The 72,089-nt window shown below is 30.5% G+C and overlaps 5 protein-coding genes across 10 annotated transcripts; 1 reads left to right on the forward strand and 4 right to left on the reverse strand.

Moving 5' to 3' along the window:
* Window positions 1-17,473: 17,473 nt before the first annotated feature.
* Window positions 17,474-17,842, reverse strand: LOC107890085 (cyclin-dependent protein kinase inhibitor SMR13). Its single transcript, XM_016814598.1, has one exon. It carries the CDS (start codon window positions 17,840-17,842, stop codon window positions 17,474-17,476), a length of 369 nt encoding a protein of 122 aa, XP_016670087.1.
* Window positions 17,843-21,262: 3,420 nt separating this feature from the next.
* Window positions 21,263-25,204, reverse strand: LOC107889333 (heterogeneous nuclear ribonucleoprotein F). Of its 3 annotated transcripts, XM_016813709.2 has the most exons (3): window positions 24,913-25,154; window positions 21,656-22,420; window positions 21,263-21,573 (listed from the first exon to the last, which is right to left on the reverse strand). In XM_016813709.2, exons 1-3 carry the CDS (start codon window positions 24,924-24,926, stop codon window positions 21,555-21,557), a joined length of 798 nt encoding a protein of 265 aa, XP_016669198.1. In that variant the 5' UTR covers window positions 24,927-25,154; the 3' UTR covers window positions 21,263-21,554. The 3 variants fall into 3 exon arrangements, with proteins under 3 accessions (XP_016669198.1, XP_016669199.1, XP_040932474.1); XM_016813710.2 differs by having other exon boundaries at window positions 21,263-22,420; window positions 24,913-25,204; XM_041076540.1 differs by lacking the exon at window positions 24,913-25,154 and having other exon boundaries at window positions 21,263-22,176; window positions 22,281-22,343.
* An 8,960-nt stretch (window positions 25,205-34,164) lies between these two features.
* On the forward strand, window positions 34,165-38,109 carry LOC107889334 (chaperonin-like RbcX protein 2, chloroplastic). Its single transcript, XM_016813711.2, has 5 exons — window positions 34,165-34,718; window positions 35,781-35,872; window positions 36,114-36,171; window positions 36,586-36,651; window positions 37,799-38,109. Exons 1-5 carry the CDS (start codon window positions 34,422-34,424, stop codon window positions 37,919-37,921), a joined length of 636 nt encoding a protein of 211 aa, XP_016669200.1. The 5' UTR covers window positions 34,165-34,421; the 3' UTR covers window positions 37,922-38,109.
* Window positions 38,110-45,631: 7,522 nt separating this feature from the next.
* On the reverse strand, window positions 45,632-53,656 carry LOC107889335 (armadillo repeat-containing protein 8). Of its 2 annotated transcripts, XR_005901147.1 has the most exons (9): window positions 53,105-53,656; window positions 51,213-51,935; window positions 49,221-49,316; window positions 49,052-49,135; window positions 47,840-48,074; window positions 47,586-47,746; window positions 46,389-46,667; window positions 46,122-46,306; window positions 45,632-45,952 (listed from the first exon to the last, which is right to left on the reverse strand). XR_005901147.1 is itself a non-coding variant. In XM_041076541.1 (8 exons), the coding sequence occupies exons 1-8, from the start codon at window positions 53,474-53,476 to the stop codon at window positions 46,256-46,258; spliced, it is 2,001 nt and encodes a 666-aa protein (XP_040932475.1). In that variant the 5' UTR covers window positions 53,477-53,656; the 3' UTR covers window positions 46,084-46,255. The 2 variants fall into 2 exon arrangements, 1 of the variants encoding a protein (XP_040932475.1); XM_041076541.1 differs by lacking the exon at window positions 45,632-45,952 and having other exon boundaries at window positions 46,084-46,306.
* Window positions 53,657-67,855: 14,199 nt separating this feature from the next.
* On the reverse strand, window positions 67,856-71,449 carry LOC107889337 (protein DETOXIFICATION 42). Of its 3 annotated transcripts, none has more exons than XM_016813713.2 (14): window positions 71,246-71,449; window positions 70,987-71,114; window positions 70,699-70,820; window positions 70,348-70,557; window positions 70,021-70,211; window positions 69,754-69,889; window positions 69,558-69,654; window positions 69,366-69,466; window positions 69,073-69,236; window positions 68,826-68,897; window positions 68,618-68,734; window positions 68,434-68,529; window positions 68,226-68,347; window positions 67,856-68,102 (listed from the first exon to the last, which is right to left on the reverse strand). In XM_016813713.2, exons 2-14 carry the CDS (start codon window positions 71,064-71,066, stop codon window positions 68,060-68,062), a joined length of 1,551 nt encoding a protein of 516 aa, XP_016669202.2. In that variant the 5' UTR covers window positions 71,067-71,114; window positions 71,246-71,449; the 3' UTR covers window positions 67,856-68,059. The 3 variants fall into 3 exon arrangements, with proteins under 3 accessions (XP_016669202.2, XP_016669204.2, XP_016669203.2); XM_016813715.2 differs by having other exon boundaries at window positions 71,239-71,404; XM_016813714.2 differs by lacking the exon at window positions 71,246-71,449 and having other exon boundaries at window positions 70,987-71,210.
* Between the last annotated feature and the right edge of the window lie 640 nt (window positions 71,450-72,089).

A 72,089-nucleotide genomic window follows, 5' to 3' on the forward strand; every position in this document is an offset into this window, starting at 1 on the left:
ATTATTAACTGAATTGATCGTTTGAACACCCCTAGTATATATGCCGTTTATAGGTGAGGCACTCCTATTATACATGCTTAGGTGTAGACTTTTACATTTTTGTCATTGAGCCTTAATTAACTATAAATTCAGCAAAAATTATGGACCAATTTTTAATATATTTTTTTATCTTCGCAAATATTCATATTTAATACTTACAGACTCAATTTACGAAAATAGAATTCCAAAATCGCATTTTTCGGTACCACTAAAAATCGGACCGTTGCATGGGGATTTTATTAGTAGAAGGTGTTGAACTTTTTGCTTTTGGATTCCTTGTTATGCTACTTTTGTGATCTCCTATTTATTAGTAAAGTTTTAGTTTAGAAAAAAAACTAAAACAAAAACTTGAAAAATGTTTGTTTAAAGCAAGACAACAACACTAATAATTTGTCAAACCAATAAGGAACAATATGCATCATAAGAGAAAAAGAGTAGTCGCCATGCATATCCTATTCTTCAAGGATTATCACATCAATTAGCACTTTGGTGATGTAATGTTTGTAAGATATCTCTAGCTTTGTGAATCCATCATCATCCTTGTACGACACATTTATTATTCGTGCGAGGTTAAAAGCTTGCATGAGGATTTGCCTTGATATGGACATTGGCCTCACCATCAAACCAACATTTAGTCCTTTCAATACAATCTTAATTATTTCTTGAAGACCTTTGTTGATACATAATACAACAAGTGAGGAGGACAATGAGGAGATTAGGGAGGATGATGGAGGTTGATTCACCTGTAGAGGTTGAGAGTCGATACAAGGACAAGAGGACAAATTGATTGAGAAAACAGGTGCTCAGAGTAACTTTAGGGTCATAGTTTTCGGGGGAATTTATAAGAGAGGTCTCCAAGGGCGTATTTAGGGGGCTAGCAAGGGCTCTAACCCCCCTAAAATGGAAAATTTTTCATTTAGGCCCTTTAAATTTTTTAAAATTTTAAATTAGTAATGATAAAATTGTACTTTCGCCCCCTTAAAAATAATAAAAATTTGATTTAATCCATTAAAAATTATAAAAATATAGGCTATTCAAATGGTGAAATTGCATTTTTACTATAGTAAAAATTACAATTTAATTTCGCCCCCTAAAAATAATAAAAATTTGATTTAATCCATTAAAAATTATAAGAATATAAGCTATTCAAATGGTGAAATTACATTTTTACTGTCGTAAAAATTACAATTTAATTTCGCCCCCTAAAAAAATTTCTAGCATCGCCTCTGGAGGTCCCCTTGTCCACTGGTATGACATGGCTAAATAAGCATTCAATCCCATTAAATGGGTAATGGATAATCATAGGCACGTATCATAGGATTCTGTCAATATGAGGTAATCAAGCTTAAATAGATTCTTTATTTTCTTGGAAGCGTGTTTACATTAGGATAACATTCACCTTTAAGCCCGAGTGGTTAGTTTCGTTTGAGGTGGGATGAGAGGTCATGCTCAAGAAGTCAATGCGGATTCAACAATGCTTATTTGGCTAACACATGTCCTCTTGGCAAAGAGATATAACAATAGCCCCTCCGGGTCAAGCAAGGGGCTATAAAGTGACCTTTCGTGAGACATACTTTGTAGGTCCCTTAAAAACTTTTCCAATCAGAGAAGGTGAAGCATCATTAAATAGTTATAAAAAATGTTACATTCTTTTAGGGAGCAGTGGTCATGATAAGGAGCATCCAACATTGTTCAGGTGGCCAGATGCTGAAGGTCATGACTTTAAGTCCTCAAAATGACATATTTATGAAGAATAATTAAAAAATCTATAAATTATTCTTCTACGTTTCCTAAGGCTACTTTTTTGTTCCAAAATAGTTGCTTGAGATTCTTATTCTTTTTTTTTTTGTCATTTCAAAATTTTCCTTTTTACTCTATGTTTTTGCAATCTTAGAAAATTGTCAAACTTGCAAGCAAAAGAGGGAGGATTGACAAACCTCCATTGCAAAAAGGTAGAGGTAGGTCTTCTATTGTCAATAATAAGGTGGTAGCAATGAGTAATAAGTTGGCCATAGTTGATTCCAGGAAACCTCCAATAGTCAAGAACCAAAAGGGGCAAATCCTAGAACATATAAGGGATTATGATGAATCAGCGGCGATTGTCAAGTGTAAGTGTATGACGACAGAACAAGAGATGTGTAACGACCCTAAATTCTCGAGTTAACATTCGAGTGTTGACCTAGGTTGGCAACGGATAAATTTATTTTGGGATTAAGTTTTTGTTGGAATTAATTTGGGTGAATTTTAGACCTTTTCTATAAAAAATTAAGTATGTTGGGAAGCTTATGTGAAGTAGGGGGAAGATGAATGGTTAAAATGGTATTTTACCATTTTTTGAATAAAAATCTTCTCCCAATAAATGAGAAAAGATGGTTTGGTAGATTGAGGTATCGGATAAAATGAATTTGTCCCTAATTTTTTTTTCTATACTATAATCACCCTATTGTTTTTTTTCCTTTTACATTTCTTCATTTTTTTTCTTCTCTTCTCCATCTATTTTTCCTTAACAAGTCATGTAGAGGGAGAGAGATTTGAGTGAGTTCTCACCATTTTTTTTCATCTTCCAATTCTCAAAGAAGGTAAGGGTCTTGATCTATTTTTTTTTTTAAAAAGTTCCATGGAAGAAAATATATATATCTATGTTCATCAAGGATGAAGGTGGAGGTTTTTGGGTATTTGGAAGGGTTTGAGTTTGAGGAAGTCTCTACCCATCTTCTCATATTTTTATTTATTTATTTATTTATTTAAAGTATGTATTTTTACATCCTATCAACTCTTATTTTTTTGTGGAAAATCTTATGTGTTACATGGTTATTAGTTAAAGAGCGTGGTGAATCTTCTAAAACTAAGGGTAAAGGCAAAGTGGCGTGGAGAGTTAGGCAAGAAACTTTGTTGGTGTTCTTCCATCAAGGTGGTACCCTCTAACTCTCCTATACTTCTTGATAAGTCATAAATATGATGTTTGTGTGATAATGAATGCATGTTATAGGTCTTTAGATGGAAATCTTGTTTGGATGATTTAAAATGAAGCTAAAAACTTAGTTGTGAAATATGCTAGAAACAAATTATTACATGAATAGTAAGTTTGAAAATTCACTATAAATCCTGTAAAAATAATTTAGAAGTGATCTATATATCATTGTAACCATGAGTTCTAGTTTTGTTTAGAACAAACGTTGATCGATTTTGATTTGTATTTTAAAAGATATGAATTTTTTAGTGTTGAAAGGTCATAAAAATCTGGCAGCAGAATTTTTATAAAATAGATTTAACAGTAACTTTGAAAAATCATCAAAAATTTCACAAGATAAAATAGGAAGTGAGCCTTATATCTCTATAATCGTATAGAAGTCTAGTTTCGTTTAAAACAAACGGTGCTCGATTTAGAGTTATATATTAAGAGTTATAAATTTTTGAATGAGAAAAGGTCAGAATGTTAAGGTAGTAGACTGTCACATCTCATTAGTTAATATTTTAGCTGGAATGATAAGCAAGTTGAAACAAGTATGAGACTCGAATGTCATGGTTGTATTTTTTGTGATTATATGTTTGATGCTTTGTTTGCGCTCAGCCTTCGGGCTCTAACCTAACTAGCGGCCATGAGTTGCACTCGGGATAACCCCACGGACACCCGGATTATTTGACTAGCAACCATGAGTGGCGCGAGACTATCCAAATAGCCTATTATTTGAGCAATATGTGAAATCTAATAAGTTTGACAAATTTGATATGCAAGCGATTTGGTTATGTAGATTTAATGACTCATGTTTTAATTACTCGATACTCATGTCATGTTTTTATGTATACATTTGATTTGCATGCTTATATTTATGAATTGCTTGAAGTATGGTAGATTTTTTGTGTACCACTGAGCTTGTAAAGCTTAGCCTTTGAATTTTCTTAATGTTAAGATTTGTAGACTTTTATTCGTGTCCGAGAAACATCATCAACGAGAGACTCCTAGCATCACATATTCAGAGTATAGTACCTTATCTATTAGTGGGCATTGTATTTCTAAGGCCTTACTTGTATTTTTTTTGTAGGTCTGTAACTCATTTATCATTTTTTGTTATTTTGACTATTTTGATATACAATGATATTGGAGCTCCACATATTTTGTATAACTACTTTTATTATTATTTTCAGTATAACTATGTATGGTATTTTTTCTTATATAAAATGTATTTCAATGTTTTAAAATTATTTGAAAATTTTGCCGGGTTACTCCGGCGACCTGATGTAGTGCCTTAGTATTCGAGTACTCCGTATTCGAGATTAGGGTGTTACAAGATGCGAAAGGTGCTAAGATGCATGGGTCTTCTTACAAGACATCCTAAGTAAAAGTCTATGTTTAGGCCACTTTTCAGAGGAGGGAGGCCTAAATTTTACCTCCAGCTAGTTTTTATGGAGGTGGGTTTCACTTCCCACCACACTAGTTTATTATGGATTTGTTGAATTTCTACTATTTGGTACACAGATAGCTAGTTAGGAACTCTTGGTGGTTAATAATTGGATTCATGATCAAATGTAGGCAGAGAAGGATATGACATTTCGTGTCATTGTTTCAATATATATATATATACCTTTGAGGAGAAAAAAGACTTTGAGAGGGTATACCTTGTGGTTTGAAGGGAGGGGACTAAGCAACTTATATCTTGAGGGATGAGAAGGTTGAAACTAGATCCTAAGAAGCATATTCTGATGAAACTAAAGCTAGGGGAGTTCTTCGAATTCCCTGTTGTATGGAAAAAGTTTATATATCTTCTCATTATTTTTATTGTCCCCAACTAGAAGATATTTCTGATGGAGAAAATGCCTACAACCTTTTGAATTGTAATGTTAATTATCATCATATGTTAGAAATCCTTCAAGAATTTAAAAAGGAAACATCTCTTACCTCTAAATTTTGGTTCGGCAATGAGAAAATATGGCAAAACTTCTTCATCTTCTTCTTTTTTTTTTTTTTTAAACAGATGACAATCCCTTTTTCTTAGCATTTGTTTCTCTTATTCTTTCCATTAAATATTTAAATCTATCCACCATCCATATGTTCACAATGGTTAATTTGCTTAATTTTTAAATATTTGGTTAATTACTATCAATTACTATTTACTTATTTCTAAATTTCAATAATTTAATTCTGTACTATTCTTATAACAACTTAATCACTTTAATTTTTAGCTAATTCCATTTAAACTCAAATTTGACTTGTAATTTTCTTGGTTTAACTTTTCAAACAATTCGACTTAATAAATTAAGTCTTGGAACTGAAATTTCCGGTTGGAAATCGGTTTGTTACAGCCGACCCCTTGTAAAGTCACACAACCAAAAACTTAGGACTCGACGAGACAATCCAATATCCAAAATAAGAACTAGAACAGAAGGCATACTTACTTTGTTGGAAGACTTGAAGAGAAAGTCTCAAAGTATTTTAGGTCCAAATGAAGTATTCCACCAATCCAGCCTAGACAATATTTGTGAATTAGCAAAATATTGATTTCGTAAGAGAGGGAGTGATTGAGGAAGTTACTTGTCTCCTTCTCGCCAGACACCGATAGCTTCACATTGCACTTTTGGTTCTTAAAGTTGAAGAAGGCGCTAAAGCCCCATTCGAGACGCGAAGATTTCCTAATTATGGAGATGAATGCAACCTTGTCCATCCAATCAAAATCTTTCAAACCCACGAACACACTGGCAAATTATTCGGGTTGAAGATAATACCAACACTTAGATTTAAGCTTACATGAAAATAGATGGGGAACAACACCAGAAATTCGCAGCATTGGATGAAGTAAGTTACTAGGATGGCCCATCCTTTGGCTAGGGTTTAGACCATACTAATTCAAAACCTCAAAAGAGAAAGGATTCAGTGGGAAATGAAAACACAAAAGATTTTTTGTCTCTCTTCAACATTATCTGCCCTCAACTGTAAAGTCCCTAGGAACCTCGAGATATTCCTAAATCTTTTAGATGCATTCTAACTGACTCTATGTCGACAGACTAAGAAATAACATCTATATGCCGCAAAAGGAGAATAACCTCTAGTAATACCCCTTTGTGTCACACTCGACATTGCACAAATCCAAAGAATACAAAGGATTCAATGTCTTGCATATATGGTGCTATTTATATTATATTCATGATATCAGAGGCATTGGAAAGGCAACAACCTTTCCCAAATCCTAAATCCTGACACAGCAGCTGTAACCAGTTTTTCACAAGAAACTTTGAAGCCTGCTGCAGACCATCTTTCGTCGGGAATATTGTTAATGCCTAATATAGCTTAGTTAAGATACAATAGGTCGGTAAAGACAAAAACAACCCACCAAGGGTAAACAAACCCATAACGAGTTGGCCTCTGAGGACTAGGCCATCCAAGCCTTAAAGGGATTCTCCCTCATAGGAGCATCAATACTCCCTCCTGTACAAGAGCTCTCATGCATCTTCATCTATCAGTTTCTGGAAGATTCTACAACTTCATTGGAAATATGAAGTAACTTAGCAGCTTAGCGTCAGATCCGAGCATCTACTCGTTCATGTGCAGGCAAGAATCAAAGGCCTATAAATAAGGCAATATGTTACATTGTCTTCAGCCTAAAACCCTAGTTCACAAAGGCATCAGAGGATGCTCCAGAGTTTGACTCCGGTGCCCTTTGAGTTTTTCTCTTCTCTCTTACAGATCCTCTATACCATCCACTGACTAGCCAACCTCCTTACTAAAATAAAGACATCAGTAAAAAATTAATCTGTTTCAGTTATTTAATTTTTTGAACTACTTCATAATAAAAACTAAAAAGCAAATGATAAAATTTTTTAATGAAAATATATTAATTAATTAAATTCAGATGGAGAACAAAATATGCTTACCCCAAGCTAGCTTGGGCTGGGCCAGGCCAATCAAGCCTGGTGGGCCAAACTTTTATTAAAAAATTTGTCCAACAAAGAGAATAAATGGCAGATTCATTTCATTCATTCTCTTTCTCAGATTAATTGCAAGATGCGTTTGTATACAAATTGAAAGTAAAAGAAAAGAAAGCCATCTCTTTCCCTTCCTCAAGTAATGTTTGGGGAAGTAAGAATATACAATAACCAATCCTTTCTTTCTCATCTCACAATATTAATTCCTCCCATGCTTGTGTTATTCCTCTACTTTTTCCGACTCAACATGTTGGAGGTAGATATGGGAAACCTCTACTTCAGTTTCTCCCATATTTTTCCAATATTATAAATATAAATGCAATTAACTTTTTGCATATGTTATTGATATTTTAACAAATTAATGAGCATTTGTATCATCGTAATTAGGAGTGAAGCCAGAAATTTTTTTTTGAGCCAAAATTAAATTGTATTTTTTTGTAATAGTAAAATTACAATTCTATCATTTTAATAGCTAGTTTATATCTTTATAATTTTTAAAATATTAAATTAAATTTTTATCATTTTGAGATAGACAAAAGTGCAATACTATTGTTATTGCTAATTTAAAATTTTATAAAGTATAATTATAATTAGGGGCACAGATGGCAATGATAATAAAATGTAGAATACTATGCATTACTATTATCTACATCCCAAACACTAACAAAATCCAGGATATTGTTGAAGATTTGACTGAGGTTAATTAAATTTATATATGGAGTTGAACAACGATTAAGCATTTAACTTTTCAAATGTATTAAACATGTTGCTTCAAAGTTTTTTTAATTGGGAAGATATTTAGACTTTATCTTGAATTACTAAAGAAATGTTGAATAAAGGGCATCTGTGGACCAAAGTTAACATATAAATTTTCATCTTAAAGTCTAAAGCCACCCTTAACATTATTCCTCAGTGAAGATATGTTCATAAGAAGGAAAGGTAATAGATCAGTGCTTTTGATCTTTGAATGTGTTTTAAAGGAAAGAAGAGAAAAAATGAAAATGGAAGAGCAATAGGAGAGTAAGGAAAATAAGGGAAAGTAGTTTCTTCCCCTTATTCAGCAATGGAGAATATACAGCACTACAGAAGCTTTTATTTAATATACACACACGGATTCTGGTATACAAAAATTAATGGAGATTCCAAGTCTTTGTTCATTGTCAAAGATTATATTCTACTACTTTATCCCTTTAATAAATAAAGATGGAGTAATAGGGAAGTAGTACGTACGTACACTATTACTGTCTGCAGATTTATAACATTCTCTTTGTATTTCTTATATACCTGCATGTGCAGACGCTGTGCTAGGATCAGTTAAAGTGCAAAAATGAGGCTCTTGGAAATCAAAATGTTACACAGTATATTATACCATATTTTTATATAAATTCAAAATCTAATGTTGTAAGATGAGTTACTCGTAAATGTTTTGTAAGTATAGCTTTCATACATAAACATTTATCCTCCAATCCATGCAAGTTTGTTTACCTCTCCAATGAATAGGATGTTTGATTTCCAGACAAATTCATACTTTATTCCCTCATAAGAATCTATTCAACAAAGAGCATTTGTGGTCCAAAGTTATGGAAAAAAAAATGGTGTGATCCTTGAAAGTTCACCCCTCAATATTTTCTCCTTTCTCTGAAAGATTAGTGTAGAAGATACCCTAAATAGGAGATGCCAATAAGAGTAAATGCTTTTTTATCCAGGAAAGAAAAGAAAAAGAAAAAAAAAATGAAGGAATATACATTAAAGGAACCATGTTAAAACTTCGCTTTCTTACTTGTCTTATGTGTTGAGTGTTATTAATGATACCTATTTTTGAATATCCAATTTCAATTTCTTTTTTCTGCCAGTATGGTATATACGACATGGAAAGATGATTATCTGAATGCCCCTTTTTCTTTTTTCCCCATAGTATAAAAGTAGTATTGATGATTACTACAAATTATATGGTATAGTGAAGAAAACATTAGCATCACATTTTGATTCGAGTTATAACAGCAGTGTGGGTGTGTTTGGTTAAGCCAAATGAGCCATTTTATCATCCATTACAAGCAATTTAAGATTGCATCCGTTGAGTTGAACATGGAATTATGTTATTTAACATGATGTAGTGCATTATTAAATCAATGAGCAATGAATTAAAGTGGTAGTAGTGGAATCCCTGGAGCAGTCTAAAGAGCCCCCAGCGATTGGTTTGGATACAATGGCCTAAGCAAAGTTAGACAAAAGCTGGCACATGTTTTTTCCAGAAGAATCTGTTTGGATGGTCTGAAAAAAGAAATGGAATTCCAACTTTTCCTTTTTCGGTGCAACCAAATTTACTTTATTAAAAATTTAAAAGTAGAAAACAATAGAAGAGGCAGCATTGATCAAGACATGCCATATCAGACCGAAAAGAATCTGCTCCGCTTCACAGAGCTTTTCCATTGTTGATCCTTAAGAAACTTTAGCAGTACTACTAAAACACATTGAGAAAAAGAAGATGCTGTGATTATAGCAGTCTTGGCTTTAATGTCTTGAGATACGTATATACTGCCTTTATGCCTTTTAAAAGTAGTCGGTCCACAGAAAAAATTAAATGCATGAAGGAAGATATGAAAAGAGGGAGAAGGGAAATCAATGATCTCAACTTCTGAGTAATTAACATTACCACCACAACTAGAAGATGGAACTAAAAATCAGCAATCGGTTGATGTTAATTAAGGTGAAGATTATATGATGTTGATGATAAATCAAGTCCATGTTGATTACAAAAAAGCAAAAGGAAAAAGATAGCATGACATTGTAGCTTTTGATCTTTCTTTTAGAGAAATTGACAGACAGTTGCAATTGCATGGCAAACATGGATTCATATAGTAGAAAAAAGTATTTGAGAGACTGTATTTTCTCATCTTTTTTCTCTTTCACTTCTCCATCCATCATAACCATGCAAATAAATAAAGGCACTTATTCATGTTCTGCAGCATTCACTAAATCACACAGTTACTTAAACATATAGCCTTCTAAACAAATGGGAATTAGGGATCCTTTAACCTTCCACCACTCCCTTCACATTCTTTACAAGTTAACTCAGAGTGAGTATTCGATCGAATAGAATAAAAAAATTTTAAATTAATCAACTTGACTAGTCTTATTTTATAATCCTAACTTGATTTATGGATCTTTCAAAAGCACTGTATTTTATGGATTCATGGTCTCTTTTCAATTATTTAATCACATTTCAATAACTTTTTTCATGCCATTGACACATAATTTTGGTTAATTTTTACCCTGAACTCTAAATATGGAATCTCAAACCCTAAACCCAAAACCTAAAACTCTAAACATGAATGTGTAACCCCAAATCTTTAAACCATGAATCCCAAACTCATAACACGTAAACTTGAACCATTGAACCCAAACCCATAACACTAAACCTTAAACCTTGAACACTAAATTTCAAACCCTGAACCCTAAGCCTCGAGGTTCAAGGTTTAAGTTTAAGATTCAAGTTTAAAATTTGGGGTTTTAGGTTCAAGGTTGAGAGAAAAATAATTATCAAAATTATGTGTTAATGACATAGAAAAATTGCACAAAAATTACTAATTTTTTTTAAATTGGTTGCACAAAAATAAAATTATATATATTAACTTTTGAAAAACAAAAACATAATGATTAAAATTTGTAAAAGAAGAAAAAATATTTTTTTATAAATTAAAAAATTAATTATTTTAAGTAATTTAATTAAAGTTAAATTAAGTTGAAGAAGATATTAGTTATAGATGAATGTATAATAATACTTTGTTATCTTTAAAATTTAATGAGGTGACACTATTTTATTGGTACCTACAAACTATGCTTTTTAGGATATCCTAATATAATTTATTCCCAATAAAAAAATACTTTAGTATGATAAACTTGAATCATTAATTAACTTATTTAGGTCTAAATTTTATTTTTTAAAATATTTTTAGAACTTTTTTAAAATTTTTTATAATTTTTTAAAAATATAAATATTTTGAATCTTTGAAAATTATTTTTTTTTTTGTAATTTTTGTTGAGAGAAAAACCAATTTACTCATTTTCAAACTTGACAGGGACCAAAAGAATATTTACACCAATTTTTTATTTTAATTATTCGAATTATTTAAGTTATTCGAATTGTAAAATTCAACTCGATTCGAATTCGAAACTCGAATTACTTATTCGAGTTGACTCAAATAACTCGATTCGATTAACCTGAAATTTATTTTTTTTAAATCAGATCAAGTTTTACTTAACCTTACTTAACTCTATGCCTTCATTTCTAACTTTTTAATTATCTCAGATTAAATCATCTTTAAAAAGTCACATTTTAAACATCCAATAATAATATGACACATCATATTTTTTAAAATACATTAATAATATAATATATTAAGAAATATTAACTCTTATTACTATTTTTAACTCTTAATTTAAAATTTTAAATTAAGGCGTTTTTGACCCATTGAAAATTTTTATTTCATTTGAAAATGAAAATTTCAGTTAATATTTTAAATAGGTTTGATAATCATTTCAACTTTTTACTTAATATAAAATTTTCAATAAAAAAAAAAGTGCTGAATAAGGTAGGTAGGTAGGTAACTACTTATCACTCAATATAGAAAATATTAAGTTGATTTTATTTTATTAAAAATTTAAATAAATTATCATTTTTGTTAAAAAATGAGATATTCAAATTACCATATTTAGTTTTCATCCAAAACTATCCAAAATAATATAAAATCTTATATTAATAAAATTATAAATAAAAATAAATAATCTTATAAACCAATATTTACTTTTATCAAACAATTTTCTAATATAAATTAAGCACTTACAGAATTTAGCAGTAAAAATTCAATACTTAATTTTTCAGTTTATCAAACACCCTTCCAAAAAAAATAATTCAAAATTTAATATAAAGTTTAATTCGAAATTTAAATTGTTAGTATTATAATAATTTCTTATGTTCATATAAAAATAATTTAAAATAATAAAAAATTGTTTATTCATAAATTTGAATAGCTTAAATTACAATTAAAGTGTTCTTTAATATGAATATAAAATGTAATTCAATTTTTATATGACTTTTATCTATACAAAATTTTTATTTATTGTTAATATAATAATAGAAAAAATAGGTTTAAAAAACAATGATAGTGTAATTCAATATGACTATTAAGTGTAATTAAATCCTTGGTTAAATGATGTTATTATTTATTAGTCTTTGTATTATGTATAAATTGTGGATTTAGTCTTTATATTCTAATATTTAGTCAATTTTAATCATTGTAGTTTTTGAATTAGTCACTTTTAGTTCTTATACTTTTTTAAAATTTGAAATTTCACTCATGACCTAAATAGTAGCAACTAAATTTGTTTAGTTAAATTCTACTATTAAGGCTTGTTTAGTAGTGCTTAAAAAAAGCCCTTTTGGCTTGAAAACACTTTTGAAAGAAAATCTGTGTTAAACAAGATGTTTTTGTCTTCTCTTAAAAGCACTTTTGAGAATGAGAAGCTAAAATTTTTAGATTTTCCTTTCTCAAAAGCACTTTTAGTGCTTAATTACTTTTTCATCCCTCTAATAATATAGTGCTTTCTTGGTGCTTAATTACAAATTTGTTAAAATCATTAATTAAAAATAAAAAAATATTTTTTTAAAATAATACAAATGTGTTAATATCTAATTACAAATATTTAATGGTTATGTTTAAATATTTAAAATATAGTTTATATATTCTAATTAAAATTTAAAAATAACTTAATATTTATTGATTAAAAATATTTAAAATTTATATTTCATATATTAAGATATTAACAACAAGTTATAATAATTTATTTTTTATATTCTTACTAAAATATAATAATATTAACTAATTTGAACATTATTTAAATGTATATTTGTTACTTGATAATATCATGTTTAAAATAGACATTTTATTTTCTCAAAACCACATTTTGACAGCAATGCTAAACACTTGAATCTTAAACTAAACTTTTCAAAAATACTTCTCAAAAGCACTTTTCCACAGCATTTTTCAAAAGTATTGCAAAATCATGTACTATGCACAAGTAGTTGATTTAATGCATATTCTTCAATTTGATCATTTTTAGCCTGTATACCTTTTGAAAATTGAAATTAAAGCCTTGCCTTAAACAACTTTTAAACCCATTAATTATCTTTTCAGCGAGTACTATGTGAAAATAACAAGCTCACATGACATTACATATGTAATAATTTAATTGTTACCATTTTTGTAAGGGTTGGAATTTTAAAATTTGAAAAGTACAAGAACTAAAAATGATCAAAATAAAGTACAATGACTAAATTCCACACTCACACATAGTACAGGGACTAATAATGGAATTTAACCTAAATCTTTATCCATTCAAATTTTTAGTTTTAATGTTTAAGTAAGAAATTATTTAAAATAATATGATATTATTTATTTATATACTTGAACTAGAATTAAAATAAGCCTATAAATAACAATTTACATTAATCTTGAATTATACTTTTTCATTAATTCACTGATTTTTTTTTACTTTACTATTATTTTATTGTTTTGGTGAATATTTAATATATAAAGTTTTATATATAATACATATATCAAATCAAATCAAATCAAATTTAATTTAATTTATTTATATTAATTATATATTATTTGTGAATCATTATAAATTTTTTAAGAAAAAGTTTATAATTTATATAAAAATATTATTATAGTAAACAAATAATTATAGAAGAGTTAACCGTGATTGTGGTGCAACGATGAAATTAAATCTTAAATAATATTGAAGAGACTGTTTTAAGTTAAAAGAAAGTTAAGTGCTACTAATAATAATATATCATCTCCGAGTGTCCAATCTTCGATTCTACATAATTGAGTTGTCATAATTGAAAGGTTTTACTTGAATATGAAGTTCAGTTTGAGCAGAATAGGTCTCAAACAATAAAATAAAAGAGAACACTTGTGATGATACATTTAATATAATAATTCTTTTATTTGTTTTACAGTTTGAGTCAATTAGTCCTGTTCTAGCTTGGATAGTATTTAGGGAAAGCCTTCTCAATAATGTTAACTCCAAGATTCGTAACTTAGACTAACTATCTAGAGAGAAGTATATTTCTATTTCTTTTAATCACTTGTTGATAATTTTGTTGTTTTTTATATTAAGATGTGGAGTAATTTTAATCCATGAAATTAACTCTCAGTAGAGTTTTGAGAGTATGGCTAATATACACATATATAGTTGCATGTATTATAGCAAGCATTTTACCAGCCATTACTCATGAATCCATGTATATATATGTTTGTTTAGAGAGAGAGGTTGATTGGGCAGACATAGTGGCATATATCAGTCATAACCAACAAAAAATGGAGCATAGCAGGGTGATTATATAGAGGTGGGTTCTCCAAGGGAAAGGGGACCTCATCATTGAAATTAAGCAGAGGGACATGCATGAATATTGAATGCAAACCATCCCATCCCCTTCATCATATATTTATTTATTTATTTAATATTCCATTTCCAAAAGTTCAAATTAACAATGGGGGAGACATTGAAAGGTAAAGCATCGGTTGGTCGCTAATTCTCTTTTTTCAAAGTCATCTCATCATACATCAAGGCACTGATATGTGCACTCCTAACTACATTTATATATATATATAGCCCTGTGGTGAACCATCTCAATTTGTCCATAAAGGTTAATTTTGGCTGTGACTTTGATAATGACTGCTGCTGCAACTTAAACCTACAACAATAATAATAGAGTACTTCAAATGTATTAAGTATAGGACAGTGGATTTGATCAATTTAGATAGAATATGAGTATTATTTGTTTAATTAATATGAAAATAGTTTAATATATAAGATATCATATATTTAAGTACAAGTAACATGTTTATATTCATATTTAATAAATGATAAAGTTAATTAAATTTATATTATTATTATTGCAACAATCGAGAGATTATGTTGGTTTAAGCTAGTATATATTTTTGATTTAGTGATTTGAAAAGTTGATTAATAAAAGTAAAAATTGTATAAAAATAAACTATAATATGTATGCAAGACATCATTATAATTATGATTAAACATAATTAATGTTGTGTATTCAATATATGTGTTATAATATTTCATTAATGCTTAATTTGAAGTATTTATTATGTTGATAGAACTTACTTTTTACCGTCTATGATGAGTATTTATTATTATTATTTTAAATTATATAATTTTATTTATGAAATGAATTAATTAATTTCTTTTAAAAAACAAAAAATGATATATAAATAGTAAAAAATCATAATGAGCAAACTATGAGGAAGAAAAGGAAATTAATAATTAAACAAATTAATCACAATCAGCCATAAAAATTTTAAACAATGAACTAGGCTCCCATTACCTTTTAGTACTAGATTCCATAATATCATGTCCATTACACTCTCCATTAAAAAATTTAAAAAAAAAACTTTAATGCTTGACATTTTATGGAAAATAGTAAATGGAGAGGCAACTCTTCAAGTTAAATGAAGTATGGAATCAATAAATATTGGGTTTATCACTTCATCAATAAATATTGTGTGTTGTGGTAAGATATATTACACTTTTAAAGAAGAAAATAAATTTAAAATTTGAAGATAATATTTTAAAAGGGATAATCATAAATCTTCGAAAGAATCAGTCTTTGTGAATTATAAAACGAATTTCAATTATATCAAAAAAAAAACAGAGAAGATGGAGAAAATTATGAAGTAGCTTGATTTAGCAAACATGAGACAAAATTAACTTTCCTTTCTTTGCCCTGCAATTACATCTTAAATAGAGTAATCTGTTTAGCTTGAAAAGTAGGGGATTAAAAAAGCACAAAACACAGGGTAAAAGAAATCTGAGTAATTGAAGTAAGGCAAGTAAATTGACTAAAATCAATTATGGGTTTTTTTTTTGGTTCAATTGAAGCAAGCTCCTACTCCTCCTCCTTCTCCTTCGTATCCTTCATCGTCGTTGGTCCTTTTGACAATTAATGTTTGAATCATATCTTACATCAAAACAATGAACAAGGTTCATTATTATGCAAAAAAGAAACTCTAACTTTGGGCTTGTGTTGTAGAGGTGATGGCTTCAGGTGCACCAAATTATTATAAGTAGCCAATAATATAATTTTGTTATGATTCAATAAAAGTGAATCCCAAATAATATTGTAATAAGAAAAACACATTATAAGCATGCAATAGAAGAAAAATGATGGAAATAAATAATTGAAAGGGGAAGTTGATGATAAATAATGGAGAGTGACCAATTGATAGAATTTAACAACTTTATATTTATCATTATAAAAGACAAATAAAGAGAGAAATGAAGTGAAAATATCTTAGAGATTCTCCACAGTAACAATGATCAAAACCCGCACGAGTCTGTTCATTGGATTCTCTTAGCAATGCTGGGGTTAGCTCAGACAGGCAGACACCCACAGTCTGACACTATGATCTCTATCCTCTATTTATATTGCTTTATATAAGCCAACACTTGCTTTCCTTTTCTCACTCAGCAACAAACTGAAAAAAGAAAATAAGGGTGAATCCCCCCTTGAGCTTCACGTTTTATCCTACAATGGCATGAACAAAAATTGTAGTCTTGTAGTCATGATCCCAAGGGAATTTGGGGGTGCAGTTAGCAGATAAAAAAAAATGGGAAAACTTAAAACTTGATCAAAAGAATTTGAGGGTGATCAGCTATTCAGCTTCCCCCACCCACACCCAGTCTTCACACCTGTTAAAAAGTAGAATACGTGGGGGAGACCCTTTTGTGGAAGTCTTTGCTATTTATTCATATCTCAATCAAACGGGTCCATATATATGTATATCAAGTGCTTGGAGGTGGAGGTGGGGGGACCCTCCATGTCACCAATTTAGCCACTAATTAAGTCTTTAATCTGTACTAATGTTTCCATGTAATTGTGTGTTTGTAAAAGAATACATACAACTCAAAAATATACTCATTGATATTCACTATAAATTTATAAGATAGACCACAAAAATCTAATCAAACAAATAGTAAGATAATGAAGGATTTGCACACTTGTGCAATCAGCATTTATCTCTTCTTTCACTTTCTAAAGTTGACTTAATAAACAATATCACACTTAACAAACTTCAAATTACACCCACATATTACAATATTGCATTCTTCCAAAAGTCAGCAATACATTTGAAAAAGAAAAAGGAATTAAAGCTAAATTGAGTCGGAGAGCCCCAGCTAAACTTGGTGATTAGCAGACCCTACAAATTTGAAAACCCAACAAAATTTGCCCCTAAAAAAAGTAAGCAAGCTACCAACTTTTGCTGCTTCTTCCTCTTCCTAAATCACTCATAAAAGGTCTGATTTTCTTAAACTATACTCAATGATATCAAACTAAACAAAGAAGAAGATGAAATGGAAGAACACCTAATCTTAAACTATCGAATGGTCTTTATATATATTTTTATGCAAAAGCTAGCACTTATCATGATCACACTGAGATATCCCTAAGTGCAAAGAAGAAAAAGAGATCTAAATCTGGAGGAGAAAAGAAAGCAACAGGTGTTCTTTGCAATGAGCAATTGGAGAGAACCCTTTGCTTCTTTGGTGCTGGAGGGCATGTATCCATCTCCGGTATTCGAAACCTTTGAGCTTTGGGTGTAGAGCATGGGCTTGCAGTAGTAGTAGAGCCCTCCAACTTGGAAAGATTATCTGAAGTTATGGTGGAAGAGTTGGAAGGCAATTCCTCCAACACTGATGCCTTTTGAATAGTGGGCTTGACCAGCTTCCTCTTGTAATGACTTCTTCTTGGCTTGCTCGCTTTTCTTGTTGTTTTGCCTCTTCTGCTGGTGGGTGCCATTGAAATTGAAATCTATAAAACCAAATAATACTTGTGGTGGACGAATAGTTAAAGAGCAGTAGTAGCGCAAGTAGGAAACCGAAGGAATGTTGAAACTGGCAGAAAGAAAGACAAGTGCGAGCCCTTTACCAAGTTTTTTTCAGGGTGACTTAATGAAGAGAAGAAACTGTCATCCGGTACTTGTTATACCTAGTTACTACTTTAAAGCTAAGCTACTAAATTTTGACTGAAAAAGTAGTAAGAAAAAGCCAAGTGAATATAATCCCTTTAGAAGCTCAAACTTTTCAAAGATAACAAATATACTAAATCAAAACAACCCCCGAAATGGATCATTTGAAGGAGATGACGATGCAGAGAAGAAAAAAACCCAAGTATCAGATCATAACCAGGTAGTGAAGAAAAACATATTGTTACTCCTAAAAAACTTGAAGGTAAAGATGAACTAATGTAGTAAGAAACATGAAAGAGGTAACCGAAAACACAAGACAGATCCCTCTCAAACTTACAATTGTTGGGTTTTTAATATTTGAGTTGGAAAACTTTTGGGCAGCTGTGACCGCTGCCCTAAGCAGTAGCTAGAAAGAAAAGGAAACGAGACAGAAATAGAGGCTTTTTCCTAATAATAATAATTATTATTATTATTTTGGCGATTAAAGTTTATAAAAATGGTTTAATTTAAATTTTTTTAAGGATCAAAATTGTAATTATCATTTAAAAAGGCCAATATTTAGAAAGTCAAGATTGAATTTGCCATATTGGCTTGTTTTTCATATGTTGGTGCTTTGTAAAATTATTTAGTTTTACGCCTATATGTAGATTTGTCTTATCTAATATCTTTATTAGAATTTTATATTTCTTTCTCATAATATTTATAATTTTTCGAATTTTATAGTTAAATTTAAGATTAATTTAAAATTTAATCGTGAAATTCTCACTTTAATCTTTTTACCATTTTTTCAGTCAATCTCTTCTCTCTACTTTTATTTTATCATTCAAGTTAGCTCTTTTAACTGTTAAAAGAAAATAGGCCAACCAACATGTAATTTTTAGAAATAAAATTTTAAAAAATATTAAAAATCCAAAAAAAAAATCACAAAAAATTTCAAAAAAGTTCCAAAAATGAGAAAATTTATAAATTTATAAAATTAATTTTTCAAAAAAATTATAAGTATGTGAAACTTTCAAAAAAATTTTAAAATTTTCATAAATTTTAATAAATGCGTTTTTTTTAGATTTTAGGGGTTTTAGAAAATTTTAGAATTTTATGAAAATTTCAATATTTTTAATGTATTTTTTTGGAAATTTTATGGATTTTTATTTAATATATATTTTTTAAAATTGAGTTTTTCAAAATAAAAAATGCCATAAAATTCTCATAAGTTTTCATAAAATTCTAAAATTTTCTAAAAACCCTAAACATTTTTTAAATTTTTTTTAACTTTTGCATACTTATAAGAAACCCTAAAATTCCCAAAAATCATCTTTTTTTAAGAAAATACCTAAAAATCTTAAAACCCGGAAAATCATAAAATAAAAATAAAAAATATTAATCTACTTTTGAAAGTTATAAAAAAAAATTTAGTTATAAGTATGCAAAATTTAAAAAATTAAAACAAAACTCATACTTTTTTTTAAAAAAATGTTCGGAATTTTAGAGTTTTCAGGAAACTTTGGAATTTTTTGAAAATTTCTAAGAACTTTATAGTATTTTTTTTATTTAAAAAAATATAAAAAATCACAAAAATGCAAAAAAAAAACCCATAAAATTCTTCAAAATTCTAATAAAATTCTAAAATTTTCTAAAAGCCTAAAAGCCTAAAAAAAATGCCTTTTTTAAATTTTATGATTTAAAAAAATTTGGAAATTTTGCGTTATCATTTTTAATTTTTTTTATAATTTTCAAAAATAGATTTTAATTTCTTATAGTTTTTGAAATTTTCTAAGTTTTCATTTTTTGGGGATTTTTTTTGGATTTTTAACTATTTTTAATTTGAAAGTAAATTTTTATTTTTCACACGTGGCAGTGTCTCATTAGTTGGTTTATATTTTTTTTTAACAAAAACTGTTAAAGGGGCTAACTTGAGTGACGGAATTAAAAATTGAGAAAGCAAAATGACCGAAAAATAATAAAATAGTCAAAGTGAGAATTTCACTATAGTATAGGAGCCATAATTTTAACTATGAATTTTTTTTAACTAATTTATTTGAAAAATTAGATTACGAGAAATAACTACACTAAGGGTGTAAAATCCCCACAAAAATATTAGATGAAATGAATCTACGTATATATACTTTGAACACAGATAGAAGACTGAGACATAAAGCTAGATAATTTGCCAAAGCACAACGTATGAAAAGATGTGATCTTGTCCAACCACATCAACAACAAGTGGATATAAAAGATTCAAAGCATGAAGAAGGTGAAGATCTTAACATTCTCAACATAAGGCGAGGATACCACAATACTCTACGTAAGGGTGGAGTGATGATTTTATAAAAACTCAATGATAAATTTTTAAATTTTAAAAGGTTGAAAGTCAAAATGTAAATATAAAATTATATTTATGCATGGCGAAAGGCTGAATTCAATAATAATAAATTCAATTTAAATTTAGATCTAAAAAATAAGTGAAAGGAAATAAAATTAAAAATGTCCCACCAGGTGATGTCTCACACGGCAAAATCAACTCATCAAACATTGTTATTTTTTCTCCCGAACCGACCCGACCCGACATGTGTTCTAAGTTATCTTTTGCACTATTAGACAATATCATATCTATTTGAATAATAATAATAAAAGTCATCAGAAAATAACCTTGGAATAATATGAAGACATATAGAAATGAGATTAAGCATAAATCTGGGCCCTTTGAAAAGTCTGGTAAACATTGATATGATCTCTTTTTCACAAGGGTTCCCTGGGCAGAATGCAGAGTTTGGGTAATCATGGTTCAACTTAACATGGCCTTGACCCTTGAGTTTCTCAATATACTTGATGACATTCAAATTCAATCAAGTATATCCACTGCCATCAAAGTTAATACAAATATAAATTTGATGGGATATGTAGCTTCACCACTTTTTTCAATGTCTTGAGATTTGTAGATAATGTAACCAAAGCTTGTAATGCCATTAAATTGAGTAACATCGTATGCTTAAAACTTGAGAAAACAAAACAGAAACTAAATACTAAATACTATGACCTAATTTAATTCTTCAACTCCCCCACAACAAATATCCCAGACTAAAAGGAAAAATGATATACCTAGCTTTATTTTAGTATAAAAGGTGACTTTCTTTTCTTTTTCATTTTTTATCATTTTGGGACATTTCCCCTTGAAAGGAACATAAAATATCAGGCCTCTTTTTTAACAAAATATTGATGCCAAAAAAAAACCAAATCTTCCTAACAATGAGATAGAAAAGAACTTGTTCATACATTATTTTTACCCAGTAAATATCAAAAGAATCCAACGAGTACAACATCTCACGAGTTATTCCTAACAGAATGAAGAAAATGCTACAACTAGCATAGAGCAAACTATCATCTAATTGGCCTTAACTGTCCAGAGGATATTCGACTTGTAACCAAAGGCCACAATCAAAGACTAGACATATCAGGTGAATGCCCAATAAAAGATTGTTGCTTCCAGTCTTTAACCCGTAACAAGGAACCAGTTCCCAGAGAGTAACACATAATATCTTCCTATTGCTAGTAAAGAAAATTCCAGCTGGAAAGAGAAACATTATGGTAAGAAATCATAACTGGTATAGAATAGAAAATAAAAACAAAGACATTGTCTGAAGAATCACCGTCCTCTTGAAATTGCTTCCTCCATCTCTTCAGAAAATGAAGGGAACAACTCAATATAACGACTCCCAAGTGTCATCCTATCCTTGGACATTGCAGCTTTTGAATCTTCTGCATTTGTAAACTCCACAAATGCTTCTCCACTTGGCCTCCCCTCTGAATTCAATACTATATGAACAGCATCTTCGGATAACACAAAATCTTTAAAGAACTCCATTATATCATCTTTTCCAGCAGAAAATGGCAAACCCCTCAATCTCAATATCCCTGTATGTTCAGCAGATTCCTTTGCTTCATCACTAGATTTGACCCTTGGGGCATTTCTGCGAGGTGAACTGCCACGAGCATCAGCCACTTCATTCGCTATTGCCTTATAATATTCCTGTCTCTTGCTTCTGAAAACCTCTACATATCTCCTGCCCATGTTTTGCCTATTCTTCTGAAGGGCAAAATCAACCTGAAGAGGATAACCCAAAACACAAAAAGCTTCACCAGTGAACTTGCTGTTTTTATGGACAAAAAGGACATCGACTATGTCCAGACCATGGAAGAATTCAGCCACATCAGTTTCTGTGCAATCGAAGGGAAGACCACGAAGTCGAACAACAGGGAAAGGTGGAGGTTGGCTAACATATGAGTAAGGAGGAGGAGGGGCAGTATACATGAAGCTTGAACCTGGAGAGTTTCCATAGAATGAAGGGCCTTGATCAATTATCCGCTGACGCTTTGCACCCATTTCATGCCCATCAGCACCATCAGTATATTTACTTCAGTTTCCAAAGATAATGAAAGTAACGGATGAGACCAGTGTCAATACTTTAACACATATTGATTATATTCTTTAACATTGGTAATTGATAATGAAAGCAATGCAAGGATCAAGGGACACTTGTGTTTTCAGTACTTCAAAAAAAGAAAAAACCAAGTATATGACATGTTAATTTTAAATAAATTCATAAACCACATATAAAATCTTACTTAGTCAAAAGCAAATGATTCATCAATTTGATTCTATTGTCTTATCTTTTCATATGACTGTGATTACTTGTTATATATTTTAAAATTTAACAACCAAAGTCACTCACGAAGGAGGTAATTGATAAATGTGTCTATAAGAGCCCCACATACTCTGTACTATATAGACTGTCCCTCAAGCTGAGTTTTACTTTAAAAAATATCTAATAGACTGAAATTAGCACATAATGAATGATGGATTATAAATATTATGAAACCCTCAACCAGTATCCCAATTGTAAAGACACCCAAAGGAAACCACACGCATGAATGACTTGAATGAAAGACTTCTTCAGAAATCTCACAAGAAAAGTGAATTCCAAAACTTTAATATTTCCAGGACATTTATTAAGCTGTACGCCTCCTTGATAATAGAATGGTCTCTCCTATATTAAATTTAAATAAATACAGAAGCTTCCAATTGGTGAAAAGCTACATCATTCCTTAAGGGCTTCTACCTCTCGTGCTATCACATATTCATTATGTTTCTCTCAGAACTAGAACCTCATTCATTTTTTTTTTTGGCAAGATTCCAACATTCTACATGCACTGTTACACACTTCATGACCTACCTAGTCTCAACCTTGCTCTTTCACAGTGACCAACCTTTTCCCTACTCGACTGCCACATAGTCGGTGGCTCAATGCACCTCATCTCCCAAGCCCTCTAAAAGATTATTTCATCATGCTTAATATGCTTAATATAAATGTAAAATACTTACTGCAACTCCACAAACCAACCAATGGCTACCTACTTAACAAAATGAGCAAAGGTATTACAGGATCAAAACCAATTAACCTTTGCCACATTCACTCACGCATACGCAATTAAACTAATGGTTTTCAGCAATGACTGAGCCATTATTTTTTCTTTAGGTGTCTGATTTTTTTTCCTTTTCACTAAACATCAATCTGTTACTTGCAACGTCTAATTTGAATGGGTGCTTCAATCATTGTCCATGTCAGATATGCATGCATGCACTGTGATGGTCATGGGATCATGGAGATAACTGCTACATATGCATGCTAGATGCATGATAAATAAGAAAAAAACCCCAATGTTCAAGTAGTTGTTTTTCAAATTGTATTCACGGCCTAGTTGCCTGAAACTAGTGATTATGTTCAATCCCTTTCCCGTTACTGCAATATTACTAATGTGCCTCCCTGCATGGTGCAAAACACACCCATAAACAACACAGACCTCTATCTTGAGATCCTCATGTATCTTCTACAAGTTCATTATATGGTAAAAATCTCATTTGACAAGCTTAATCACTAGTCAGATTCATTAACAAAAGGTCACTCTGCATATTATGCCAGAAGCACATAAAGAAGTTCAAGGGCAAGACCATCATAGAAAGAAGCTTGAATTCTATACATTAAATTATACCTGGAAAGTTGGGATCAACTCATGCATAACACACAATATAAGGTGCTGCACTAGGAATCTAGGAGCCTAGGGAAACTGGGAAACTAATGGTTTAGAGTTGGGCAATAGACACGATCAGTTAGGAAATAGGAAAACGCGGTGCATGGGAACAAACTAGATATGGCAAGATATTTTGAGTGTGGGCATAGGGTACATATGTACATCAGTAACTTAGAGCATTAACACGGTTACTTGGATGGGCGAGTTGATCACAACTAGGAGATTTGTTGAGATTCACATGTGAGTATGATATCTTAGATCGGTTTAAAGTAGGATGTAAAGGTGGCATACATTTAAAGTCGAGGTTGGCTTACCCTCCAAACATTACGAGCGTCCAGAAAATGTCATGATACTCAAAACTCTCAAAGTACCATGCAAACATAAAACAAAAGAAGCAATGGACAAAATAGATACCTATCTTAATTGTAAGCTAGAAAAGGAAAAGAAAGGAGAAACTGATTTCAAGCTGATGGTGCTACATAGAAATATGCAGAAAAAGTAGACAATAAATTGTTCTCTAACGTCTCCGAAATAAGTGTTTAACCTTCAATGAGTGAAAATAAAAGAATCAACGGAAAACTGTTTATCTTAAACCATATAAGCTCCTTTCCTTTTCATTCTTTCTTCGCAACTAAAATTGAGCTATAAGCCCTAAATAACAATCGCAGAGAAAAACCAAGAAAATGAAAATAAAAACGCAACTGTAAAAAATTCATCAATCCAGAATAATAAAAAAATCTTGGAGAACAGACGCAAAGAACAAAACCCAGAAAATAAAATCAAATACATGGATTAAAAGAGAGAGAAGTGAATTTACCCTCTGTAGAACATGTTGAAAAATTCCGTTAATTAAGGAAACGTGAAAGGGAGAAGGAAGAAGAGTGTGACAATGTTTTGTCCAATTATAAGAAAAAAGAATAATGGGAAGGAAAATGGGGAAAGAAGAGGCGCTTGAAACAAGTCCGAGATTTCAGTATTTCATTTTTGTGCGAAATTTGTATGTGTTTTTTTAGGGAAGGGAAGGGAAGGGAAAGGTAACGATTGAGGAGGTTATCCTTGTGGACTTCTTCTCAGGGTTTGGGCTAATGCTTAAATTAACGGCCCACTTCAATTTGCTCTATTTTCTTTTACAACTTAATTGCTTGTAGTCTAGTTATGTGTAATGTTTACAACCAATTACTGTAAAATGTACAGCAACTACTTCATTCTCTCCTACTCTATATTTCTCCATTATTTTCTTTTTTTTAAGCAATGTCTCCAATATCTTCAAATCACCTTTTTAGGGACATTAACATTAGAAAGGTGATGAAGCATTAAATTTATTTATGGGTTGGATGTCAGATCGATAACTTTAAATTTTGCTTGAATCAAATTTGGATAAAGAATTTTTTTTGTGTTGACTTCATTTGACCAAAATTTGACTTACATAATAAATTTTTTAATTTAAATTTAATTACAAAAATACATGATTTTTCATTTTCTTCCCCTCTCTCATTTTCATGTAAGCCATTTGTGAAGAGAGAGATTGGGCTGTTTGAGCTTTCTTGATAAAAAAAAAAACGTTTGATTTTAGCAATGTAAAGATGATTTCCAAAACTTTATATATTGATTTTTAGATTTTTTTTTCCATTTTTGAGAGACAGGGCGCTTCAATTCTTGGTTTTCTTTAATGTTTTTGAGTTAATTTCTTAATAATTTTTAGTTTAAAATCAATGGAATAGTAAATTTGACTTCAGAGTTTTTTTATGTTAGATGTCATTATCGGAGTTAGAGAAAATAAGTTTTAACTAGTTTCTAGATTTTTTTGGAGTGAGAGAAGATAATATTGGAGATAGAAATTAATATAGGAAGCATTAGATTGTACGTTTCAAGAGTTCAGAGTTAAAATCGGGTAAATATTCTAAAGGTGGTTCTAGGAAGTGAAATTAAGTTCTTACTTTATCAAATTGCATAGCATTGCTAGTTTTTAAGTTATAGTATCTATTATTGATATACTAACTTAATTTCTTTGTTTGGTTATGAATTTGAAGCTAAGGACATGGCTAGGCCATTTATGGCTAAGGGGAAGGAGAATATTATAGAGGCGTAACTATTTCGATTTGTGTTATCTAAATTGATTTTTATGATGTGTTTATTAGATTTGTCTATGGGCCAAGCTATGCTAGGTTCGATTCGGGCCTGTAACACCCCTTACCCGTATTCGTCGCAGGAATAGGGTAGGAGGAATTACCGAAGTTTACCGAATTAATTTTCCATTAATACGAGTTAAATACTATTTATTTACTAAAACATGTCATAGCGTCCTTTAGATGGCCTCCTAAGTCCAAAACATACTTCGAGGCCAAACCAGAATTAAATAGAACCATAGGGAATTTTTCGCAAAATCCCAAAGTTTTTTTTTTTTTGCTCAATATAACCCTTTATAAATATCTAACCTTCCCTGCAAATTTTAAAACCGAGACCAATCCAACCAACCAATTCATTTCAATCAATTTGATACCAAATTATACTACTATTATAATTATACTATTTAACATATTCATCATTCTTTACTTTAATGTATATTCATTAAACAAGTCTTAGTATTTATATAATCATCAAACCTTATACATGCCATATAAATCAAAAAGGAAATTTACAAAAGCTACCGGAGATAATCTGGATAGTGTGATCCTCTGTGTTGATCCGATCCTCCGTATTTTTCCACGTCAATCTACAAGAGACATTAAATACATTCAAGTAAGCTTATAGAAGCTTAGTAAGTTCATAAGCATAAAACATAAATCTTACCAAATATTTATACACTTATACAATATACACAACTATTAAGTTCACCTGTCAACCACAGTCATTGGTGAGTTCCCTTGTATAAACTTACTACCACTCATCCATTTCCTTTAATTCTTTTGGGCCCATTTGTCACATATCATTCTTCAACCAAATTAGGGAACGGTTACGGAAAATTGAGTAATTCACTTTCACTTTACCATAGTATAACTATGGTCTTGCGTATGATCACTTATCACTTTTTGAAATCATAGTCCTGTCACGATCTTACACTGATCACATTTATCATTTGTCACTGATCAGATAAGTGTAGCTAAAGCTACCACTTATCACTTATCACTTGTCACTGATCAGGTAAGTGTGGCTGAGGCTACCACTTATCACTTGTCACTGATCAGAAGTACTCAAATCCGACGTTCCGCTCAATTTGATCATTTATTTGATTTTTGGGTTGTTATTTTATTCTCTATTCATCAATAAATATATTTCATCATACATTATATAATTCATAAAATTTACATATAATCATTAAACTTCAACCATATGAACTTACCTGGGTCGATTTGTAAAATTTGTGAAAGTTCAGGGACTAATCAGCTACTTTTTCTTTTCCTCGACTTGCTTCGGGTTCTCGATCTATCATTGTAAAATCATTTACTTATCAGTATTGACTTCATCTTCAACCCGCTTATAAGTAATATTATCTATAATTTAATTGTTTACTTATGTATATTCCAATGCTGTCCATCGGTGTCATAGTCACTAAATTATTTTTATCTTTAGCTACAGAACTCCAAATTAGGATCTGCTAATTGTTCCTGAAACTAGACTCATATATCTTCTTATCATAAAATTTTTAGAATTTTTGGTTTAGCCAATAAGTACAGTTTATTCTTTAAAGTCACCCCTGTTCTGCTGTTTGACAATTCCGACCCTTCTTCACTAAAAATTAATTATCTCTTCGTACAGAATTTGGATGATGTCCATGGTTGATTCTATTGAAAATAGACTCATTAAGGATCTTAAAAATATAAATTTAAGCCCCTAATTATTTTTATCCAATTTTTTATGATTTTCAAAAGTCATAATAGGGGAACCCGAAATCATTCTGACAGTGTCTCACAAAATCTATTATATCTCATGATCTACAATTCCGTTGCTTACACTGTTTCTTCTATGAGAAACTAGGCTCAATAAGATTTAATTTCATATTTTGTTAACCTTCTAATTCTATTTATAAAATTTATGGTGATTTTTCAAAGTTAGACTACTGCTGCTGTCCAAAACTGTTTTAGTGCAAATGTTGATTTCGATTTTTGCCCCAAATTTCACAGTTCATACAATTCAGTCCTTGCTCAATTAATCCCTCAATGAAGCTAATTTTTCCCAATTAATGCTTTACTTAGACATTATAAGTTATTTCACAATTATTTAAATTCATAATTTCCACATAAAACCCTAACTTCAAACTCTTTCACCATTAGGTCCCAAACATTCACTTTCTATTCAATTCTTTCAATAAAATCAGCATATAAACAATTTAAAACTCTAATTCCATGCTAAATCATCATATACTTCCAACACATATTCATAACAACTTCCAATTTCTTTCATAGATCAAAAACTAATGAATTCAACAAGTGGACCTAGTTGTAAAAGTCATAAAAACACAAAAATTTCAAGAAATAATCAAGAATTGAACTTACTTGCAGTAAAAATATGAAAAACCAGCTTAAGAAAACCCTTCTATGGTGTTTTTGCTGATGAGAATGCAGAAAAATAATGAGAATTCTAGATAATTCCACTTTAGTCCTAGTTTATTAAGTAAATTTTGAAATATTCCAATTTTGCCCTTAATTCATCAATTTTCCTGCTGATTTCATGCACCTTGCCGTCCAGCCCAAATAGACCTTGGGTCTATTTGCATTTTAAACCCTCTTTCTTTTATCATTTAAGCTATTTAATCATTTTCCATAATTTTACATTTGTTACAATTTAATCCTTTTTATTCAATTAACTATCGAAACTTTAAAATTTCTTGACGAAACTTTAATACTAACTTATTAACACTCCATAAATATTTATAAAAATATTTATGGCTCGTTTTAAAAATTTTCAAACTCTCGATATCTCGTTTCCGATTCTAATTTATTTTTTTTAATTTTTATTTCTAGTACACTATTCGCTATTTCAAAAATTTTCCTAACTTCACACTTAACTTATATTCACTAAATTATTAATATTTTCTGCTCATTTGTCTGATTTAGTGATCTCGAATCACTGTTCCGACACCACTGAAAATTTAGGCTATTACAGGGCCCTTATAAAACTCTAAGCTCAGCTTAGCCCGTAAAATAAGCCTAAATTTTTGCTCAAATCTGACTCAATTTATATATGCTAAACCTGGGCCCAGCCCGTATAATTTTATTTTTTATATAAAAATTTAAAAAAATATAAATCATCAAAAACACTAAAAACATTAAAATAAATATTTTCCAACAAAAAATAAATTATAAAAAGTATTTAAACTTAAATAGCACTAAGATATGTTCAACTTAATAAGCAAATGCCTCTAAAATAGTAGTAAAATTAACAAGAAGACAAGAGTTATACGATATCCAAATAATAATAACGAAATAGTAACAACATGATAGTGAAATGACAACAAAATAGTGAGAAAGCAATAGCAAGATAGTTAGAAAACTACTCATCTAACATCACGTTTGGTTGGAGTGAATGGAATAGAGATGTAATGGAACAAAGTTGTAATCAGTAATTCAATTGTTTGGTTAAATGAAATGAAATAGATCTATAATAGTATTCTTATGTTTGGTTGAATCAAATAGATGTTGTAATAGCACAAGGAAAAAATAACTTGACCAAAGTACCCCTAGCAGAATTTTGTTAGATAGATAATTATTGTTATTTTTATTAAATTTTAATAAGATTATTATTAAATATAATTTAATAAAAATATTAATAAGTAATTAATTATATTTTAACATAATTTTTATTAAATACAATTTTATAAAAATAATATATAATTTAATAATATTCTTAATATAATAATTATTAAAATATAAATTAATAAAAATTATAATATATAATATTAGAAATTTATTTATTTATTTTATCCTCACCCCCTCCCATTTAATCACTATATAATTATTTACTATCATTCTTTTGTCTTATCTATATTAAAAAAATATAATATATAAAATATTTATATAAAGTATAAAATAATCGTTTAATGGGTAAATCCGTGCCCATTTACTCTCTCCCTCAATCCCTCACCCCTCTCTCATAAGTCATAACAATATCAGAAATTTTTAAAAACCCAAATTAAACTTATCAAAGATTTAAACATTTTTTCCAATCTTTAAGAGATTTGTTTTTTGTCTATCAGGATTTGAACCTCAACTTTCTACAACCAAAAAGCAATCTTGATGTCTGCAATTCTTTTTCCTCCTCAATTTAGTTCAACGAAATAAGTTAGAAGCAGAAAGATGTAGAGTGAAACTAAAACTTCTCCAAAAATGGTGAAAGAAATGTGATTCAGCTTATAAATTCATTATTTCTTGACGGGTACATTGGGAATAATTTTTTTAATCTATTCATGGTTTCCTTGAATAGCAATTCAACATCTCTTCCCCTGAATCGCCATTCAACAATTTTCCAGAATAATCCCAGAATGATTTTTTCAACTTTTTAAGCATTCGTTGAACCAAACATATGTTCTACTGTTCAATATTAAACCGTCCCATAATAGCATTGCTATTACATTGAACCAAACACAATGTAAGTAATTTAGTTTAGGAATGGCTTTCTCATCTTCTTTGTTATGGTCGATGCTTAGTTTCTTATGTTTTTAACTTGTCCTCAATGATTACCTATTGATATGTTTTGTGTAGATGCATGAACTTCATTGTCTCGAGACATTTTAATATCGAATTAAAAATATCAATTTAAAAATGAGGTCTGTCTCGAGCCATGGAGTTCCCTATGTCAAGACTTCATGTTAAAATTTGATTAAAAGAGTTTGGATTCGAATTATAATATTGTATAAGAGCTCATTTAAACCTTAAATAATTAGATCATGTTTAATATGTTTTTATCTGATTTAATCACATAATGTATTGAGTTGCTTTGGCAACATAATGTGATGTCACACGTTTGAGCCTAGCGATCGAGTCGGGTGTAAGGTGTCACCGATTTAGAGAGAACTCAGAATGTTCATTGCAATGAACATTAGTGAGTGATTTTGTAATGTATTCAAATCGTTCTATTAGTGGGTAGCTAAGCTTTCATTTGGAAAGTTTTAGAGGTAGAGTGATCTAATTCTAAGTAAGAGTAAGGTTACAATTTAATGAGTGAATTGAACTCTAATAACACCTTGTTCTTGTTGATTATAGTGGATTAACTTTCTGGGTAAAGCCTCCATAGATCTAAGTTTTTAAACAGTGCGAACAAACTTATGATGTTCATATCTAATTTTCCTACAGAAGTCACTTGGTCCAATTGCAACTTAACGAATATTTAAACTAATATCTAACAAGAAAAAATTAACAATCCTTTAGAGTCTTGTCCAATTGTCATCGTTTTTGTTGCAACAACTTGGAATATATAAATTCAAATGCATTTAAGCATGTAATATCCTTCTCTTTAGAAATTGAGAGGGTTTATGGGTAATCTAGGCATTATATAAAAATGAAATAGCTTTGAATTCTATTATACCTATACCCCTCGAAGATGCCCTTTGGGCATCCACTCCCTAGAACTACTATTCAAAAAACTCTTCAAGAACAACCTATCGCAACCACTTCGACTACACAACCACGTGGGTCCTACATATTAACCGTCAATTTTGACGCCAATTACTACGTCTCATCTAAAGTGATTGGCAACATGTCCAATTGTCATCCTAACTAGATCTATGGTGATAGACCATTTTGCCAACTTGCTTTTAGACCACCAATAGAAAGATGACACGTGGCTCCTTGATATCATGGCTTAGGGTATATAAACTCTTAGCCTTGTCCATGAAAGGGGATCACACACACACACACACACACACACATAGAGACTCTTTTCTCCCATCTTTGATCAATCCATAACCATCGTTCTTTGACCATCGTACACAGTGGCTCTCTGCCTTACCCTAAGCAAGGTGAACTACCTATATCACTGTCATCTCTGCTTTGTCTAATCCAAGTATCAACTAATTCAACTTAGCCTTTGTTTGTTGATTGAGTATTAATTCAATTGACATTAATATTATTATTGATTTTAAGAGATTATGAATTGAAGTAGTATTTGCTATACCCTTACCTCGACTTGGACATGTGGTGACATGAGAAGTGATTGGAGAGACACCTACTGATGGCCCCCGCCTTATCCCATCCAAATGGTTACTCGAGAACCAACCACATACATGCTTCATATCACCCACAGAATATCATCCAATCCTTAGCCACCCGTTGACAACGAACCTCCCTGTTTGGCCATCCACTATTACGGGGTGCGCCTTCCTCAAGAAGGTACCACTTAGAGATCACTAAGGCCTAACAATCTCATACCATCTCAGCAAAGGGAATACTAGAGCCATACGCAACAGAAAACCTAATCTCGAGATTGTTGGTGGCGTGGCATAATTGGACAGAAATCTTCCCACTTATAAATACCCCAAGACACAACATAGAAGGGATTTTCCCTTCTTCTCCTTTTCCCTCATTTTGCTACTCTCCTTCCCCTTATTTTTTTCCTACTCCTTTTCTTTAGATACCCCAACTCTCCGCCTGTCACAGGTGAACCAACCTCCTTGTCACCGCCACTATCTCTTCCTTGTCTTCCACTTACTGATACTTAGTATCAACAATCTTAAATATGCAATATTTAAATTTGAAGTTAAAAATAATTCTTGTAATTACAAGAAAAATATAATTATTATATAGTAATTACACGCTTTCATCTAATTATTTTGTGATGTATAATTACCTCCTAAGTATAAAATTTAATTTGAGGACGGGCTCATGATTTTTTTAAAAATAAAATCATCAAAATATTGAACAAGTTTTTCAAACTAATATCGACTTTGCCGCTTCTAACCACGTCCAAATACCCTTCTTAAACTGAAACTTTGAAGATTGGAAAAACAACCCTTTTAGTTGAATGAATCATAATGAATTTGACACGTTTAGACTTAGAGACCAAGATTCATTGAATCCCAACAAGATTCACCCAAGTTTCAAACCCCCTCACCCACCAAACATTTGTTGGAAATTTTGCTAATTTATGATTTTCGTCTTTATATTTTAATTTTGGTAAAATATACCATTTCATTTTTTTTTAAATTTAGAATTTAAGTTTGGCTTCAATGTTTTATTTGATATCTAAATCAAACGATATCATATAACCCAATAAATATTTGACACATGTCCTTTATAGGGGTAAAATCAAAATTTTTTTTAAGGGGGCCAAAATTAAATTGTAATTTTTACGATAGCAAAAAAATAATTTCACTATTTTAATAGTCTATATTTTTATAATTTTTAAAGGATTAAGTTAATTTTTTATATTTTTAAGGGGTTAAAGTGTAACTTTACATTTATTAATTTAAAATTTTAAAAATTTTAAAGAGTTTAATGAAAATTTTTCATTTTAAGGGGCTGGGCCTTTCCCAACCACTAGTTTGCCCCTGGTCCTCTAATAAAATATATATTTTTAATTAAGACAAAAAAATACTTTAGTTCCAAAATGAACATTAAAATTAAATTCAAGTGTTTAATTAGTACGAAAAAAAAATTCAGGTATCAATTTAAATATTGAAGTCAAACTTAAGTATCTAACTAAAACAAAAAATTCAAGCACCAAATTAAACTTGAAAGACAAACTCATGTATCAATAATATATTAACCCTTTGATTTACCATAATTTAGTCTTTCTATTAGTAATGCTATTATAGTTTAACCCAACATTTCTCATTCAAAATTTTCTAAAGGAATCCAAAATCACAACTTTTTATTTTTTATTTTCTGAATTTTTAAAATTTTAAAAATTAGTTAATTGCTAACGTGGTATCCACGTATATATTACGTTAGCAAAGTTAAAAGGCATTATTTTTTTCATCAATTTTAGGGTGGTTTAACAAACAATGCAAGTTTAAGGACTAAAAAAAAGAAAAATTAAATATAGGGCTAAAATGATTTTTTTATAAAGTTGGAGGGACAAATAAAGAAATTATTCCTAACAAATTTCACCGCTATTTTCAGTTTGAACGCGCATTCAAATTGACTCTTCACCAAGTTTGGAATTAACCTTTTGGATGATTGAGAGCATTATGGACCTCAAAAAACTGTCTGGTTAAGATTCACCTTCCCTTTAAATGCACGCCACATTCATCACACGTTCCCCTTTTGCATTTTTGTTTTTTCTTTTTGGTTTCCCCCAAATCTGTGCTTACTTGACCACGAATCTTTGACTTCAATCTTGAAGAAAAAAGCAAAGCTAAGCCCTGATCAGGTTGTGAGTTGAGGAAAAAAGATGGTGGGGGCTATATCGGTGGTGGACTCTCACACTGGTCCATGTTTGTGCTCCACCAGCATGAACTTGAAAACTTTAGGGGAATTGGTTTCGCAAATGAAGAGGAAACAAGGGGTGGGAAGGGCAGGGTGTTTGGAATTAGGCAGCTCATTTGTAGATTCATGCCATGATTGGAGGTTGTCTTCCAAGATGATTCCTGGTGTTGTGAATAAGAAGAGTTCAAGGAAGGCCCGCACACTTGTGGTTGTGAATGAATTAGGAGGGCAGTATGAAGAAACTTTCGGAGATGTTAAAACGGTGAGATGTTTTCAATTTCTATTCCTCTTTACATTCATCATCAATTTATAAATTTGGACTACATTAGATTAAGTCTAATAGTTTGAAATTATGCAAATTAGTCCTTATTATTACATAAATAATATCAATGATTTTCACAACAATAAATTATCTAAAGCAGAATTAAACTTTGGTTAATGTAATCGTCAAAAGAAAATATCTCAATAAATTGATTTTTTTTTAGCATTCTTCTCTTACATAAAACCTTAACAATGGAGGGATACTTTTTTTTTTAATTTTTTATGAATCAATTTATATATAATTAACTTTTAATTTATATATTCATCAAATAGTCAAATGAATAAAATATAATTACTATTTAATTAATTAATTTAGTTAAGATTAGCAATCATCTTAATTCAGAGTACTTAATTTTAAACTTAATTTGGCACATAATTTGAGCTATAATCTTATATACTTCTAATTGACCTAATAGGATAAAACATATAGCACAAATTTTGAGTGCAAATGACAAAATATAATATTAATCATAATTAATATATTATAGTGAATTGTAAATGTTAGTTATGACGGTTGTACGTAATTTAAGTCATATACTTCTATATATTACAACATTACAACTTATTATAATAGATCCTTAAGTAACATACATATTACATCATGATTACAACACTATCTTATAAAAAATTTTCTATTTTAAATAATTTCAAATAAATTATGTAAATGCAATCATAATAAATATGAAATGCGCTAATTTTATGTCAAAAACACATTTATTGATATTCTAATTAAGTGTGGTGAAGCGTATTATCCTTCTATTTATGGATTGGGATTGGGATTGGGGAGAGAATATGTATAATTTTAAGTATTATGTCAAAAAGAACGTAGATTTGTTTAAAAAAAAAACATTGCTTTCTTAATTCTTCTTCCACCTACGCAAGATATTCTTTTACACTTCCAATTTTTGAAGTTGTGATCTTAATGTTGTTAAATATACCGCAAGAACATAAAACCCAATGTATTTGATTTAAGCTGATTTTAACAAATGTTTTGTGGTTGCAGCAATTACTAAATTACTTCACATACAAAGCAGTGAGGACTGTTCTTACTCAGCTCTACGAAATGAACCCACCAAAATATACTTGGTTTTATCAGTAAGTAACGCATCTGGTTTATCTCGGTCTGTATAAAAGCTGTTCCATTTGTTACTTATAAGTACGCTGTGGCTTGCTGTGATTGTGGCCAAAATGTGCTATAAGTTTCTAAATAGCGGCTTTTGGCAAAATGATAATGTTTATTTTACAATAAGTGGAGTCAATGCTTTTGAAACCTTGTACTTAGCATCTTGGGGACAGAAGCTGTCTTGTTATTTCTCTTCCGTCTTCATTTTGGCAGGTATGTCGCAGCAAATCAGCCTACTGATGGCAAGAGTTTCTTACGTATCCTTGGGAAGGTAGTTTAAAGTTCCATTTCTTCTTTATGTAGTTCAATGATTTCTTCACTCTTTTGCACGATAAGAGCCAATATCCGCAAATAAGAGACAAAAATCATCATAAACATAGACCCAAACCTAGTTTTTATGCTCTTAGTGTTCAAATACATGGAATAATATATATTGTTTTACCAAACTCTTCTTCACCCATCTCCCACTTAAAGATCCCATATGTACTATATCTCTTGAAGGTTAAGGCTTATTTTATAAGCCCCATATCATAGGAAAATATTTGTTTTATATAACTTTAATCTCTAACCAACCAATAGAGTTAAACTAGATAAAGTAGAATTCAGGTCAATATATAACACTATAATCACATATAATATTTAACTAACTAACTTCATATGGTACTTTTGTATTTGACATCGACAGGAGAATCAAGAGCTTGCTGAAAGAGTGATGATAACACGACTTCACCTATATGGGAAATGGATTAAGGTGATGAAAAGAGTTAATATGTTCCAAAGTATTTTATTGGTATCTAATTTTTTTTAATTTAATTGGTATTTGAACTTGTATTCCGTCATTAAGGTTGGCACCTCTTCCCTAATAACACCATTAAACTTTGCCGATGTGCAATTGATAGCCAACTCAATTGTGACATGTGGCAGCCTATTGATATTAAAATCTTTAAAAATATATAAATTAATAAAAATATAATTTTTCATATAAAAATGAATTTGAACAATTGGTTGTCTAGATACATCTACATCTGGACATCATTTGTCTAGATTCATTCTAAATGTATTTTTTTATTAAATTTATATATTTTTATTTTTTAATAAAATATTAATTTTTAGGTTATTATTGTTTTAAATATATATAAATATATAAAATATAGAAGCCTTTAATATTTTGAAAAACATATAATAATTTATAATTTATAATATATAAATTAACAAAATATTTATAAACATAAATAAAATATATAAATATAAATAAAAATATATAAAAGAACTAAAAAGCATATCTATAATGAACCTGGATAAATTACTGTCTCGATGCATTCGAATTCAGATAATCATCTGTCTAGATTCATTATTGAGGTAAAATTTGTTTATTTGTTTATTTCTTTATATTTTTAATTTTTTAAATTTTTATATACTTTTTGTATTTCATAATAATATAAATAACTTGATGTTTTATAAAAAATAAAAAAAAACAATTAAACTTAGTAAAAATATATCTGGAATGAATATGAATGTATTTGGACACCTAATTGTCCAGGTTCATTATTTATGTGAAAAAAATATTTTTATTAACTTAAATATTTTTAAATTTTTATTTTATTTTTTAAAATTTATGTTTGCAATGTGATATGCTAAGAGACTGTCACGTGTCTCCATCAAATTGGCTTTCGATATCATGTTAATACAAACTAATAATGTTAGTGTAAAGGTACTAACCTAGATGACGAAATTTTAAGTACTGAATAAAAAAAAAGTTTAATCGCCAACTAAATATTTTTAGACAAATTCAAAGAATAAACTACATATTATGCTATGTTTGGATAAACAATAATTGAAAGTTACATATTATGCTTTGTTTGGATAAACAATAATTGAAAGAATGTTGTAATTACTAGAAATGTGATCATGCTCAAATATACAAAGAGATTTCGGATGAGAACCTGGAATTGATGCGGGAACGGCTTAAGGAAACTGTGGTTTGGCCCTCAGATGATTCAAACACTGATACGATTGGGTGAGCCCTCAGGGATTGATTGCATTTCCAATTTTTCTTCTCTTATTACTTAGCTTTAGAATCACCTTGTTTGGTTTGGTCCCAATGAATGTATGTATATTTGGTTTTCGACCAACTAAGTATAAGCTTTATTGTAAACTGTACATTATGAATTGCTTGCTTATAAATTGCCATTAAAACCTATTCATTCAATCAATTCTACAAACGCATGTAATGTGCAATTGATAAGTTGAATAGGCCTACAGAATGCGAAAGATTTGTGCTGATAAATTACCTTGAAAATATATATATAAAAAAAAAGAAGCCAAAATTTGGCTTAACCAAATTTTCATTAATAATAACAAAAAATTTCGTGTTGGAATATTTTCAAAATATTTATAATATTGTAATAGTTATAATTGAAAAATTACAAGTGATTCAAAAATGCAACTAAACAATAAGGTTGAAGAATTAAAATCTAATTCATTTTATCCAATTTCTAGTGAAACTTTTACTACAAAAGTATTCTTTCTTTTTCATGATATATATCTAACTTCAGATATGAAATTATTTATTCAAATCATGATATTAGTAAGCATTTGGATGTTATTGATGATACATTATTTTAAGTGTATTCTTTGCTAAAATTGAAAGTTTGTAGATGAATATATAATATGAACAATCTTGGTTGTTGTTTTTTTAAATAACCATAAGCTAAATGAGTTTTGTATATGATTGCATATTTTTTTAATATATGTTATAAAGGTTGGACTAGAAAAGAAATAAGTCACGTGCAATTTGCATGGTTAATTTTTCTAGTCAAAGTAGAATAGTGAAAAATATTGGCTTATATAATAAGATCATTGTTTTGGTATAATATATAACGTGATAATACTGTGCATATTTATGATGGTGCACATGGTTTTTTTATTTTTTTATATGGCTTAGATATGATCTATAATCTCATAGTTCTATAAATTTATGAGATGTAATAAATTTTAAAATTTACTTTGGAAGGCATGAATAAATAGTTCTCATGTGCATGGAAATATCAATGGGAAAGGTATTCAACCCATTTTGGTGATGAACATGATTTTGATCCTAGCCAAAGAATGATTAATAATGTCCATGATAAAGGATGTAAAAATGTAAGATGTAATAGTCAAATGATTAGACAGTTAATGATTACCTAATATGACTATATTCCTAGAATATATGAAAAAAACCCTTATATGTGTATGATTTGTTGAGAAAAAATAATGTTATTTGAGTATGCATACATAATAAGTTTTAACATTGACTATGAAAATAAATATGAAAAATAGCAAATATATTATTTTATTTCACCAATGGATTTGAGGCCTCTTCACAATAACTTACTTGGTGAAAAAGACACAATAATAATGTGATTACTGTGAATTGATAATTATACAAAGGATATTCTTGATAGCATGATTTTTTGAAAGAATGAATAATTAAACATGGTGAGGATGTTGGTCTTGTAAACTTTCAAGACATAAATAAATATAAAGTTTCACTATGTGATATAAAAAATTAGTATAGCTGTGTTGGAAATTTGGGGATGAGGTACAAGCTCATAATATTTTAGTCACTCATGATGGAAACTCAACTCAACACTAGGTATAACGTCAAGTCTTGAGTTTAATGAGACAAAGTACATCATCAATATGTGACTACTAGCACTATAAAATAGTATATAATATCTCATCTAAGGATAAAAAGGTACTAGATACCCATAATGATAAGGAATGATGAGTAATATACTCTTAATAAACTCATAACATAAATATGTTAAGAGTGTTATAATTATGGGAACACTCTTGATGAGATCTACCTATATGAGTGTGAAGTGTGACCACTTTTAAGAGCTCAATAGCTTGACTATAACAGCATTCATGAAAAGAGGTTATAAACATGTGACCATAATAGTGTCTTTGGATACTGTACAGTGATTGATGTTGAAATATTTGTGTGAGATGAGTTTAGTTAATCAAATGGAATAGCTTATTCAAAGTATAGTCTCCCATGCAATTTCAATTATCTTTAACATGTTTTCACTAGGTGAATGTTCAATCGTAAGATACCTTCATTTATACAATTGATTTCTAAGATTATCAAAGTATAGAATATTTTGAAAATGGGGGAGATGGTTAGAACATTTTCAAAATAGTTATAATTGAAAAGTTACAAATAGTCCAAAAGTTATGTCACTTGATTATTAATCAAGAGTTGTCACAATTCATAGTAATGAGTAATATCTCTTGTAACCAAAAGTTATGTCATTTAATTAATAACAAATAGTCATAATTATTTAAGTAGATATCTATTGAATAATTATGTTTATTGCTAAAATATGTGACCATCCATTATGAGAACTCCTTTACATTGGAGTTAAAATTCATTTATTTAGTACACCAAAAACATCGAAACTTTTATTTTATTTTTCATTCTTTTCTATTATTTTTATATTGTTCTATAAAAAATTATTGTAGGATTTGTTTATAGAAATTGATATTTTTGCTTAATGAACTATTTTCGTTATTACAAAATGTAGACAATCATTGGGTATCATTGTATCCTCGAGATTTATTTATTATAATTATTTTACATACCAAAATATAAATGGAATGAATAAAACTTTAAAAAAATTACATTAATACATGCATTGAAGCTTAACCTCGCACCAAGAATTAAGTGGAAATTTACATAACCAAAACAACTTAAAAGTTGTTTAATGAAAAATGTATGATCATCTTTCATTTTCTAATTTATTATTATATTTTCAATTTATATTTCTTTTAATAAAAAAGCCAATTATATATATTACATTAAATTGGTTAGTTGTATTAGTTGGTTTGTCAATTACATAAATCAACATAAACAAATCAACTTATTTAAATAAAGAGTTTTGGTAAGCCTTAGTAGCATCTTGGTTTGCCTTTTAAGCTACAAAGGGCTAAATATGTAATACCCTAAAAAATTTTACAGTAAGATATTATCCTTGATATAGTAAAATAAGGAAATAAAGTGACAAAAAGGGAAATTTTGAGTTATGTCAATATTGAGAAGTATATTATAATATATTAATTCAAGAAAGGACTAAATTGTAAAAGTGAAAAAAGTTTTGTTGCACAAGAGTAAATATTCATAATTTGAGGGGTTAAAGTGTAAATATGAAAAAGTTGAAGGACTAATAGTGTAAATAATTTAAGAGTGGAATGATCTAGAAACTAAGGAAAATGGATGAATTAGGACCAAATTGAATAGATGAAGAACTATGAGGGACTAAATTGCAATTTTACCAAATTAAATGATGACTCAAGGATGGAATTTTAAAAGATAATGAAGGGAAAAATGGTCAATTGGAAGAGAGAGAAATCTAGAAAGTAATAATGATGCTAGAGATATTTTGATATTTTTATAATTATTTAATTAGATAAATATTATTTTATTAATACTTTAATAATATATTTTATTATTATTTTATTAGTATATAAAGAAAGAAAGATGAGAAATTCTCATCCATATTTTCTCATGCACTAACGTGAGAGAAAGAGAGGAAGAAATAAAGTTTTGCTTTCTTTACAATTTGGTCCTTTTACCAAAAATTCACCATTTTCACCCAAAAATCAAATGAATTTCCATAGCTACCAAGAGACAAAAATGTTAAGGAGAGCATGGGGAGTTAGAATATCAAGTTGGATTCAAGAAATAGAAGCTGGAGAAGAGAGAAAATCAAGTTAAAGATTAGTATCAATAAAACAAGGTAAGTATATCAAGATTTCAATATGTTTTTAAGTTTGTTATTATTGACAAAGCATGGAAATAATGTTATAGTAGAGTTTTCTTACATAAGGTCCTATGTTCTTGATATGTTAGTGAAGAGAAAATAAGAGAAAGTGATGAGAAATGGTGTAGAAAAAGAAAATAAGGGTGTTATAACATGGTAATTAATAGCTTGCACAAAAATAGTTTGGACAGCAGCAGTAGACTAACTTTGAAAAATCACCATAAATTGTAGAAATCAAATTAGAATATGAAAAAAATATGGAATTAAATCTTATTGAGTATAGTTTCTCATAGAAGAAATATTGTAAGCAATGGATTTGTAAATTTTTAGATATAATGAATTTTGTGAGACAAGGTCAGAGTGAATTCGGGTTCCCCTGTTCTGACTTTGAAAAATCATAAAAAAATTGAATAAAAATAATTAGGAGCTTAAATTTATATTTATAAAATCCTGAATGAGTATATTTTTAAGAGAAACAAACAAGAACATCACTTTAATCCTGTATGAGGAGATAATTAATTTTTGGTGAAGAGGGGTCAGAACTGTCAGACAGCAGAACAGGGGTAACTTTAAAGAATAAACTGTACTTATTGGCTAAACCAAAAACTCTGAAATTTTTATGGTAAGAATATATATGAGTCTAGATTCAGGGAAAATTATCATATATTAATTTGGAGTTCTATAGATCCAGATAGAAATAATTTAGTGACTATGATGCAGATAGACAGCTTGAATATTCATAAAAGTAAATAATAAAATTATGGATAATGTTACTTACAAGTGCGTTATCTACATTAAGGATGTGGAATGGAGAGGAGGATGAGGAAAAAATATGTATGAATATTCATCTAGCATGGCTAATTTGCATATTTTAGGCTCAGGGACTAAATTGAATAAAAGTAAAACTTTATGGGCAATTTTGTAAACATGTCAGAAATGACCAAATTGCATGAAATGAATTATTTTATTATTTAAATTACAAAATTGAATGAAATTATTAATTTAGTTCAAGATTGGGGGAAAACATGTTTTAGGGATTAAATTGAAAAGTGTTGAAATTATGAAAAATTCTGATATTTTATAGAATTCATGGATTGTTATCAATATATATGAGAATAATAGCTGGAAATAAAGATTAAATTGCAAGAATTTTATTTTCCTGACCCTAAGGATGAAATCGTCATTAATTAAAAGTTTAGGGGCAAAATGGTAATTTTGCCTAGAGCATTAATTAAATGCATTAGAATATGAAATGAATGAAAATGATGATCAAATTTATTTATAAAGATCCGGACGACTCAAATATGAGACTTGATCGTGGAAAGAAAAGATATTAGATTAATGAAATTATAAACACAAACAAGCAATGAGGTAAGTTCGTGTAACTTGAATTATATTCTTAAATATTTGAGATTGTATGTTATTTATGTGAATATGATTTGAATGTTCATTGTATGAAAATTTATGAAACATTGATAAATTTGATAAAAGGAGAAGAAATCCCGGTTGAATGAAAGGAAAATTCGATGGATCTCTGAAAAGGAATTGACGGTAAAAAGGATCTAGCCTGGACGGGTGATCCTATCCTGATATAGCCCTCCCGAAGAATATGTGTAAAACAAATTTAGCCCGGACGGGTAATCCGAATTAGGGTCTGAATTTAGCTTGGACTGGTAATTCAGATCCAAGCTCATTAGAGTAATTGTCGTTGCAGGGGATTTAGCCTGGACTGGTAATCCCACTGTAAGGATGAGGTTCGCGGGAGTGTGCTCTCTGATATGAAATGTGTAAGACCATGGTTGAAAGATACCATGGCAACCTGATATGAGATGTGTAAGACCATGGTTGAAAGATACCATGGCAACGTGACATGAAAAGAATAAGACCATGGTTGAAAGATACCATGGCAACATGACAGAAAATGAGTAAGACCATAGTTGAAAGACACTATGGCATCACGTCAAAGATAAATAAGACCGTGGATGGGAGACGCTATAACATCTGTTGAACAATTGATATTCAGGTAAAATATATCAGATGATGAATGGTTATATAAAATGGTTGTGTGAAATGTTTACAAGAACTGGTTATATGGAAATATATGTACAAAAGCGTTGTATGAAATAATTATGAAAATGGATAAACGAAATAAGTATAAGTACATGGAATATAATTTATGTTAAGTTTGATATAAGCTATTACCAGAATAAATATACATAAAATATATGGAAATGATGAAGCATAAAATATTGATATAATGAAATGAATGATATATGCTTGTGAAGAAACGGTAAGAGCATGATATGTTTCATGACATGTACATATATGATTATCTTTGATATGTTGATACAAGGAAATTATGTAATTGAGATTATTATTAAACTCAAGTGCGACATGTCGAGAAAGTAGATATATCAATGTTGAATTTATATGAGATATGTGCAAGTATACTAACAATGTTGTTGTTTGATGCTTATACAAGCGCCAAACTATTGATTGAATGGTAATATACTTATTTTATATGATGCATTGAATCGGTAAGTATTTTAATTTTTTTAAGTGATCTGCAAATGGTAGTAATGCTCCGAAACCCTGTTCTCGCAGCGGATACGGGTTAGGGGTGTTACAAAATACAAAGCCAAAAAAAAAAGGTAATTATTGGTTAAGAATTGGGTTTTATTTTTGATAAATTCCAATTATGTTAAAGAGATAAATTAGAAAAGTTTAAATAAGGTAAGAACCAGTCTCAAACACCATAAAACATATAGAAAACGGAACTCCCAACTGAAGTCGGAACCATCTTCCTACCATAAGAGCCATCGGGCCACCAAACAAAACCTTCAAAAAGGAAGCCAGCCATAAGCCCGAAAAGCCAAGCCAACTGGCATGATAGAAAACCATCGATATTAGCTCATATAGCTGTCACGGTGAAAAATTCCCACAGCAACACACTCTAATATACAGTTGTCAATGACTAGATATGAGACAGAAAGAGCATGTTTCAACCTCATACAAATATAGTGTCGCTGCGCCTTAGCTATTCTAAATACTCAAAGAGCTCTTTATCACTGGGTGGGACTGCTGAAGCAACGGTTGCAGAAAAACAAAGGGGATGATTGGCCCAAGCTTGCTTTTGTTCCCACGGTGGAGCATAGCTGCACAAAAGATCCATCATAGTTGCAATATACACTTGAAACTGGTCTTCAATCCGGATGTAGTTGCCTCAAGCTTGTTTTCCAAATTTGTCTTGAATCTAATTGCGTCAAGTTCCTAAATTCCGACTACTTTGACGAACAGGACAATGCATCGTTGGACGGCTGTTTTCTCTTTATATCAATGATTAAAGTGAAGATGGAATAAAACGAAGTGAATTATTTATTATCTACTTCAACGCTAAAACTGCGTTGAGGTTTTTCCCTGCAATTCATACTATTCGTTTTTTTTTTCTTATAAACATTAAAAGATAGAACCAAGTATAACTAAATTTAATTAATTAAGTAATTATACTAACAATTATTACTACAGATGAATTTTTCATCTTCACTTTAATCATTGATGTATAGAAAACAACCGTCCAAATTAAATTTTTTGGCTAGAAACCCCACTCCAATTGGATTCAAACTTATTTTTAAAGCTCGAACTATATTCAAGATAAAATAAAATAAAATTAAAACTCATTCACTTTATAAAATATAAGCCCAATCCTCATGTTAATTAATTATGGTTGAATTCAAATTTAAATTGAATTTTTAATATTAATTAAAATAATAATAGAATAAACTCGATTTACATTAGAAGATACAAATTCAACTCACTTGATAACTCAATAAAGATGCATGAAAAGTTACATAATTAATTACGATCATAAAAAACTTTAATTATCCCCCAAAAAATAAACAAGAGACTTCAAATTTCAAAAGCGTGTAACAGTTTAGTCAAATGGCAGCATTCATATAACTAAGGGGCATATACTTTTGCAGCAGATGAGAGAGAAAACCAAAGCTTTCTTCATGAAAGTGATACACTAATTTGACAGGAAATATATCTACAACTTCTAATGGTACACTATTACATGTACAAAATGCTCAACTGATACATACAGAAACATCAACCCAAAATGTATGTATCACTAAGATGCAATCTTTTTAACATAAATGCAGTAGCCGAAACAGTTCAATGACCGATAACAGTTCCCGCACTGCTTCAACTGAGTAAAAAGCAGTAGCCGAAATCAATGTATTGTGCCTGCAACACAAATGCATTGCAAAGAGGAAGTTTTAGCCATAATTGAATGATTTCCTCCAAATGAGAACTTTGTCAGTTTGATAGCGTAATGTTTTATGATGGCGAAATTGCTAGGCCCACTTCAATGACCATTTTCAATCAAAGCAATTAAAAATCAACCAAAACTCACCATTTTTTTACAAGCCACTGGAGAAAGCCTTGAAAATATCTTACAGAAGAAAAGCGGTGAAGAAGACTCAAAAGCTAACTGCTTCAAAATCTCTTGCCTTTTGTATTCCGGGTAATGAATGAACACAGACATGCTTAATTGTCCCCGAAAGCCATAGATTGCCCTAGCACTGTTCTCACACGGAGCTGTACAGCCATATTCTTTATTAGGTTAACCAGAAAAGTGATGCGAACAAAAAAGAGATTCGAAAGATAAAAAAATAGTGACCTTAACATCAACACAAGGATCATTAACCATATTCTTTATTTGAGAAACTATCCCAGCATTGCGCAGCTTTTCAAGCCTGCCAGGTGCACCAGGACTCGATGGACAAGTAAGATTCACTATTGTCCAGACAGTTGCTGTGCATAGCCGGCTATCATTACTCTGCAAAAACTTAATCACAAAAGATTGATTCTTGTCACCCATTTGTGTAAAGAGTAGCTGCATCACTGCTTCCTTGTGAAACTCATTCCCACTTGCCACATTGCACAGTGCATACATTCCCTATAGGGCAAAGAGTTCATAATAAGGTAAAAAGAGAAATTACAAGTAACGCAATATAAAATCATGGCACTATCATATATTATTCTTGTTATTTTAGTTGTCAAAATATACATCTATGACATTTAAATCCTTATGACTATATATGGAAACCAAATCAAACCCTTGCAAGATACTAGCCAAAATTTTTAATGGTTGTTGCCTTGAATATATACACAAATAATCACAGTTGTAATTAGCTTATCTTAGGTTCACACACATTGTACTTCAATAGATGAAAAACAAGTCCATGAAAACTAACACATATTGTGAATTCCTACACGCTAATGCACAATATACTCTCTCTGTATATGCTATAACAATATGAGCTTTCCATCAACTAAACCAGTACAATAATATCACAAGAACTTCAGGCAACTTGTCAAGATCCGACTAGCCAACTACCAAGTCTGCAAAATTTCTCCTCGAATCATTAAATGCAAAAAACCAAAATAGCATAAATAATTTGATGAAAAAGGTTGTAGATAATTATGACACTAAGAGAACTTTGTCCTGGTTAAGGATGCAAAATAATTAATCATGAGATCTTCATTTCAAAGGTAGATGAAAGTTCGTTCAATTTTTTGTGCAAAAAGCAGTTACAATTATATTTAAAAAACAAAATGCTTGCTTCAATATAGAATAGAAGTGGAATTATCAAATAAAAAGGGCATAATTAGATGTGTGCTAATATCTAAGGTTCCACATAGAGAAATCTTTATTGGTTACAAAGACAAAAATAAACGAAGAGATGTGATATTTTTTTCAAGTAAAGCTGTGACCTTCAATCCAACTTCAAAGCAATTTTAAATTTTAAACAATTAAAATATACAATGTTAAATAGTAACTGCAATCTACTCATTATTTTCCCAGAATCCAAACCTGTATCCCTATCTCAGCTGTTGAAGCACACTGTAATTGTCTTCCAATGGCCCCTAATATGAGGCCATCTTCAGCAAACACGAACTCAATTAAGTTTATACATCCATCAACTAGATTACGAACAAGGGCCAAAGCTTGCTCTTGTACTGAAGGCTCTGGATCTGCAATGTACATGAGTATTAAGCAACAACTTGATTTGATCTTATGTCAGCACATAAGCAAAAAACATTATGAAAAATCATAAATCTTATTACCACGGATAAGGCTTGATAACAATGATGCAGTGAGCTCTGAGAAAACACCTTCTTTCAACCTATTGTCTGCTTGGAATACAAAATTCTTCAAAGCCCACAAAGCATTTGACCTGACAGAGGATTCCATGGACTTTGCTAACTGAACCAGCTGTTTCATCCCTCCACATTGTACAAAAATAGATTTACGTGTTGTAAAATCAACCACTATGTTGCTAGTGGCACCAAGTGCAGCAACCTGGAAACAAAAAAGATTTAATGACAGTGTTAACATCCACCCGATTCATAAGTTTTTGAGATCCAGTGGAACAAGATGGATTAGCTTGTGATATCAGACAACATAATTGTTGGACAATTAGTATAAAGTTAATCTCCATGATGTGGTTCTTAATCATTAATCTTTAGTTGATATAAAAACTAAATACAGGTATTAGCGGAGGTTGAAGCAGTCTTTCAGGTCAAAAGATTGCAGCTTCCAAACTTTACAATACCATCATAATATTGACTTGTGGTGGTACCAAATTGTATCTTGATAATTTTGTATTAAAAAGGAATGAAAAAGAGAACACAACCCATACAACATCTAGCAAAGGAAAAGTATCCTGATTTCTGCTGCCACCTATAAAGGCCATGCTCATTGATACAAAAGGTCAAAACAGCTCACTCAACCAGACAAAACCAAACTAAAAAAGAAAGAAAGAAAAATTAAATGGAATAAATTCAACTAAATGACAATATATTTTGAGAAATTATTTGGTACACTGTCAGTGGAGTTTTTTTAACTCCACAAGCACTGTTAAATGAGTGACAACGGCTAATTTTGATTAATTTTTATCTTTTTAATATTATACAAGGACACATGGGGAATTCTAAACCCTGCTTGTGGAGTTAAAAAAACTCCACTGACAGTGTACAGAATAATAATCCATTTATTTTATAAAATTAGATTAAAACCAAAAGCGTTTTTTATAATTAGGTTGACCTACCACATTTTATTTTTCAATGATATGTTTTATTTTTAGCTGTCTTTAGCCAATTCAGAGTGCCCGATCCATAGATAATAGGAAATAAATTAGAAAAACAAAATTTGCTTGAAATCTGATGACAACTGCAAAGTTGACATGAAATTTTTACAGCTTCTATCCCTTTTGGTTTTAGACCATACAACACAGATATTACCTATCAATTACAATGCCACTTTAGCAGCTTGATTACCTGGACAGAAGTTGAAGGATCAAGAAAAAGCTGAACCAAAGGAATCACGATAGTTTCATTCATAAAATAACCTGCACTCAAATTCTGTATTGCATTGCATCAGCTATACTTGCAAATAAAAATTAAACAAAATACTGCAAAATTGTTATCACATGATCACATCACAAACCTTGATTGATCGAGTGACACTTTTCAAACATATACAAGCTGCAGCACGTACACCAGCATTATAATCAGTTAGTGCATCAGCTAACAAATTCAACACCTATATCATGAGAAAATATTAGAAACTTCAATGTAGTTGAAGATTCACACAAATAAGAATCTCCAATGAGATTTGATTGAGAAAGTCCCTTAAAAGAAACTACAAAGAAATGCTTGAGAGAATGCCTTCAAAGAAAATTACCATAAATTTGCTTCAAGGGAACACATCAGACATACTGAAGTTTTGAAAATCTAATTTATAACTTTACACTGAACAATATAGAATAACCATAAAATAGATAAAAAAAAAAAGAAAAAAAAACTTCAAATTTGTCTGATTGTGATGTGAGATCTACTTCAGGGTAACCGTAGACATATAGGGATAAATAATTTTTGTCAAATTGCAGTAACTGCTGTTTTGGAACTTTGATGTTTCTTTTGTTGTCCTGGCAAAGTAGTGCCAAGCGATCCAACCACAAAGATTAGAAAGTTCACTTAAGCAACATAAGAATAAAGAACCTTTTAGCCCTTCAAGAAGCAAAAGTAGACATCTCTGATGAACTTTAATTGAGTTTCGGCATTATGCAAGTGGAGAAAATCTATTTTGATGCTAAAAGGCCATTACGAACACCATCACCTAACAGTGAGAAAGTGCTGGTGACTAAAAAGATAGCCAAGGTGATCCCCTATGTCAACTTTCCACCGGACAATACTTTTAGGAATGATGCCAGCAACTTTGTTATATTAGAGTATGCCCTAGTTGACAAGATATACAGGCAAAAATGCTTATGAATCACTCTGAAATATGTTATTAAAGGGTTTCCTCCATCATGATAAACAAAAATAAAGAGTTGTTAAGTACTAAGTGGATGGAACTTTGGGTACATACCTTGCATAGAGATTTAAGAGTTATAATTACAAATCCTTATATATATTCCAGATCATTGCATTGTCAAGAGAAGGTATTGACAATGCTTAAAGGCCAGTACATTTTAAGCCTCCTTACTCGTAAAGTAAGTTATCAGTCTCATCATTTAAGTATAGAGAACCTTAGGAATAGCATGAGGTACTTGTTATGAAAACAAGTCCATTGAAAATGGCCCAGAATTTTAAAATTGATTTGATCATTGTTGTACTTAGTTACATGATTGTATAATATAAAAAGAGTTCTTAAAACACATTTTTGGTTTTTTTTTTTATATTGATATTGGTGATGTTTTTCCTAAGAACACAAGTGCAAGATTTTTGGTATACTTCATATCAATTTCAGCTTGAACATGTTTCTCATTGAAGAATCCATAAACAAGCTTTTAGGGTCTAAACTTGTCTACAAAATTGCTAGAATTTGATTGATATGGAGTTGTTTAGTCCCAAAAATAACTCTCAAAGAAATGCAAAACAGTTTGCATGCCAAAGTGTTTTTGAGAGTCTTAACCTTTTTTTATTCTTTTTGTAAAACAAAACTTGCGAGCATTAGTTCTTGATCCCTACTTGAAGAAGGCTTAGGCTTTGTTGCTGTGTGAATACCATTGGAGGCCAAAGCCTTGAATGGCTCCAAGGCTTGACTTGGTTTGGCCTATCACAATATTAAGAAATCTCAATTAAGTATGATTTTTAATCACATGGTGTTATCTATTGTTTTAGTTATGTCAAATATTGTAAGCATGACCAAAAGAGGATATGGTTTATTCAAGGATTTGTTCAAGGATTTGTTCCACAGTGCAATATCATGTTCAAGGATTTGTTTGTCTATGCTTAATAGTCATTTGAGCATTTAATAGAAACCATCATCTATCCCATTTCTCTATCCATCTCCTATGTAATAGATTCTACAATTTTATCACAATTAAGACAGATTCATAGTGTGTAGTTATTTTCTAATGTGAAAATCAAAAGGTAAACATGAAACTAAAAGCAATTAACTGTGCAAGTTAATTTGTTCCAGAAAAAAACAAACCTGCAACGAGAGGAATTTAGACCTGCAACTTTCCAACTTAGAGTACATATCAGCTAATGCAAGCAATATTCCCTCATAACGTCTGGGATGCAATGAACCTTTTTTTATGTGGTGATGTAGTTTATCAATAGCATTGGCCTCGAGTGCTAGTTTTTGAAGATCCTCCTTTTGCGCAATTAAACTGGAGAAAGCAAAAGGAGCCTCATCTCCAACTTGACCAGGGTCATCAAGAAGCTCAAGTAAAATATGTATTAATTTAGTCTTGATCCCTATATCTTGCAAGAAGTGAGGAGAAGCATTCCTTATAACAATCAAGCACATGCAAGCTAACAACCTTGTTCGGGGGTACCTATCCTTCGCTAAATCAATAATAGAACTCAAAGGTCTTCCAATTTCAGGTCCAGCAAATTTTGAAATAACTTCTGGGTTATTCCTAAATATTGTGGCTAAAGACTCTAAACTAGCATCTCTCTGACTTAAAGAACCACCTTCAAGAAGACTATTCAGCTTCCTTAAAATACCAGCATCAAACAATGCTTTCTGCTCCAAATTTGTCTCACAAGAGCGAGTTATTATGCTTGCACCAAGTCCACTAACATTTTCCTTCTCACTATTTAGTAGTGAGATAAGGAACTCCATATTTTTCTGTTGAAGGAAATCATATTTTGGGGCCAATTTTGATTGATATATCATTCTAAGGGCACGGGCAACAGCATCTACCACCTGAAGAAAAGGAAAGCCATATAAGCTATTATAAAGTAAGATATACACAAAATGGAATAGAAAACTCAAGGAAAGCTTAAAACTAGATGCATGCATAAGGATATTATTGGAAAAGGTCAAAAGGGGTAAAGATTCTCTCTGAAAGTCCCAAATCTGCCATAGAAAAGAGAGAGAACTGATCACCCCCCACCTTAGGAGCAGTGCTTTCAGAAATAAAAAATCTACCGTTTTTTCTTTTTCTTTATTCTTTTGAAAGGGGGGAGGGGGGCACCTTGAAGCTCTGGAATATTTTTTTGAATGAACCATGTGTCGATATTTGCATTGAGATTAAATAAACATAAACCAACTAATGAGCACTCCAATGTGTGACCAAGCAAATCATGGTCAAGAGAATGAAACTTGTCTCCTATGGTTTAAGATGAATGAAATTGGTGCAGACTGTACCAGACTAGACGGCCAAAAAGGCCCAGATCGTGATGTCTTCCTTTCCTTTGAGCAATTTATCTTAATATTGCCCATCAAACAGATTACCACTTAAGATTTTTTTAAGCAATTTGACAAAGAATGCTAGAAACTAATTTCCAAAACAAACAATAGCTCTAATATCCAAACGATTTGTTATTGTAGGACACTTTCAACACATAATTTTATTTTACACTTTCAACACATAATTTTATTTTACTTTTCTTAGAAAGAAAAGGAGTTCATCGGCATTACAGAATTACTTTTTCCCATCCTTTCTGATATCCGCAAAGAACCGGTATATTGAAATAGTACAAAGATATTTGGCAGACATTAGCACCTTAACCGGGTTAACAGAACAATCCTCCTCATTAGGAATATAATCTAACTATGCATATTCCATTTAAAACAAAGACATCAATCTAAATTCCATTTCTCCTCCCTCTTATTTTTTTGTCTTCAAAATTTCCCAATATGGAATAGATGCGAAGTTACAAATAAGCAAATCTTCTTTTCTATTGACTAAAAATAAGTTCAAAAAAAAAAACTACAAACCAACTAAAAATAATATCAATTAAAGAGAAACAAAATAAAATTAATTACAATTTCAATTTTTGAAATCTCGAATTCTCCTTTTTGTTCTATCAATTTCCAAATTTCCATGCACAATTTTAGTGTTTAAAATTAAAAGGATAGAAAAGAATCACCTTCTCATTAGGATTTGCGAGAAGACGCAACAGATTAGGGAAAGCACCGGCGTCAAGCACGGCTTGAACTCCGGCGTCGAAGCCACAAGCGAAGCTGCCGAGAGCCGCTGCTGACTGGACCAGAATGTTAATTGCATTGTTGCTGTCGTTGTTGCAGTTGTTATTGTCGGTGACGTCATCGATTGAATCAGCTAGGATGCCGGCGACGGCGGGGACGGCACCGAGCTTGAGGAAGGAAAGCTTCTTTGTACGATTCCCGATAATTTGGTTTTTAACCTCGCGAAGGGCCCTGACCTTGACCTCAGGCTCGGCGGAGGTCAACCGCGAGAGGAGTTCGCTCGGCCGGGGCTTGTTGACAGTGGCGCTTGGCATGGCGGGGGAAGTGGCGGTGGCGAGCCCCACGGAATTGTATAATTTATGTTAGGAGAAACGAAATGCTTGGAGGATTTTGAGTGGTGCTGTTTAATTTTGGTAAGGTTTTAACTTAAACACGATTACAACCGAAATTTCCAATTTTCTTTTTTATTTTTAGTAACAATTTGAGTTTTCTTTTCTCCACCAAATAGTATGACAATGTTAATGTTTGTAAACATTTTAAATTTCACCATCAATTTTTTACGTGGGTTTGAGAATACCTAATGAGAGTTTTATTTATAATGCTAGTCCTCTAATTATCACTCAATTTTATTAAAGTTATAAAATAATTTTTTATTTTTTTATTTTCAATCACTAGTTATAAAATAGCTAATTCGAATAACTTTTAAAATTCGTATAATAACAAATTTAATTATCAAAATTTAAACATTATTCCAATTTAGTCTTAATTCTAAAACATTAGCCATCAACATTTATACATTATATAATTTGGTCATCCGCTATTGTTTTGCTTTTCTTTGAGAACTTTCTTCCTAAAAAGCTGAAAAAATAAATTTAACAACTAAATTTGATTGAAAATATATCAAAAATAGAAACACCCAAAAACTTAATATCATAATTTTCACATTTTCTCGTGATACTTCTGATTCTCCGCTGTTAGATTGAAAACTAACGACTTAGATAACGACTTAGATGACTCTGTCTTGGTAGTTTACTCTTCATCAATTTCACAAGATTTACATTTGTATTTTTTGAAATCAGTCTAAGCGAATTGCTCTTGTTATTGACAGAGCTTGTCGCTTGTTAAGTTAACTCATTATTAAAAGGAAAATGAAAGTTGCTTTTGAAATCATCAATATTCGAAGCTGGAGTCGTAATAAGCTTAATCAAGTATGAGGAGTGAATAAGTTGAGTTAGAAGTTCAAACTAAGTTATAAATTGAACCTGCTTCATCCCTTTACAATGTCTTTGTGTTGGACTTCATGGCAAAATGAACAACAACAACAACTTAAATTTTAGAAAATGTCCAATTCAAGTCCTCAAAAATAAAAGGCTCTTGTTTTGTTAATTCAACTCAATTTTAAGTCTAACAACTTCATTTTTTTTAAAGCTTTTATTTGTTTTTATCAATGGCGATCATCTCAAGCTAATAAAAAAAAGTCATTGAGCGATATTAAGTTCTCAGCCATTACATATATATAAAAAAAACATATTTAAGGATTATTTAGGTTAATAATAAACATTTTTTCAAAAATATATATTTGTTTTTATATCTAATTTACACATTGGGAATTGAATTATATTTTTGTATAAAAAATAGAATAAATTAAGGTAATATGTAAATGTTGAGGGCTAATTTAAAAAAATCAAAACCTAATTGACACAATGTGTAAGGGTTCAATTTGTCACTATGTCAAATTTAAAATTTGTGATATCATCTTTACGTGTAATGACTAGTAACCAAAAAAGGAAAAATTGAATAGGTAGGTGACCTGATTGTAAATTTTCATAGTTGAGTGGTTAAAACAGAAACTCACTAATAATTGGATGACTATCAATGTAGTTTACTCTATTTAAAATTCCAAGTCACTCTTTGTAGGGGTGAGCAAAACTTGATTTAATTCAAAAAAATCGAAAAAAAATTGAATTTCAAGTTAATCGAATCGAGTGATTTGAGTTACTTAATTTTTTCGAGTCAACTCAAATAAGCAATTCGAATTTCAAGTTTGAGCCCAGTTAAATTTTACAATTCAAATAATTTGAATAACAAACTGGTGTAAATAATCCTTCGGTCCCTGTCAATTTTGAAAAGAAACAAGTTGGTCTCTCTCAACAAAAATTACAAAAAAATTCAAAATATTTATAAAAATTAAAAAAATTATATTATTATAAAAATTTAAAAAAATTAAAGGATATATAAAGAAAGTTAAAATTTTAAAAATTTTCTAAAATAATAATTTTGGGACTTAAATAAGTTAATTAATGATCCAAGTTTCTGATACTAAAAGTATTTTTTTTCTTATTTTGTTTTGGAAAAGTTTTGAAATATATACGGTTTTAATTTTATGTGTTCTAAGATGGAATTAGTTATACTATAACAATATTTTCATTTGACATGTTTAATTTTTTAAGTTAATTCGAACAATTTCACTCAATTCGACTCAATTTGAATTTCATTTCACTTGAGCTAATTCGAAAAAATGTTTAAATCGAGTTAGAATGATAAAATAAGACTCATCAATTCGATTAACTAAAAAATTATTCACTTAATTCGATCGAACGTGCTCCCTCATCATTAGGTTAGATAATGGGTTTAGAATCAAGCAACATGTCAAATAATATGTCTGAACTTGTCTCGTCAAATAATGGGTTTATTAGGCTTTTATGCATGATTGGAATATGAAAAAGCAAAAGGAAAAAAATTGTTCTCTAACCATATACACTTCAAAGTAATCCAAAATTTAAAAAGAAAAAACTAAAATACCCTAATGATTTACCACATTTTGTTTTTGAAAAAAGAAAGTTTGAGCCTATATACAATATAGGCAATGGTTCAATCAGTGGACCACGAGTAATTGTATTCAATATAAGAATATGTGTTAGTATGTGAACAACATGTTTGTCAATTCATTAATGAGCACATCAGCAAGGTCATTCTCAAGCTTCCAAACCTCTCCAACTGAACCTAGAGTCACTGACGCGAGAATTTGACCATCCTACCTCTTCGACCTACTATCTTGTTGGATATTTGTCCATGTTAGTAAGAGATCCAATCATAGTGATGTCCCTTAGTTACCGTTTCTAACTCTAGTGATGGAAATGACATTGATGAATTTGGAGTTTACACATGTAATACTCCGAAAATTTTTACAGTAAAATATTATCCCTGATATAGTAAAATAAGGAAATAAAGTGACAAAAAGGGAATTTTTGAGTGATGTCAATATTGAGAAGTATATTATGATATATTAATTCAAGAAATGACTAAATTGCAAAGATGAGAAAAGTCTTGTTGCACAATAGTAAATACTTAAAATTTAAGGGGTTGAAGTGTAAATATAAAAAAGTTGAAGGACTAATGGTGAAAATATTTTAAGGGTGGAACGATCTAGAAACCAAGAAAAATTGATAAATTAGGACCAAATTGAATATGTAAAAAATTATGAGGGACTAAATCACAATTTTACCAAATTAAGTGATGACTCAAGGATGGAATTCTAAAAGATCATGAAGGGCAAAATGGTCAATTAGTAAGAGAGAGAATTCTAGAATGTAATGATTATGTTGATGATATTTTAAATTAATTAATTAGATAAATATTATTTTATTAATATTTTATGAGATGTTTATTATTATTATTATTATATTATTTATTTAGTATAAAAGGAAGGAAAGATGAAGAATTATCAACACATTTCCTTTCCCATGCAAACTAACGTAAGATAAGAAAAAGAAAAGAAGTTTGCTTTCTTTACAATTTAGTCCTTCCACCAAAAATTCATTATTTTCACCTAAAAATTGAAAGAATTTCCATAGCCATCAAGAGAGAAAGATAGCAAGGAGATGATGGGGAGCAAGAATATCAAGTTGGATTCAAGAAATCGAAGCTGGAGGAGAGAGAAAAATCAAGTTAAAGATTGAAGTCAATAAGAAAAGGTAAGTAAATCAAGATTTCAATATGTTTTTAAGTTTGTTATTATTGATAAAGCATGGAAATAATGTTATAGTAGAGTTTTCTTACATAAGGTCCTATGTTCTTGATATGTTAGTGAAGAAAAAATAAGAGAAAGTGATGAGAAATGGTGTAGAAAAAGAAAATAAGGATGTTATAACATGGTAATTAATATCTTGTACTAAAACAGTTTTGGACAGCAGCAGTAGTCTAACTTTGAAAAATCATCAAAAATTGTAGAAATATAATTATAGGATGAATAAAATATGAAATTAAAGCTTATTAAGTCTAGTTTCTTATAGAATAAATTATGTAAGCAATGGAATTCTAAATCATGAGATATGATGAATTTTGTGAGATAAGGTCAGAATGATTTCGGGTTCCCCTGTTCTGAATTTGTAAAATCATAAAAAATATTGGATAAAAATAATTAGGGGCTTAAATTTATATTTTTAGAATCATGAATGAGTCTATTTTCAATAGAAACAAATATGAATATCATTCGAATTCTGTACAAGGAGATAATTAATTTTTAGTGAAGAAGGGTCACAACTGTCAGACAGCAGAATAGGGGTAACTTTAAAGAATAAACTGTACTTATTGACTAAACCAAAAATTCTAAAAATTTTATGGTAAGAAGATATATGAGTCTAGTTTCAGAGAAAATTAGCGGATCTTAATTTGGAGTTCTATAGATCCAGATATAAATAATTTAGTGACTATGACACAGATGGACAGCTTGAATATTCATAAAAGTAAATAATAAAGATTATAGATAATGTTACTTACAAGTGTGCTACATACATCAAGGATGTGGAATGGAGAGGAGGAGGAGGAAAACATATATGAATATTCATTAAGCATGGCTAATTTGCATATTTTAGGCTTAGGGACTAAATTGAATAAAAGTAAAACTTTATGGGTAATTTTGTAAAAATGTCAAAAATGACCAAATTGCATGAAATGGATTATTTTATTATTTAAATTACAAAATTGAATGAAATTATTAATTTAGTTCAAGATCGGGGGAAAACATGTTTTAGGGATTAAATTGAAAAGTGTTGAAATTATGGAAAATTCTGATATTTTATAGAATTCATGGACTGTTATCAATATATATGAGAATAATAGCTGGAAATAAGGATTAAATTGCAAGAATTTTATTTTCCTGACCCTAAGGACGAAATCGTCATTAATTAAAAGTTTAGGGGCAAAATAGTAATTTTTCCTAGAGCATTAATTAAATGCATTAGAAGATGAAATGAATGAAAATGATGATCAAATTTATTTATAAAGATCTGGACGACTCAAATATGAGACTTGATCGTGGAAAAGAAAAGATATCGGATTAATGAAATTATAAACACAAACAAGCAATGAGGTAAGTTTGTGTAACTTGAATTGTATTTTAAATACTTGAAATATGTGGTTATGTGATGAAAATATGATTTGAATGTTCAATTCATGATATTTGATGAAATATTGATAATACTCGATATAAATTGAAAATAAATCTCAGTTGAATGAAAGGAAAATTCGATGGATCTCTGAAAAGGAATTGACGGTAAAAAGGATCTAGCCCGGACGGGTGATCCTATTCTGATATAGCCCTCCCGAAGAATACGTGTAAAATAGATTTAGCCCGGATGGGTAATCCGAATTAGGGTCTGAATTTAGCTTGGACTGGTAATTCAGATCCAAGCTCATTAGAGTAATTGTCGTTGCAGGGGATTTAGCCTAGACTGGTAATCCCGACAATACTCTATGAGTTTATATTATAGGGGATTTAGCCTGGACTGGTAATCCCACTGTAAGGATGAGGTTCGCGGGAGTGTGCTCTCTGTTATGAAATGTGTAAGACCATGGTTGAAAGATACCATGGCAGCCTGATATGAAATGTGTAAGACCATGGTTGAAAGATACCATGGCAACCTGATATGAAATGTGTAAGACCATGGTTGAAAGATACCATGGCAACCTGATATAAAATGTGTAAGACCATGGTTGAAAGATACCATGGCAATGTGATATGAAATGAACAAAACCGTGGTTGAAAGATACCATGGCAACATGATAGAAAATGAGTAAGACCATAGTTGAAAGACACTATGGCATCATGTCAAAGATAAATAAGACCGTGGATGGGAGACGCTCTAACATCTGTTGAACAATTGATATTCAGGTAATATGTATCAGATGACGAATGGTTATATGAAATAATTATGAAGATAGATAAACTAAATAAGTATAAATACATGGAATATAATTTATGTTAAGTTTGATATAAGCTATTACCGGAATAAATATACATAAAATATATGGAAATTATGGAGCATGAAATATTGATATAACGAAATGAATGATATATGCTTATGAAGAAACGGTAAGAGCATGATATGTTTCATGACATGTACATATATGATTATCTTTGATATGTTGATACAAGGAAATTATGTAAGTTGAGACTATTATTAAACTCAAGTGCGATATGTCGAGAAAATAGATATATCAATGTTGAGTTTATATGAGATATGTGCAAGTATACTAACAATGTTGCTGTTTGATGATTATACAAGTGTCAAACTGTTGATTGAATGGTAATATATTTATTTATATGATGCATTGAATCGGTAAGTATTTAAATTTTTTTTAGTGATCTGTAAATGGTAGTAATGCTCCGAAACCCTGTTCTGGCAGCGGATACGGGTTAGGGGTGTTACAACACAACTCTTCAGTCATATGAGCCCGAGCACACCTCAATCTCTACATCCCTTGCATCATTTATCTCCAATAGGTTAGCCAGGTATGCAATTTGAGTTCTTCTGACCAACAAAACGAATGACAGAGGAAGATAAAGCTCTTATTGAAGATCCACTACGATGAAATGCAACTTGAAACCAATATCCACTAGGTTGTGGAACGCAATTGCCGCATTAGCATAATTGATGTTATCTTTTTCTTTATTCAATATATACAACTTTTTAGAAATTATAACAATTTTATATGTAGTGATATTTTTTCCTTTCTTTGTATTTACATTTACTTATCAACTTACAAAACTACCAAGTTAGATTTTTTGCATTGAACAACACGACATATATGACATTTGAACACCCATCAAGTATCATTGCTTTTCAGTTCAACACGACATACAGACATTTGAACATCCATAACAATAATAATTAGAGTTCAAAATACTATTGGTAGTAGGGGATTTTTCACAACAACAACATTAGAAGCAATATTACCCTTACTAGAAGAATGTTCAAAACTTTTCATAAGTTTTTAGAATCACTTATTGCAATAGTAGTTGAGTCAACTTCTCTTCCCTCGCCATCAGAAATTTCTACTGCTTCCTTGTTAGGAAAGGTACCCTTCTATTTGCAAATTTGGGAGGTAACCTATTGAGATTTTCGAGCACTAAGAGGAGAAGTTTTTTTTCACCATGAGAGTAGCCTTCAGAACTAGTGGTATAATCACTTTATATTATCAATCTTTTTAAGCTCGAATCGTTGTTATTATTAGACCTTAAATCATATTTCTTCTAAGGTTTGGGTTCAACACTTCTTTCAAGAGATGATATATTCTTACTAATAATACTAACTCTGGTTATATTGATGAGTTTTCAAGGAACCTTCAAGAAAGTAAGCAAGATTGTCTGTAACGAGCCAAGAAGACAAGTCTTTAGGTTTAGTGTTTGTAATAAGAAAACTTCTACTTATTCAAAAATTAAGTTAATCATAAATACACTCCTAGTTTTTAAAGGGTAGCTCATTAATGCTAATCCTCCAAAATATATTTATTAAAAATAAATAAGGAAAAATGTAGTAGAAAATAACATTGTTTTGAACAATATTTTATACTCACAAATATGAAGATTGACCCAAGTTCATCTCCTATGGACACCAAGTTCACTCGTGAGCCTTTCAAACATGTTCTCAGCATGGTTCTTAGTGAAGATGTCAACCAACTACTTATCAGTAGCATTCTATCAGTAGCATTCTACCTTAATTCAATAGTATTTGCCTCAACTAGCTCTTTGGTGAAGTGATGTCATATATTGATCTAGATGCTTTTAGATGTTAATTTAACTTGTAACATCCCAAAAGTTTTAGTTGGACATGTGACATTATTCTAGTAACGGATAAAGTGAAGTGGTGGGAGAATTTAGAACATGAGTTGGATAAAGGAATCTTTTGGAAGCAAAGTTGATAATTAAGATGGGAAACTTTTGAAAATAATTTAAAAGTTTGAAGACGAAAGGACCAAATTACAAATTTTGAAAAGTTTAGACTAAAGTGAAATTTGACCAACATGGGAAAATGAGCTATCAATGATTTTTTCCATGGAAATATATTGGGTTATATGCTAGTGTGAAAGAAATCACTTTTGGACTAAATTTAAAGAAATTTAAAAGTACAAGTAGTAAATTATAATTTTCTCATTTTCAATAGAAAAAGGGAAAAACTGTAATCCTCACCACTTGAGCACTTATATTAAATATTTATTATGAATTATGAACTTGAATTGATCTAAGTATTGAGTTTTAAGAAGAAACCGCTAAAAATGGCAAAAAGGAAAAAGATTATAATTTTGTCGTAAAAGGATAATTTGGTCAATTTCCAAGACCTTTATGATAGAAATAATATTTAAATATGATATTTGACATCTAAACTTATTTTGGACAATGGGAACCCCATATTAAGGAAATGGGCTTCAAATTGACAAATTTGGACTTAAATTGTTAGATGTAAGCCCATGACCCACATGTTGATTTTTTTTTTGTTGTTGAGGATGAGAATCCCATCAGTAGAGGTGTTCAATAGGTCAATCGACTAGCTAACCGACCCGAACTACCATTAGTTGAATTAATCGACTCTTTTAAACCCTTAATCATTAATCGAATCGAACTTTTTCGATTAACTGAATTAACTAAAATTTATATATATATTTTATTTTTGGTTAAACAAGTATAAAACATATAAAAAATTAACCGACTTAACCGACCAATTAATTTATATTTCTAAAATATTAAACAAACCGGCCGAATACTTATATATTATAATATTATTTATTAAATTCGGTTAACTGACTGATTTTGAATCGAATTAGCCATTAACCAAACTTTCAAAAAATTATTAACTGACCCTCGATCGAATTAATTCAGTTAATCGACCGATTAACCGAATTAGGTCGGTTAACCGAATTAATTCGATTTTACCCGAAATTTGCACACCCCTACCCATCAATCCCATTTTCTTTTCTTTTCCGGCTAGCAATGACAGTCATTGTTGCCATTGTTCTTTCTTATTCACCTCCTTATTTATTTCTCCATTTTCTTTCAGAATTTCCACTACCCACGTTGTGATATTGTTGAAATCTTCATAAAATCACCCCCTAAGCTCGTTTCATTCGTCGATTTCAGCCATGGCAGCCTAGAGTTTTATGGGTTTTAGCGGGATAATTCATGGCTTGAGCGAGAAATCTCTAATAAGAAAGGAAATGGTCTTTTACACCTACATTAGCTTGATATTTGCTATGATTTTTCATGAGAAAGCTTAGAAAGAAATTATTTTCATTTTTTAATGTATTTTTGTTGTATGAAGAATGGGAGATGAGTTATGAAAATTATAAGCTTGAATGATGGAATGGAGCTCATGGAAGCTTGATTAAGTGTTTTAGAACATCCATGAAGGTAACTTCCTTAAATACTCATAGGTGATAAATATGGAATGAATTTTTTTAATAAACATATAAAAATTCCATGGTTTAAAACATATAAAATAAGTCCATAATGTGTTATGTTGGAATTATTAGTTAAGAAATGCTTTGTAAAATAAAAATATGTTATGGAGATATTAATTGCTTTGGAGGTGTTAGTAAGCATGGTTTAACATATAATATTATATTATTAATGTAAAAATGTGAATAGATGGCATCATGGCCATAAATAAGATTTATTGGTGAATTTATACTTTTAGTCGATATCATGTTAAATATGATAATTGATATGTAAAAGATAAATAACAATGGAAATATGAATTTACACTTTTGGGAACTATTGTATGAAATGAATATGTTTCTAATACCTAAAGATATATGAAAGTGAATATGTATATGAAAAGAACATATGGTGCCTACATGTAAAGATAAACATGCCCAAGAGGCCTTTATTAATATGATTTTGAACCTGATTATATGGAGGCTTTTAAGGTGCTTTTAAGGCATTCCAATTAGGAGTTATCGTGTGTTGGAGTTTTGTCGGAGTTTTCTCACTTATGTGCACTATATATTGCCTTTTGGCCTTGCACTTATGTGCGTCTTGGTGTAGAGTAGTTTATGCTTTTATGAGCTCTTTGGTGTGGTGGAGGATGTTTGCGCTATCTTACCATTTAGCACTTCGGCACTCATTGGTGTGATGGAGAACTTCTATGTGTTTGGGTTGGCTTTACTAGAGTTTACTATGAGGAAAATGAGTTAAATGTTGTTAATAAACTTTAAATGTTATTATAAATGGCTAAAAGCAAGAGTAAGTGTCATGAACTAAATGTCTTATAACTAAAAGAGATGAAAATAAGACAAATAAATAGGCAAGCAAAAGAGAATTCACATGGTAACGAGTTTTAATTGTGTGTGACCTAGTGAACTTATCTTAAACGATATTAGGGAAATTGATTATTTAGGCAAGCTATAATTCAAAGAAATGAAAATGATGTATATGAATCACATAAAGATTAAGGACTATAAATGGGAAATGTCAAGATATTATGAACTCTACTTAAGGGTCATGAATAGATATTTTCGTTAAAGGAATTGGTTAACAAACTATTAATGGATAAGTTGAGCCCTTATGCTTTGATAAATCAAAATGAAATAACAAATAATATTGAAATGTGGATTGAATGAAACTAGCATGAAATCCATAGGACTTGTTCAACACTAATAAAGATTAAGATAAGTAAGTTTATCCTTGATTAGTTACTGAGCTTTTTAAGTTCACACATTAGTTGTTTAACACTTGTAGGTTTGGACTTACATAAAAGTCATGATGCTAGCTTGGGATCATCACATCATCCATCGAGCTTCTAAGGTTGTAATTCAAGTGTTTAAATACCATTTTTATTGGATTATTGGCATATATACAAAAACTTAGATTTCTTGAGCAATTATAAAGTTAGGTGATGAACTTGAGCCTCTTTTGTGTTTCTCTTAAAAAATATATGTATATTTTATTTTGGATGTGTTCATGCCAAGTTTTTTTAAGCATAAATGACTTTAAGTTTAGACTTATAATGACATGATTTATGTTGGAATGACATGGTGATGTTTGGAATATGTTTTAAAGTGATTTTTAAAGTATTTTGGTCAAACTCAATTAGTCACGTCGCGATCATAGAGTTGTAATGTTGTGGTTTCTCTTTTCTTACATCGCAACCTCATTAACTCAGTCAGTCATGTCATGATGTCAAACATTCCTCGTTGCAATGCCGTGCCTGTTTCAACACTACAGTATTTTAACTCGTTTTAACCTTTTGAAGTTCATTTTGAGTTCCAAACACCTCTAATTAACCCTAAAAAAATCTAAATGATTTTAAATTGTTTTTAAAACTTTAATTCTTGGCTAAAAAATATTTTAATTATTTTATAAAAAATTTAAAACTTTAAATTCTTAAATAAATTCAAGATTTATTAGTTGTACATGCTTCGGTGGTATCTCCATCCGTATGTCTGAAACGGGTGAGGGGTGTTATAGCACTTATGCTATCATAATAGATTATCAAAATAGGAGTTGTAACATCATTATTCTCTAGCTTCTGTTTCATCCAAAGATGTTGTGCACAACATCCTCAACTACAACATCCTCAGCCTTTACTATTGGCAAAGAAATTGAGCTTTATTCCTTGTTATACCCTGACATCAAATTGTTGCCCAAGTTAAAGCATACTCCAGATGTGCTTTTATGATCGTCTAGGTTCCTAGCATAGTCAACATTACTAAAACTAACCAAATTCATGTTTAAATCTATAGAGAATTGTATTCCTAGATTCATGATTCCTTTCACATACTTAATAATACATTTAATCGCTTTAAAATGGTTTGCCATAAGAGTTGCTTGATATCAAGTACAAATTCCAACGTTATGACACAAGTTTAAATAGGTGGCAGTAAGGTATAAAAGACTGCCCATGATGCTTCTGTACAAGGTTTTCAAAACTGGACTGATGGTTAAATTGGTTACACCATCGATTCTCTTAGTTTAATTAAATAAATTTTTTAAAAATAAGAAATTAAAAATAAAAATTATTAAAAATAGAGAAAACCAATTCAACCTATTTGATTGCCCATTCAACCATTTTTTAACCCTTTTCAACTAGTTCTGAGTGGTTAAGAGGTCAATAAGTCTAACCCCTCTCTCCAAATCGATACCCTAGTTGGCTAGTCCGATCCAATTTAAACAACAATGATCCCATATGTTGCAACATCATTTGTAACACCTTGATCATCTCTAGAAACTTTCTCATTTGCTCCTATTGGAGTTCTCAAAGACTTCAAAGAATCTAATACAAATTTCTTCATAAGATTTTGAGCACACTTTTCTTTTAAGATAAATGTATCCTTCCTAAGTTGTTTAATTTGAAAACTAAGAACAAATTATAGCTCATCTAACATGCTCATCTCTAACTCAGATTAAGCTTCACAAAGCTTCCTCTTGTAGCTAGTGATGTAGACTAGAAGATGATATCATCAAAGTATATTTGTATAAAACCCACAGCTCCTTTTAATTTCTTAAAAAAAAAGAAGATATTTTCAACAAAAATATAAACAAGCATTCTTACCTAGCTTTTAGAACATTTCTTTTTATTTGACTTGAATCCGGTGATTACCTTTCAAAATTTATCTAAGATAGTTTAACTTAATCCATAAGCTTCTAAAAGTCTTTATAGCTTCAACCTATCATCAACTACTAAGATTTAAGATGATGATTAGATTTTTATCAAAATACTTTAGTCCAATCCAAAAGCTTGTCAACTATCAAACTTGATCATGATTCAAGTGTAGTGGAATTGGGAATCTTCTAAAGTATGTTGCATTAAGTTTCCTTTACAAGATAAAATTTCTAAATTTTTGCTGACCATATGATACTTAACAATCATATGGATAAATGTAAATTCAAAAACTGCTAAATATAAAAGTAACTCTTAGGTTCTTGACTGCTTGTTGTAACAAGTAAACACAACTATAGTAACAATTGTGTGCACTAACACAAACCCTGAAATCCATGCTTGAAGGTATTTCTTTGAATTATTTCTACTATTGTTTATATTTCAATTATTGTATTATCTTTTTTAGTATGAAATGATTGTTTTAACCATTTTTTATTTGTTTCTTTCCTTATGATTTCATGTCAAAATTTATTCACTTATTTTTTTTATTCTAGTAAATTGTTTTTAATTATGTTTAAAGTTATTGTTTGATTTAAGTTTTTAATATTTGATTAAGTAATTAAATATTAAAAAGTTATAATATATATATAAACGAATAGCAGACCACAAAGTAGTTTACACTTAAATAAAACTCTTAATTTAGTATAAATGTTAATCTAAATACGAAGCAAAATATAATAACTTATTTGAATACAATAAAAGTAAAGGAATATATTTAACAAAAGTAAATTATTTGAGGACTCTTTTAGTAGTTTACCCTGTTTTAAGATACAGAAACTATGACATTTTTCAAGAGAAAAGAAAACGGATAATGAAGCGCATCTTTCTTCTTATCCAAAGATGAAAAGAAATCATGGGTATAAATAGGCTTTATAGCCAATCACTTTTTACGAGAGTAAATGGTTTTCTTAAATCAAACATCCCATTGGTTTGTTTTTCTTTTTTATTTCTAAAAAATTGAAGATTAAAATTTAAAATAAAAGCAAAAAAAAAAAAGTCCATTCTTCTACTAGTTTTTATTTTTAATTTCGTTTTTGGTTGTGAAAAAATTCATTATATACTATACCTAGGTCATGGACCTCCGTTCGAAAAATAGGAAGGTTTGACTAAAAATATAGGCTCAAAAAATTGACTTACACAATAAAATAATGCTTGTTTTGTAAACGGGTCAGTCCTGGAATAAGCTTTTTTGGCCTAGTCGTAAACCCGATCTGAATTAACCTAAACTTCCTTTTTTTAATGTTGTTTTGTTGCCATTTTACACTACTATTTTGTTGTTATACTTTAAATACTTATAACTTTTATTTTATTGTTAATTTTACTATTATTTAAGAAACATTTATTTTAAAATTTTTAGTGTATTTGATATATTACATTTTTAATTTTTTATATAAAAATAAACTAAAAAATTAATACAAACGAACTGAGTCAAGCTTAAATTTAACATTTTTAATTTGAACCGAACTTAAATAAAATTAAAACCCATTTTTTATGTTGAACACGGACTTAGAAAATGGACCTAAAATTTTAGGTGGACCTGAATGCTCTAAAAAGTAATTTTATTGAAGCTTTGGATGGATATAATATTATAGTAATAACTGTAATATTCAATCTCAATTAAAATGACTACTTACTTCAACAAAATTGGCCATATGTATTTCCTTCTTGCAATGAAGCATATTTGTGTTTTTAGTCCAATTTTATCCATAAATATTTTATGATTTGTATTTAAAAATATGTTTAGTATTTAGATAAAAGTAAGCAAATTCTTTTATTTATTTCATTTTTTTCTCTTTTATAAGACTGAAACAAATATTTTGGTATACCGCCTGTTTACCATATTTGTTAAGGTACAGATTTGTGGGCCTTTTACGTGCTTTCAAAGAATTCCCCCACAACTCATAATTATCAGATACAGAGGGAGGTTTGAAAAGCTAATAATCAACTTACAAAAGCCTACATTCAGCCCCTCAGAAACTTCCAAGGCCCTGTTCCTGTCCCTATCCTGCAAATACACCACATATTTTTTTACTTTATTGTTAAATACCAATAAGTGTGTATTTCTTTCTAACTTTTTGAAAACAGTCTTTAAATAATCATGTCATAGCAGTGAAAATGGAAAAATTACCTCCAAAATCCAGCAAAAGCTCGAAGACTCATATATATCGTCAGAGATATCCAGAGTCCGATGAATCCATGAGTGGATGAGAGAATACATAAACATATAATGCTGACAATAGCTACAAGAACCTGTCAAAATAAACATTGTTAATATATATAACTTCTCTTTATGTGTCCCTTTTAGAACAAGTTTTGGTGATTATCAAAAGACTTGCCAACGAGAAGGCTGAATATGCAAAATCAGATGCTCCAAAGTTGACACCGTCAAAAACAAATGCTAAAGAATTGATGGGCTGAGTAGCTGCAACAAACTGAACAAATACAGGAAATTAACGTTAATTACTTGCCGGTTTTCGGGTTCAGAACTTGGAACGGGTTGAAATTGGTTATAGTACTTACTGGAATGCCTGTACCAATGAGGCGGAGGACATCGACATCTTTGGTAAATAATTTTGCTCCAAAACTCAGTCCGCCTCCAAGAATGACAGCAAGTATCAATCCTAGAACCAATCCTAGCTGCACCACATATACATGGAGTTTTAGAGGAATCTCGTGCTAGCGAAAGGTCATGCGATGTTTATGGAAATATGAATATGATATACATCACCTGCAATACTCGAGATGCCGTGGCTGTTGCCTTCTCATAGTCCTTTCTTGCGAATGAACTTGCAAGTATTGCCTGAAAGTGTGAGAAAGCCGTTAAGTTACACTAAGAACTGAAATCTGAAACAGCATAAGAGCAGCTATAAAGCAGTTAAATTAAGATACAACTTTAGTCTATGTTTTGGTAACATAAAAATTACCACCACAAGGGTGTAACTTGTAAATGACCAAACGAAACCAGTTGTTATTACCTGTCCCGCAACAGCCAATCCATCCGCAAGAAGAGAAGTCGCCAACCAGACCTGCAAGCATACTTGAAATGCAGCCATTGATGTTGATCCCAGTCTGGCAGCCATTGATGCTGAAAGGGTGATACAGAAGGTAACAGCCATAACCCTTATTAACAATAGGAAACCTGGATCCAAACACAAACAATGAGGGATCAGTGATGGTAATCTGATCAACTCAAAGTATGAAAAGTTTTTGTTTGAATTGAAAACAATGTTAGATGTTTGAGAACTTGTAGAAGTGAAATTAAAATTACCATTCTTTAGAAATCTACCAAAATGAAGATGTTTTAAACTAGGAGGTAAGAGGTCAACTTGACACATTAACTTCCACAAGAGTATAACGGAAATGAGGTACCTGCAATAACCATAGACATTAGCAAAAGTCGTTACAATTGCATGTATATATAATAAACCGATTGTTGGACGATGATTTGGATGTAACTTACTGAGATATTACATGAGCAATGGCTGCACCACTGACACCCAGACGGAAAACAAACATAAATATTGGGTCTAAAATGATGTTTGCTATATCTCCTGCCACTGAATTTACGAAAAGAACCATTTAAAACAGTCGGTAGATGGTACATGGGCAAAAAAAAACTCTTAAAGATGGAGAATGTATTGATAGGATATTGGTACCAGTGGCATATAAAGGAGTTTTTGTGTCTTTAAATCCTCGAAAGACACCTTGCATGGCTAAGGAGAGAAGAACGGCAGGAGCACCTAGTGACCTTAAAGTCAAGTACTGTTGTGCAGGGTTTAGCATGGGTGAATCCTACACAAATGGGAAGATATGCTGTCACTGATATTAAGAAATTGAAAATTAAACTAAAAAATAAAGACAAACAACAAACATAGAGGTTCAAATCAAGAGAATGTAGTTTATATTTCAATCTGAGTACTTACTGAACTGATTCCCATGAAGTTCAATAGAGGTTTTGCTCCAGAAATCAGGAATAAGGCTTGAAGGAGACCAAGGATGCCACCAATAACCAGTGCTGATGAAGCTGATGGGATATGCCTTCTTTCCGGCTCAATTTTAACGACATCAAAACTGCTTCCAAGTGTTTTTGGCTGATATGTACCCTCGATACATTCTAAATATTGGAACAACACAGAATTACTAAACATTTTCCATGGTACCAATTCAAGTCTAAAGGATTTCAAATGAAACTGATCAGACCAAAAAACTTGGATCAACTTGATCTTTGATTTGGAAAAGGAAAGCAGCACCTTTTTGTGGTATTAACTCATTGCTTTCAGTATCTACACAGGAACCTGTTTCCACGTAATCACTTTCTTGTGCTTCAGAGCTCACTCTTCCAATTGTATCTTCCTCGGCCACGAAGGAGGTCGTGACGCTAACAAGGGGGAATATTGCAATTCTTGAGACTTGATTGAATAAGGCAATAGAGACTCCTACAGCAGCCAGTTCCACAGCACCTACATGTATCAAATAAACCCATGCTTGCTAAATCTTCCCATCCCATGTAAAAGAAACAGAAAACACTTCAACCAGAAGATAAGAAGTTAAGTGTAAAGAAAGGGCAGGCATTTTCAGGACAGAAATAATAAAGAAATTACCTATTTGGCCAATGAATGCTGTGTCAACAAGAGAAGCAATAGGGTCGGCTGTCAAAGCCAGTGCCGCAGGCAAAGCAATTTGTGCTATCTCTGATCCCAGTTCGTCCAGTTTGAAAACATGTCTGCTCATATAATTGCAAGATACATCGGTTAAGAGAAACATTACATAAAGAAACTAAGTTTTCAAGTCTTTGAGACCATTGTTGTGCTCTGAAACAGAGCAAAGGACCCAATCAAAACAACAATCCAGACAAAAAATGCAAGCAAAGCATATTCTGGGAAACATGCCTGACATCCTTGAAGAAAATGAAAATGGGGTATCTCATCTTAACACTAGATGGATATAGATCATCTTCTTCAGTCATCATTTCTGCAGGACTGAGTCACTGAGCCCTGTATCCTCTTGATTCTATCACCTAAAAAATGATGAATTCTGAAAATGAATTTGGAATTTGAAAAAGCTAATACTACATCTTAGAAACCTCAAATGCCCCATCAAAACAAAACAAAACAAAAGAAAGATGTTGTTTATCAACTCACCACCTACCTGAATTCAGCAGTAGAAGAAATATCTAATTACGCACACACACTGTCAATTAAATTGACCGTAAAACAGGACGTAAAGATTTCACCAACTATTTCTGGTGGTGCCAGAGAGAAGAAAGAGAGGAAAGACTAGCGTGTGGTGCAGTCTAGAAGGATGCGTTCCTCTGGTTAGAAAAGAATACTGTAAATTCCAAGTAGGCCCATTGTCCCACTAAAAGGGTTGATTCTCAATGGAGATGCCAACAAATTTGGTTTAGAAGTGTCAGTATCATATTCAACCCATTTGCACTAAAATCCCCAACGGTGTCGACCGCATGCACATGAAAGTTTGCCAAAGTGTGCCAAGTGTGGCATGCAGAAAATTACAGAGTGGAAACCATTTTTACAGTCATAACGTACAATTAAATTATGCTTAGACCGGTACACGAATGCCCGCAGAAACTTTGACTCTTTTTTTCTTAGCCCCTTAAAAGGTTACTTTCAAAAACATTTATGTGCCACGAAAAATGACGATCGTAAGTATCGAAACAGGTATGAAATAAACTTGAGTTGCAAAAGTACTACACCTAATTATTGCTGTTGCAATAGAAGAAGGTATATTTTAAATGAAAAATAAATTAAAAGTTTAAAAATAAAGAAATTAGTATAAAATTAAAAGCAAATTACTAAAATAGTTTCTCATTTATTTAGTGATACAACACAAAAAGAACCGTCCAATTGAGTCGATGATACCATTACATTACTTAACCAGGATTGTTTCCGTGGAACTATATGTTTAAGCTGAATTATGGTAATTAGGGGTGAGAAAAACTCGATTTAATTCGACAAAATTAAAAAAAATTAAA

Source organism: Gossypium hirsutum, chromosome A09 (assembly GCF_007990345.1).
Source record: "Gossypium hirsutum isolate 1008001.06 chromosome A09, Gossypium_hirsutum_v2.1, whole genome shotgun sequence".
Taxonomy (NCBI): Eukaryota; Viridiplantae; Streptophyta; class Magnoliopsida; order Malvales; family Malvaceae; genus Gossypium; species Gossypium hirsutum.

Bases quoted from the DNA above. Each gene is read 5' to 3' on its own strand.
- LOC107889335 (XM_041076541.1), bottom strand. From the start codon at position 53,476: ATGCCAAGCGCCACTGTCAACAAGCCCCGGCCGAGCGAACTCCTCTCG. The intron at 49,317-51,212 runs GTTTGTTTTTTT...CTCATGATATAG, and splicing joins CTAAATTCCTCTCGTTGCAG to GTGTTGAATTTGTTAGCTGA. The intron at 47,747-47,839 runs GTAATAAGATTT...TGTACATTGCAG, and splicing joins GTTATCAAGCCTTATCCGTG to ATCCAGAGCCTTCAGTACAA.
- LOC107889337 (XM_016813713.2), bottom strand. From the start codon at position 71,066: ATGATGACTGAAGAAGATGATCTATATCCATCTAGTGTTAAGATGAGA. The intron at 68,530-68,617 runs GTAAGTACTATA...GTATTTGTTCAG, and splicing joins TCATTGGTACAGGCATTCCA to TTTGTTGCAGCTACTCAGCC. The intron at 68,103-68,225 runs GTAATTTTTCCA...GTGTATTTGCAG, and splicing joins GCTTTTGCTGGATTTTGGAG to GATAGGGACAGGAACAGGGC.
- LOC107890085 (XM_016814598.1), bottom strand. From the start codon at position 17,842: ATGGCACCCACCAGCAGAAGAGGCAAAACAACAAGAAAAGCGAGCAAG.
- LOC107889334 (XM_016813711.2), top strand. From the start codon at position 34,422: ATGGTGGGGGCTATATCGGTGGTGGACTCTCACACTGGTCCATGTTTG. The intron at 34,719-35,780 runs GTGAGATGTTTT...TTGTGGTTGCAG, and splicing joins CTTTCGGAGATGTTAAAACG to CAATTACTAAATTACTTCAC. The intron at 36,652-37,798 runs GTGATGAAAAGA...TGTAATTACTAG, and splicing joins TATATGGGAAATGGATTAAG to AAATGTGATCATGCTCAAAT.